The sequence below is a fragment of the Prosopis cineraria genome, unplaced genomic scaffold (genome assembly GCF_029017545.1).
Source record: "Prosopis cineraria cultivar Desert tree isolate PC_DT_omini unplaced genomic scaffold, ASM2901754v1 PC8, whole genome shotgun sequence".
Taxonomy (NCBI): domain Eukaryota; kingdom Viridiplantae; phylum Streptophyta; class Magnoliopsida; order Fabales; family Fabaceae; genus Prosopis; species Prosopis cineraria.
The window spans coordinates 6,675,349-6,735,922 of NW_026555339.1; the positions used below are offsets into that span (position 1 = coordinate 6,675,349).

Below are 60,574 nucleotides of genomic sequence, written 5' to 3' on the forward strand. Positions count from 1 at the left end.
CAAGTTTCGCTGTACACTTCTTCTATAAACAAGCGACTAAGACAACTTAGCTTCACAGCTTGCTATAGCAGCCGGGCCATAACCATCAGGGGCAAATTTTGCTGAAGACTAGAACCAAATACACCAAACATCGCCATTGTTGTTTGCTGCTTGTGTCTTCGAAACTATAACTCGTACAAAAATGGCGTCAAAATTTTTCAAGGAGAAAATGGAGACTTTTATTTTTTTCCCCGTTTCCATATGTAACTCATGGACATCAAAGAAAACTACATTAGGAGCATTATATTTGAGCAAGAATGCTCAACCAAATGGGTATATATAGTGTGAGGGCATGGTTTGCAAGGCGATTCGAACTCAGACTGGCCTCTCTGCAGGTTTGATCCATGACAATTTGCTAATTTTGATTTAGCAAGATCCTAATGCTTCCAACGAGACTAGTTTGAGAGATTGAATTAATTCGCTTACTTTTTATCTTTTGAATGGCACTACACAAAAATATCAGAGACATTGAATGGGCGGGTCATACCAGGCCCAAAAGCCATGTTATATTAAATTCAGTCATTTTTTATAAGCTCAACTTTTCTCGCCTGGTCTCGGGACGGGGCCTCAAACCAGTTTTATGTTTATATCCATTTTTTAAAAATTTTAAAATTTAATTTTATATTATAATATTACATATTTATTTACTAAAATAAATTATAATGTTCAAAAAATTAAAATTAAGTAATATAAATTCTAAATTTAACTTAAAACTTGAAAATATCTCATTTCTAAGAGGAAAATTATATGTGGGTCTCAACAATTAGCTTGGTTTTGATTCTGTTTTTCAGAGTTAAATAAGTCAAATATAAAAAATTTATATATAAAAATACTTTAATTTTCAAAGACAAGCACTAAAAAAAGAGCTTAAACATGTAGCTTGCAAGCCCATTCTATATTTCAAACTTTAAAATGTATCTTTAAAATGATGTGTTTAAAACTTTTAACTTAGGCCGAGTGTAGTTCATCATGAATACCTCCAAAGCTTAACTATCATTAAATTAATTTTTCAACGTCAAAATGTTATTTTCCCTTTTGTTAGTTAATAAACAAAGTTAATATATTATAACTATAATATAGTTTTCCTCAAACGCATAAAGACTAAGTACTAGACAGATAGGCGTTTCACTTTGATGCTCATCAAGTGGTGTGCATCCATACTGTCCAAATTTTAAGATTTTATTTTTATATTTTTATTTTATATTTATAATAAAAAATACAAAATTTTAATAAATCTATCCCGTCATCCATATAAAAGAATACAGATTTAATCTAGATATTTCACTTTAATATTAAAATTTTTTATAATTTTTAAAAATTAATTATTTGGACAGTCTGAATATAATAATAATTTTTTATAATTTTTATTTTAATAAATATAATATTAAACATAAAAATAAATATAATCTTCAAAACTGATATTTTAAAAAAATTAAGAAAAATTTTCAACTTAAAAATTTTAAATCTAAATTGTCCAAAGTACATTTAAATAACTAATTTATAAAAATATAAAAATATTTAATATTAAATTAAATCATTCAAATTAAAATTGTGCTATTTAAATTGATAATAAAATAAATTTATTATTATTTAATATAATTTTTTAATAAATACAAAATTTATAAAGTTGTATAGTTTAAGTTAAAAAGTTGGATGCTCTAGATTGCACAACCAAAGCCAGATGCAAATGGATAGTCAACACACTTGCACGCACCCTAATTGACATTGAAGACTTATTTATGTGTTATATAATTTAAAAATAATTTTTATTTTTAAAATTTAAAATGTTTCAAAAATTAAAATGACATCAAATATAATTCGATCATCTTTTCTCGAGAAATTTACAGAACTCACTCCTATTTTTTTTATGAACGATTTACTTTTTTTTTGCCAAAAAAATCATTTTATTAATATTAAAAAAAATGCATACGTCGAAGCCAACAAAAACACCTAAACATACAACCTAACATGCAAACTCACTAAAGGAAAAAAAAATAAAAAAATAATATAAAAATACTAAACAATAACCTGTTCAACCAATTCCTCCTTTCTTCTTCTCAGTTCAAACTTCAAACAAAATCCATTTACGAACAATTTACTTCTAAATTTTAATTTTTAACTACAGCCGACAGGCAAGCAAGATGGGAAGAGGGGCAAATAGCACAATAAAGAAAATAAGAGAAACAGAGGGAGTATATAATGAAAGAAAGGGGCACGCGAGCAATATCCTAAGAATTGGCTTTTATGAAGGGAGAGAGAAGGTGAGAGAAAGAAAAGTAAGAACTGGGACATCGAATTACGTCGCGAGATTCCAGATTAGGGTTTGTGAGTGTCTGACTCATTTGCACAGGCGTACCCTCTCTTCGTTTTCTCGTTAGCTGGTAAGATCCCGCACTCTCTCTGCGCTGCTTAATCGCCCATAAATGTTTCTTCTCGATTTGTGAAAATAAAGGATTCCTCACTGCAATATAGATTTGGGGGGAAGAAGAAGACGAACAGGACGTGATAGAGTTAGGGAAGTGCGATGGACGAAGGCGAGGGAGGGTACGGTGAGAGTGGGGATCCGATGGATCAGTTTCATCGCAACGAAGCGATATCAGCTGTAGCTGATGATGGTTTCTTGGCCGAGGAGGACGACGATTACGAGGACCTTTACAACGACGTTAATGTTGGGGAAGGGTTTCTTCAGTCTTTAAGAAAAAACGAGGATTCCGGGTTTCGGAATGAGGAGGTTGAGGAGAAAAAGACTCAATCAGTCGCGATGCCGCCGGAAACTGGTGGCGTTTCTATACCAGGTGTCGGTGTCGGTGGTGGTAGCAGTACTGGTGGCGAGGTCGCTGCCTCCGGGGTTATGGATGTCGCGCCCAGGGTTCCAGGGAGAGCAGATGGGATTCAAAATCAAGGGTTTAGAGGGAGTGAGATGGGTGTGAAAGGTAGTGGTGGATCGGGTACCTCTATGGGTGGTGGAGGTGGGATGAGGGTTGAATTAGGGCAACAACCGGGCAAGTTGAATGAGATAGAGGAGCAGAGTGCGAACAACAGTGTGGCAGTACAAGGCATGGGGCAGCAACCTCATGGCGGAGTTGTTGGGAATGTGGGAAATGAGAATTTGATGAGGCAAGGTGGTGGTGGAGGAAATCTCAATAGGGCTGGTGGCAATGGGGTTGGAAATAACGCGAGTGGTGTCACTGTTGTCAATACTGGAGGAGGAACTGTTATTCCGGCTGCTGGTGGTGGTGGTGGTGGTGGTGCTGGAAGTGGTGGTGGGGGAACCATTTTATTTGTTGGTGATTTACACTGGTGGACTACTGATGCTGAGTTGGAGGCAGAACTTTGTAAGTATGGGCCAGTGAAGGAGGTGAAATTTTTTGATGAGAAGGCTAGTGGGAAGTCGAAAGGGTATTGCCAGGTTGAATTTTATGATCCTTCCGCTGCATCTGCTTGTAAGGAAGGAATGAATGGGCATATGTTTAACGGGCGACCGTGTGTCGTTGCTTTTGCTTCTCCTTTTACTGTCAAGAGAATGGGAGAGGCTCAGGTGAACAGGAATCAACAGATGGCCCAATCTGCCGTTTCTCAGACAAGGAGAGGACCTGCTGATTCCGGGGCTAAGACGGGTGGGAGTAACATCACTACTGGTGGAAACTACCAAGGTGGAGATGGCAACCGAGGCTATGGAAGAGGTAACTGGGGAAGAGGGAATAATCCTGGGATGGGAAATAGGGGCCCTGTTAATCCAATGAGGAATAGGGGTGGAATGGGGGGTAGAGGTATCATGGGTAATGGTGGGAATGGATTTGGACAAGGAATTGGTGCCACCCCACCTCTGTTGCATCCCCAGTCAATGATGAATCAGGGTTTTGATCCTGCATTTGGTGGGCCTATGGGTAGAATGGGTGGCTATGGAGGCTTTCCAGGTGGTCCAACTCCTCCATTCTCTGGCATTTTGCCTTCTTTCCCTGCAGTTGGCGGTGTTGGTTTGCCTGGAGTAGCACCTCATGTTAATCCAGCCTTTTTTGGAAGAGGGATGCCCATGAATGGCATGGGGATGATGTCCACTTCAACAGTTGATGGGCCTAATATGGGAATGTGGTCAGATCCAAGTATGGGTGGATGGGGTGGTGAAGAGCATGGTGGTGGGAGGGCTGGAGAGTCGAGTTATGGGGAGGAAGCTGCGTCAGAACATCAATATGGTGAGGTGAGTCATGATAGAGGCGGTTGGCCAAATGCCATGAGGGAAAAAGATAGAGTATCAGAAAGGGACTGGTCTGGCTCTTCTGAACGAAGGTACAAGGATGATAGAGATCAAGGATATGAGAGAGATGCACCTAGAGAGAAAGACATGGGGCAAGACCATGAATGGTCTGAAAGAAGACACCGTGATGAAAGAGAAGCAGGTCGTGAACGTGATAGGGAGCGTGACCGTGATCGTGAACGGTCTCGAGACCGTGACCGTGACCGTGAAAGGGATCGGGAAAGAGACCGTGATCGTGATAGGTACAAGGAAGAAAGGGACAGATATGCTGACCATCATAGGTACAGAGATCGTGAGGCAGACCATGAGGATGAGTGGGAACGGGGACGGTCATCAAGGACTCACAGCAAGTCAAGATTATCACAAGAGGACGATCATCATTCTAGATCTAGGGATGCTGATTATGGAAAGAGGAGACGTCTTACATCTGAGTAACTTAATATGATGCTTAATATTTCTAATATTTTTGGGATAACTTTCCGTTGGGGAAGAAAAGAACAGAAGCTGAAAATTAAGGATTTGTCATGGTTGGATTGACTCTGGTTGCCCTCCTCTGGTCCAGAACTTGTTGAGCAGCTGTTTTGTTTCAATCTATTGTCCTTGTTACCTCTCATCTGAAGCTTGCTTTGTACTTCTGTGAGAAAGGTTTGTTCTAGGATTCAAGATTTATTCTTCATTCTTCAACTTCTTGTTGTTTGTGATAATTTTCTTTGTGCATATCCTGGTTAAATTATACTCATGCATTTGGCTAAGATAATCAAATCCTCACATAGCTGATTAGTACTTTTCTATTTTCTTTACTTTACACCTTTTCCTTTTCCATCTCAATACATAAACGTCAGTAGTGTGTCATGTTTTGGTGGACTTCTCCTTCGATACAAGGCTGATGGTGGCTGAAACTCATGATTTTGACTACTGATAGTGACAAGCTAGAGAAAACTACTGTTATCTGTATTTAAGCTTTTGTGCTGAATTTGCTGATTATGGAAGTTGGGTGTATTTTTAATACTGATTCTTTGACAAACAGACATCTGAACCTGGAATCAAATAAGCGATGTTGTTAGCCAAAGACAACCTTAATTTGAGCATAACTTGTTGGGGTATTTTATATATAGACTCAGTAAGAACCAAATATTAATCGATAGTGCATATAATAGATTTGAACATCCTGTTAAATGTGCCTTGTGTTATTTGATGTGTTTATCCGTTTTTTTTTCCCTTGTATTAGTAATCTTTTCTAGAAATTCAGCTCAAGCTTCTTCAGAATTCTGCCTTTAAATTTCATTTCCATAGTCTGCATAGAGATTATAGTCAAGTCTCCATCATTCTGCTCTTTACCACTTTTTGCCCACATGATCCTGCACATACGAGGTTGTGTGTGTTGCTTTCCTGCCTCTGCTGTTGATGTTGAAGATGTTGAGTAAGATGATTTTAGCCTTGATGTCCGAAAGTGCATGTGCTCAGGTGGCTTTTTAACTGTTGATTCTTGGTTAAGTAGAAATTAGTATTCTACCCACAAAATGGTATTGCAGTTTTCAATAATTTTCTTTGATTAATCGAGAGAACTCAAGGAATTTATACGTGGATTCAGCTATGCATAAATTTTAGTCTTGTTCTGCAGCCATGATATGTATATTTCAAGCTATGCATAAATGGGTATTTGTATGCCACCCACTAAAAGCTCTTCTGTTTTGAACAGTTCTCTCTTTAATAAGAGAATTCAAGAAATTTATATATATGGATCTGGCTATGTGTATACTTTAATCTGGTCATGTAGCCTTAATATGATATGCCAAGCATTTAAGTGCAGCGCCCCCCCCCCCCAAAAAAAAAGAAAAGAAATTATCCCCCAGCTCAAATAAAAAAATCTGGCTCTCTCTCTTTCTCCACTTTCTCCTTAATGTTTTAATATGTGTAGGGCATTACCTGCTGCTGATCTCTTGCTGATTATATGTTTGAGTAGAAATGGCTAAATTAGTTTTGAATAGAAGTTATGGGTTTTGGTGATAACCTTAAATGAGATTACAAAAGCTTGAAGGGAATTAATATTCTAGAATTGCTTATTTCATAATGTTTGAGTTACAATTAATGTTTTTTTTTGGGTGCAATATACAGAAAATCTTTCTGATTCTGTCCTATACAGAATATTTTACTGCATGGCTTTGTTTCAATTTGAGATAGAGTTTTATAACTTGCTGTATTCAGAAATAATGTAGCTGAAAACGAGTTTTGGGGTATGGGGATAAAATTTAGGCTTTAATTGAGGAAAAAATTGGAATGTGGCTGACTTGAATATTTGAACTTGCTTTGATGGCATGGAGTTGAAGAAAAGTTGAGGGTTTGTGTATTAGTCTAAAAGAACGCCTTTTAGATTTTCTGATGATTGGTGTTTGACTACGGATGGAGGACAGTATATCTCTTTTCCTTTTATGTGAAATGTACCTTTATAGCCTCTTCTTAATGTTGATGTCTTCTGAATTCCAACTTCGTTGTTGCGGGTTTCTCTTTTATTTAGGGACAATTGTATTGAGAAAGGAAGCTGTTCATTCAAACTCTGGCTTGCTTTGGAGATCAAGTGGGACCTTTTTGAGTGTGAAGAGACAAGTCATGACAATCCATTGCCTACATTGAAAAGTGGAACATTTGCTATGAAGTTATTAGCTTTTGTTTTGGATTTATGTTTAGTTCAAATGATAAACCAACGTTGTTGATGTATTGGGTTGAACTTGTGGAAGTTTGAAATGTGGTAGACTACTTTGAACTTGATGTATGACATGTGGTAGACTATTTAGAACTATATGTATGATTGATGTATTAGGGCTTAGCTGAGGATGCTTGTAATGTGCCTTTTCTGATTTGCTGGCTGTTGTATCATTTCTTCCCAATTTTTGTGTTTTACCCCCAACCTTTGTTAGCATACCACACGGATGAGCATGCGATTTTTGTATACGATGTAGAGGGCTAACCATTCAATTTTTGTAATCATTCATAACCAGAGAATTGTATATCCTGTCATGTATATATTGATGTAATTTTTTCACGATATATTCCGTTTGTCCAGTCCTTCAGTTCTGTTTTATTTAGCTATCTTGTTTATAAGTAGTGAAAAAGAGTCTTAACTATTGTTTTTAGATTGGAGAACATACTTCTTATGTTGCTACATTTTGTTTGGCTTGTTTTGTGCCATGACAGTTTCTTGAAGGGAATTTGTTTGTTTGTATTTTGGAAAGTTATTTTAGAAGTTGTAATCAGACTTAACATGTTCGGTAAGCTTTTAAAGTGATTAGTTAGGTGATGTTGATTTGTTTTTTTTTTTTTAAAGGGAGAATTTCAATTAGATCTTACACAGAAAATTTAATTACTGTAAGATTCATTGACAATTGAAGTAAATTGTATTGACAACTTAACTAATTTTCAGTGTAGTTTAATTTAGTTGTCAATGAACCTTCCAGTAATTAATTTTATGTGAAACTTTAATGTAATTTTCTAAAAAAAATCACTTCTGTTTTTATTTGCGGATTAAATGTTTAAAATCTTTGTCCAAGTGAGATCTTTTATGATCATGTTATTCTTGTCCAAGGATTATTCTCTCTTTACATCTATACACTTAAAAAGATGTGTTTTTCATCTCCTTAGATTTCCTGAATCCACATTCCTGATTTAAATGGTTTCCTGAAGCCTCAAAGGCAAGCGCTTGCATCAATTGACTTTCTTTACAAATCCCAAGTGTCTTTGATTGTGTATTTCCTGAACTGCACTTACCCTCCAGTGGCGATGATCTATATGCATTCAGATTGTTCAATATGGATATGCTTATTCTCAGTAGGGGCATTTGACCTGATTGTTGATTCATGGGAAATGCAATTGTAGACAAAGGTTATTAATTATTTTGATCACTCCAGTTCCACCTATTTGACAGGTCCAGCAAGTGCCTATTGTATTTCCATAATCTTCTCTCACAAGTGACAAATGTTTCCCATGTTCTTTTAGACTTAATGCATAATGTGCTGATTGACTGAGCTATATTGAAAATGAGGACCTCAACTGCATAGGTGATAAAGTGTGTTGTATTGTGCATTGACCTATGAGGCTATAAAGTGGCCCACTCTTAATGATATAAATCTAAATTAATGGAATCTGTCATTCATTCTGATGCGGATGATAGATCAATTATGTAACTTCACAGAAAATTAGTGGTTCACTTATTTTGGAATGCATGCTTTATTTGTTTATATTAGTTTTTGAAATGTTTTTATTTGTTGTTGCTAGATTTAAATGTTTATTGATAATTGTAATTTGTCATGTCAGTGAGTTTTACATGCGTGAAATCACACAAACCACGTCCAGGCGATGCTCGTCATTGCATTAGTTTTAACGATTGAAGATATACATGTCTACTGCACGGTTTAGCACTTTAGCTCGTCAAACTTCACCTTTTTTCAAATAATAAACTTGGGTAACGCTAAGCTTGTGGAGAAGATCACTCCTAAGGAAAAATTTGAGCCTCCAAAAGTTGTGTATTTGGTATAATTTGTTATACGTGGAACCTTACGCATCATGAATGTGGTTGTTGCCACATGTAGTGACAATGTGGTTAACTTGAGTGTTTGTTTATGTGAGGGTGGGGGAGACTTGGTCCATGAATTTAAATCCAATTTCTTTTAATAACTATCTAGCATTCAATACTATAGAGTTTGGTTCTAGTATTGTTGAGTGAAATTTAGAGAAGCCAAATATAAATTTGGTTAAACTTTAAAACTAGTTGATACCTAAAATAGTGAAAAATTTTGAAAGGGGAAAAAAAGGAAGGAAAATGATAATAAAATATTTTTGACTTATGTAAATGACAACTTGGTTTTTCGAAATGCCAAAATATCAATGAAGTTTTTAAAAATTTTTTGTCAATAATTTTTTTTAAAAAGACCATTTCACCCTTATTAAGAAATTACAATTTCTTGTTCAATGTAATTCTTTGAAGAAAAATTATGATTCTTTAAATTTTGAGAGCTTGTTTTTCAATAATAAAAATTATATTTGACAAATCATAATTTTTGGTTCAATTCTTACGATTTATAAAATAAAAGTTATTTCTTAAATAAAAATTATAATTGAGATTTATTTTTTAATAAAAAAAATTACACTTGACACATTGTAATTTTATGTTCAACTCTTATTATTTACAGAACAAAAGTTGTGACTGGGTTTTGTTATTTTTAATAAGGGTAAAATAATTTTTTTTAAAAAAAGTTATTGACAAAGAGATCCTTGATGACTTCATTAATATTATGAAATTTTGAGGGATCACATTGTTATTTTCATAATTTAAAAATATTTTATTGTCATTTTTTTAAAAAAGAATGAAAAGTAATTTTACGGTTTAAAATTGGAAAATAACGGAGAGGGCTTCAAGTAACATCAGTATTAATTTCGGTGGGCCTGCTCGAGCCCAAATACCTTGGGGGTTCGTAGCATTTAGTGTCACTTCTTTTGTGTATATATCTATAAGGGTGTCAGATAGAAGTCAAACCATTGTGGGCACTAGTCTCCATTCCGCCACTCACATGTACAATACAATCACAATTGGTCGAAGTAATTTTATATATAAAAAAAAAGGGTCCAATAAATAATTCCACGAGATCATATGATGCCCTTATATATAGTTAATAAGGATATGACTTATATCTCAGAAGAATATTAGTTTGAATTATATTACTGATACAAGAATTTTGTTAGTGAATTATTTTTGTAAGTATTTTTATAAAAAAAATTTAAATAATCTTGAAACATATCCCTAGCCCCCCAGTGTGTTTGGAGAGTCACCTCACTCAATTTTTAAAAGCTACATGCACATTTATGCTACTCGGTTGGAAATATGATTTCCTACGTTTTCATTGCAATTCCAAACGCAGCCTTAGAAATATCTATCTATTTGAAAACTTGCAACATTAAAAGGATTAACTTACATAACGTCCAGAATTTTTGAGAGAGTTACAGAATTTTAAAGTGTGAAAATATCTGAAGTTAATAATATTTAGCATCTTGGCCATTAATTACATACCAACATGCACTTTGGAATATATTATTATTAATAACCCTTTAGCTCCTTAAAATTTTGAGAAAGTGAATAACGGATTCAATTAATTCAAATTAATTAAGCCTAACTATAAAATTATATATAATAAAAGTTTATTTTCTATTCATAAATTGTACATTAATTTAAACTCCCGAATGTAATATCGCTATATATCATGAAAAGAATTACCATGAATATTTTTGTGTAAGAACTAAGGAGAATATGAATCCCAAAATTATTATCCTAGTCCAGGCCATGCTACAACACTTCTTTTCCTTCGGAATAGGCACTCAAAAGCATATATAAGAAAAACCTACCAATTATAGATTAAAGAGTTCAACCAACATAAATTTCCCACTCTAATGAAGCACCATATATAATATACAAATTATGAAAAATATTGAAAATTAGTATAACACTGAAATTCCTCAGCCTCAGATGTCAGGACAAGATATCATCAAAATGCCTATAAATAACTCCATCCTTGCCAACACATAACTCACCTGATCTCTATCTTCTTTAATTTTCGTAATGGAGCTTCAGTCCCCATTCTTTCCCGGCGTTTTCACGACTGTGAGTCTTCTCTTTATCATGTCATTGATCTCAATCCTATTCAGAACCCAGAAGAACCTTAACCTTCCCCCAGGGCCATGGATGCTTCCTCTACTAGGAAGCATACACCATCTTCTTATTGGCACTTATCAATGTCCCTGCATCACCCTCAGAAATTTAGGCTAGAAGCCTCTAATGTACCATTCTCTAATGCTTCTTGTAATGTCTCAATGTCTCAATTTTGTTTTTTATTTTTCTTTGGATCATCGGCTTTTACATAAAATAAGAGACATTTGGATATCTTGATATTTCAAAATGGTGAAGATTTGTATTTTTTATGATTTTTCAAAAATAAAAGGGTGTATTTATAATATTTTTCTTTAAAAAATTATAAAAAATACAAATCTTATTTTTGAAAAATCATAAAAAATACAAATCTTCATCATTTTGAAATATCAAGATATTCAAATGTCTCTTATTTTATGTAGAAGCCGATGATTCAAAGAAAAATAAAAAATAAAATTGAAACATTGAGACATTATAAGGAGCATTAAAGAAGGGCACATTAGAGGCCCCTAATCCCAGAAACTTAGCTCAGAAACATGGCCCTCTCATGCATCTCAAGCTTGAAGAAAGATCAACCATCGTGGTTTCTTCCCCTGATGTTGCCAAACTAGTGTTCAAAACCCACGACCTCATATTTGCTCAAAGACCCAATCTTCTCAGTGCAGAAATCTTCCTGTACAATTCCACTGAGATTGCTTTTTCCTCCTATGGAGTCTACTGGAGGCATCTAAGGAAACTGTGTACGCTCCAATTGTTCAGTCCCAAACGAGTGAGATCAGTCCAATCCATAAGGGTAACAGAAGTGGGAAAGCTTGCAAGAGACATTTCTACCAACATCGGGTGTGCAGTGAACCTCGGGTAGAAGATCTATGCAATGACGTTCGCGATCGTTACGAAAGTAGCTTTTGGGGATACTTGTAAAGATCAAGAGGCGTTTATTTCCGTTGCGAAGGAGATGGTGACGATGGTTCGGCTTCAGGGTTTCTCCGTCAACGATATGTTTCCTTCACAGAAGTGGCTTGATGTGATCACCGGCGAGAGACGGAGATTCAAGGAGATTCACCGGAAATGTGACGCGCTCCTTCAGAAGTTCGTCGACGAGCGAGTGTCAAGGAGTAGGGACGAAGATGGAACAGATCAGAGTCTTCTGTGTGATCTTTTGTACTTGAGAGATGACAGTGGATCAGAAGGATTATCTCGCGTGACCATCAACAACGACAAAGCCGTGATTCTGGTAACGAACTTTGCATGCAAAAGTTTCGTGTTTATAACGCGCTTTTCTTGTCTGTAATTGTTCAAGAATGACTCGGGCATCGCTGTTATTTTGTCATGTTATATAATATATGAACGAAAGAGTCTGATTTATCATTGATGTTGAAGATGCTCTTGCTGCATGATAACAATGGTTAATTCTCAAATCCACGCAGGACGTGTTCATTGCTGGAACCGATTCATCGTTGACACTGTTGCAATACGCAGTTCTGGAATTGCTAAGAAACCCAGGACTGCTAAAGAGGGCACAAGCAGAAGTGAGACAAGTGTCCAACAAACAAGGTCATGTGAGAGAAGAAGAGCTTGATGAACTCAAGTAAATGAAAGCTGTGTTGAAGGAGACCATGAGGCTTCACCCTCCATTGCCATTATTGGCTCCAAGAGAGAGCAGTGAGAGTTGTGAGATTAATGGATTCACAATGCCCCCAACAACCCAGATGCTTGTGAATGCATGGGCCATTGGGAGGGACCCAACTTGGTGGGACAGAGCAGAGGAATTTGTGCCAGAGAAGTTCTTGGAGTCTGAGATTGATTATAAAGGTCTGAACTTTGAGCTCATCCCTTTTGGAGCAGGAAGGAGGATTTGCCCTGGAATCACTCTTGCTCTTGCTAATGTTGAGCTTCCTCTTGCTAATCTTCTGTTCCACTTCGACTGGCAACTTCTTGATGGGCACACCACTCTTAATCAGGATTATCTCTTCGCCATTCCTGTTTCTCAGCATCTTGCCCCCTCTTCAAGGGACAATTGCGTCTCGTCGCCTATTACATCTGAGCAGTGCAAAATATAACTAAAATAGTTGTCATTTTGTTCTGCTCAATTCTCAGTGAACTATTTAATTGTCTTGTTAAGGAATTTGGTGTAATTCTCCCCTATTCAATCACACAAGGCTATTGACTAATCGTCATTAATTATTAATGTATGTGTGTATTGCTGCACTATTTTATGTCTTTTTTTTCCCAATTTTATGGTGCGATGAAGGGATTGTTGTTGTTCCTTGGCTGAGATTGAATTGTAATCATTTAAATTTCAAATTAATGTGTCATAGATGGGTAATTAAGGTCTTAAGATAAGTTGCTCTATGTAAATTTTTGAAAAAATTAATCTTTTAGTTCTACAACTTTTAATTCACTTATAACTTAGTCCTTCAATTATGACTCACTGTGACTCAATCCCTCAACTATGACTTGCTTATGACTCTATCCCTCAACTTTTGAATTACTTATAAATTAGCTCTTTAACTTTTATTAATTTTTTTCATGTTAGCTTATATCTCACATCAATGAGCAAGAAGAGGGTATTTTAAAATAATATATGAGCATATTTTTATCCCTCTTATTTGATAAAAAAATTTTTAAAAAATTTAAAAAATAAGGATCGAATTATAAATGAATCAAAAGTTGAGAGATTGAGTCGCAGCAAGTTATAGTTGAAGGACTGAGTCGCAGTGAGTCATAGTTAAAAAACTGAGTCACAAGTAAGTTAAAAGTTGAAGAATTAAAAGATTAATTTTTTTAAATTTTTTTATTCATAATCTTCAAGACATCAACTGAATTTTAGTTATGTAACGGAGCACATGCCATATCATGATAATAGAAGGGGATTGATAATTACAAAAAATAAACTAGAGAGACTAAACGCAAAATACGATTAGAAGGGTTTTAGAGTAATATTTTCTCAGAAAAGAATGACCACAAAAATCAACGGATATTTCTATGGTCTTCTTCAGATATAAAATTATTCGTTATTATTTTGAGTTGAATGCTATGGAGAGAAAAGTGAAGGAAGGAGAAAGTGAGGAAGAAACAATTTTTTTTTTTTTGCTTGGTTATAGAGAGAAAAGTGAGAGAAAAATAGTATGTGAAACCCATATATTTTTACCTCTAATTTTTCTCCAAATATGAAAAAAAATTGGACAGACAATTTTTTTTAAAATTTACTCACCAGTTTTTTTATTCATCTCTTATTTCCTTTCATTTTTATCATGATTCTTGCAGTGTAGTTATATGTTGATCATAAATATTTGTTAAACAAGCTGTATATTTAACTTTTAAATTAATTAAAAAATATTAATTCTAAATTTTTAGGTTAATTTTCAATTAAGTAGCTTATATTTGGTTGTAGTGTCAAATTATAATATTATTATACATTTAACAATTTAATAAATAAAATTTTAAATTGGATAAAGTAATTTTTTGTTAGCATTGAATAAAATAATTTTTAATTACGTTTTTGTTTAATCAATAATATATAATAGAAATTATTATACATAATATGTTAATTGGATAAAGTAATTTTTTGTTAGCATTGGATAGAATAATTTTTAATTATGTTTTTGTTCAATCAATAATGTATGATAGAAATTATTATACATAATATATTAAAATATTAAATTTTATTATATAAATATTTTTATAAATAATAAAGTTATTATTGTCAACATAAAATTAATAAATTTTCTCTCCTTTATATTTTCTCACACTTAGCCAAATAAAAATGAGAGAAAATTGCATTCATGTACTTTTCTCCTATCTTCATTTTTTCTGTTCCCATTTTCTTTCCTTCATATTTTCCCCGCACAGAGAAAACATCATAACTTTAATCAAAGTATTAAACATTACTTCTAATCTCAACTATGTGTGTGTCTGTGTGTGTAATTAAGCAGAAATAATTGTTTCACAATGTTAAAAAAGTTAATTATTTCTCTTAATTATATATGATATTGATTTTTTTCCTTAGATGCCCCTGTTGACAATGATATGGTCATTTACTACACTCATTTCGAATTTTGAATGAGGAGCGCAATTAAAAACATATTAATTAATTTATACTTAAAGTTGGTGGCTTTTCCTTACTATAAATGATTAAGAGGGTTAGAGGTGTCAATTAGGGCCGGTTCTTCAAGGACCAGGGCCTAAACGAGATGGCTTTCTTAAACTCAATTACACCTTAGGGCTCTATTTTTAGCAACTCGGCCCTGGCCTTCAGGGCTGAAAGGTCGGCCCTCAGAGCCTCGGCCCTATTTATTTATTTTTTTAATTTTTTAATTTAAAAATTTAAAAAAATATTTAAAATCCTGACAAAATTATTACACATCATATTAATTCTAGAAAAATAAAATAAAATCAATTCACACAATAAAAATTTGAAGTCTGATAAAAAAATAACATCTCAAAATCAACTCCAACATCAATTACACGTTGGTAGCATCATTAGCTAAATCTTAATGATTTTTATCATCATCAATATCAATATGATTTGATCATTCTCCTTGTAAATCCTCGTCAATGGCAAATATGTTAAACTTTTCATGTCTCTTTTTTCATCCTCATTATTTGCAATAAATAATAAATCAAAATCATAATTTTAAATTATTTAAAGAATGCAAAAATATTCAAAGTAAGCAAATAATAATGTGCGTGTTTACTGTCTAGACTAGAGAGTGAGTGCTGAGTCTGAATGATATAGTGTCTTTTTTATATATATATTTTTACGTTATTTTTTGAAAAAAAATATATAAAGGTTTAAAAGGGTCGACTTTTTTATTTTCAGGCTTAAAAGGGCTCAAAGATTGAAGTAGTAGCTTGACCCTTAATTTTTTCAAGCTTAAAAAAGCTAGTCCTATGGGCTCTACTTTATTTGACGGCTCTGAAGAGGTGGTTGACAATGTTGCTAGGCCAAAAAAAAAAAAAAACGAATCTAACAAAAGTTGTTCGCTCGGTTGCCACCTAAAATAGTTGTTGACCCTATTGGAAAGACTAGTGGCTTGATGTCACAATGCTAATTAACTCAGTAAGGTTTAAATAAAAATCTGGTGGCCGGAGAGATAACCAGTTATGAGGTTTCCTTAGCATGGTGTGTATATGTTGACTTCATGCAATGACCAAAGACAAAAAGAAACCTCAGACCTCTCTACATGATCTACATTATCATCTCCCTCGCCATTTTTTCATTCCATTGCCTGATATATTAAAAAACATGATATGAGGTATTATCATCTTCTGTCTAAACTAATAAGAATTTTCATTATGTGAAACTGTATCAATAACAGCTTCATGTATTGATATTTTAGAAATACCTTTAATATATTTATTTAAAGTGACCACATATCTTAAAACTTGAATGTTCTAGAATAAATTAATTCAACTCCTACAATCAGTGGAATCAAGCATTCCTTGATCTCCCTTGCCATTTTTATTTGCCTCTTCATTGGGTAAAATCTAACCATATATGTTGATCTTATGGTTGCAATATGCCTCATGACTTAGGACTTGCTTATGGCGCACGTGTTTGAATTGTTATTTATATTTATATGATCATGATCTAGGAAACGTTAGCCCATTGCTAAAGATATACTTGTGTAATGCGTTGGTCAGCATTTTAGCTTTTCAAATTATAAGATTGTATTTCAAAAAGTAATATCGTGATGAAAATTTATATGGAAGAAAACTTGATTCAAGAAAAGTTAAAAAAAAAAAAACTTCCGAAAATGAAAGTGGAATAAAAAACATGGGAAGGAAAAATTTTAAAAAGATAATATTATAAAAGGCCATGGGACCTACTATGCGTTGAAAAGTAATATAATTGATGCATAAAAAAAATGACAATGGAACTCATTTAAAAAAAAACAAAAACAAAGGCATGCTTTTTTAATTTCTATTCTCATTTTTCATTTTTAAAAACTGTTTTGAAATACAGTTTTTAAAATTTTTTTAAATAAAATAAAATGAAAATTCATTTGGTTATGTCTATTAAAAAATAACTGATAATGATAGTTATAAATAGTTAATAGTGATAATTAATAATATAAATTGATAAAAATAATTATAATTTTTAATAATTAAATGTAGTGTATTTTAAAAATAAAAAAATAAAACAAAAATAACTTGAAGTTATTTCTATTTTTGTTATCTTTAACAATAAAAAATGAAATTTTTTTAGAAATAATTAAATAAAAAATACTTATCCAAACAAGCTTTTACATTTTTATTTTTAAAAATAAAAAGTAATTTTTAAAAACAGAAAACAAACATGCCCATGGATAAAAAAGCTCAAACAACAAAATGGGAATACTACTATTCATATTTACTATATCTAACATTTAGATATAAGATTGAAGATTGATGCTGTGGGGCTATTTATGGCTCATTTGAAATTATTTTTATTTTATTATTTTAAGAACTGATATTTTGTAAAATATGTTCTGAAAATAAAAAATAATAAAAATAGGTATATTTTTCATTTTTCTTTATTCTCTAGAATAATAATTTCAAAATACTTAAAAAATATTTTTATTTTTCTATACTTTAAAATAATATTTTAATTTTTTATTTTCTAAATTTTTTTTAAAAATATATTACCAAATAATTTTTTTTTTTTTACTTTAAAAAATATAAAATTATTTTTAAAATAAGTTGTAAAAATGGCCATAATTTTCTAAATCTCATTTTGCACAATCTAAAACTCAGCCTGATATCCGGCCCATGAACCTAATCTCTTGGTTCTTGGGCGCGGAAATTGAGGAGTTGCTTTCATAACCCAAAACTAGCTGAGGCCCATGTGGTAAAGCAAAGGAAAATTATTGAGGAGAATCACAATTAAGTTTTAAAAAAAAAAAGAGTTAATAACAGTTATATCCTCAATAATTTTTTTAAAAATAAACTGTAAATATTAACGAAAACATTTATAAATGTAGGATTTCTACTTGTAAGTAAAACATTTAAAGTCTAAGTATAACTCTCAGTTCATAATTAGATTTTTTTTATAAAAATAGGGGAGAATTGCACTGTAAGCTTGAAAACAATACAAAATTTTATGTTGGATCCAATACATTCTGACATTACACTACAAGCTCTAAGGCCTTTGCTGCAATTTTTTTTTTTGAGGGTGAAAGTGCAACTTTACTTTTATGTGATTTAAAAACTCAAATTATATACAACATGATAACCATGCGTGTTCAATTAATCTGTAGGTTAAAATATACATCACACATAACATGTACAATATAATGCCCATGAATGTACAATGTGATGTTAATGAATTTTCAATGCAATGTCCATGCATATTTAATTGATTTATAAGTTAATTAAAATAAAGTTATATAGAGCATGTATAATACAATGTCTATAGATGCACAACATAATATTCATATATTATTATGTTATACATTTATGGATATTGTTTGTATTACTTGTACATTTTATTAAACTCACTGATCAATTAGACACATGTGAAATTGTGTTGTATATATTATGAGTTTTCAAATCACATAAGGATAAAATTGTACTTTTCACAATGAAAAAAAATTGCAGTAAGGGCCCTTGGGCCTGTAGTATAATAATAGAATATATTGAACCTACAGTGCAATTTTTTACTCTTTGGAGGCCTGCAGTGTGATTCCCCCTAAAAATAATTAGAATTCTTATTTATAACTGTGAATTAATATTTATAATTTCTTTTTCAAGAAATTTTGTTAAAATCTAAATTCCTCTTTTAAAACTTCATTGTCATTTCCCCAATTATAGCATGACATGTGTAGCGCCAAATTTGTTAAGAATGATAGTCACAATAAAACCAGCATCAACATCTAAATGAAGTAGCGATGGATGATGATCAATCTTCAAGAAGCACGAAGCAACATGATGGCAACTGCTAGGGACAACGATGACAAATAGAGCATGCGATGACAGCAATCAGGAACAAGAAGAATCACAGACTTTAGGGCACTTGTACGACTAATTGGGTTCCATTTTTAGGGGCCTTTTGGTCTATTCATATTATTTTTAATTGCAAGTAAGAATCTTGATCTTTTTATAAGATTTCAATCATTCAAAACTTGTAATTATTATTAATCTCTTTATGAGATTTCTAAATGTCACTTTCCCTACATTCTTTCATTCGTATCCCAACTGGTTGTATTTGATGATTGCCAGTATTTCAACGTGTGAAAGCGTTTCCAAATACAGCAATGCATAAATGTCCTTTTATTAGATTCGATCTCATTCTCCTTGAATCTCCATTTTTTGTCTGCATTTATTTAATTAAAAAAATTTAAAGTAATTTTTTTTCCCTGAGCCGCACGTGGACTGTGGACACAAACATCACACAAGCGTGCATCCATTTTTGACATCCACAATCCCCAACCAAAATATGGCATACGTTACTGTATTTCAGGTCATTTTGGTGACTGCGCAGATTAGAAACGTATAAAACCAACTGATTTGCACATCATGCTCATGGAATAGTTTTTAATTTTTGGGAGGTTAAGAAATACCTTCTCCGTTAAAAAATATCTTATCATATCTTTTAATAAAGTAATTAATTATTTTCAAACAAACACTATATTTTTATATTTATTTTTATTTAATAGAATATTTCATTTTAAAATACATATAAAGTAATTTATTTAGTATAAATACTTATAGAAAAAAACACATCAATTATAGTTTAAAATATTAAAAATATTTTACATTTGTTAACATCTTAACTCAAAAAATATTTTATATTTTTTAAAAAAAGAGTATATTTTTGTTCAATGACTAATCTACCCCACAACCATAATATTAAAGAAAAAAAATCCCTTACAATTGAGTTGTTATGTACACAAGATTAGAAATGCCAAACATTTATTTAAGCAACCAAAGTCTCTATCTTTACAACATGAGTCAACTTTATGATACGATCCTCCGTACCATGAACTCATTCTCTTATCTATCACTAATTTTCCTTTTGCACTGCTTTACGCGGAAAAGTGAAACCTCATAGCACAATAATAATAATAATAATAATAATAAACAAAATGAAACATAAAGGTCATAACTCATAAGCTAGCCAACAAAAGAATATCAAACAACCCCAAACACGTTAATATAAATACAGAAGTTATGGGCTAATGGCTCAAGGGTTAAAAAGAGAGCGAGCGAGCAAACAAGAGTTACGGGGAGGAACTATAAGATATTTTGTCTTTACATGATGCCAAATCACCCCAAATATTAGAATCAGTCTTAATACACTATCTCAAATTGACGTATTTATTAATCATTGGATTCTTTCTTCTTCTTCTTTGCTTTATTAATGATTTTAATCTAACGATTAATAAATTTATCAATCAAAGAAGGTTCTAAAATACCTAGAGTAACTCTAAAATTTAGGCTAGTATTAGAATGTTATAATCTACTCACACCATGATCTATCTGGGTCTACCCGTATTTGATCCAGGACCCGGATAAGGTGGCCCACTCTTGCCCATAACAGGACCACCACTCACGCCCATTTGATGAAACCCACCAGAGCCGTACACGTGTCCCTGATGCATCATCATTCCCATTCCACCTCCGCTGCCCCCGTACACCCCGCCACTGCCGTCGAATGCACTATTCGACGCGCCGCCTCCTTCTTTGTCACGCGCCGCCACCACGCTTTTCTCTCCCTCCATCTCCCTGAACCTCTGCAAGTAAATCTTCAGTGGCTCCACGTAGTCCTCAAATCCCAGCGTGGTCATCGCCCACAGTAAGTCGTCCCCGTTTATGGTCTTCCGCTTCTCCCTCTGGCACTTATCGGAGGCCTCTCCGGTGATGAAGCTGATGAACTCCGATACGCACTCCTGTACCGTCTCCTTCGCGTCCTTTGAGATCTTCGCATTCGCCGGTAGCGCCTTCTTCATGATCCTGCTCACGTTCGCTATCGGTAGGAACCGGTCCTGCTCTCGCGGTGACAATTCGCTGCTGTTTGCATTAGCTCCAGCGTTCTGCCCCCCTCCGGAATCGTTATCCGAGTCCGCCATCGTCGTCTCAACACCACCGGGCTCGAATCACTTCGATTCAGCGAAAAACCTAAGCTCTAGGTCGGAAATAAGTTCCACGCAATCTGAAATTCAGTACGCGGAGTTCACGAACTGCGAAATTCCAGTCGTGTTCAAGTCCGGTCAACAGCTAATGGACTGAGAAAATCAGTAGAAAATAAAATTCGAAATCGATGAAGTTTTCAGATAAATTACACTGAGAAAATGTGAAGCAACTCTGGATCAGTTGACGGGGAAGATTGGCGTTGACGTGACAGGAATTTTCGACGAATTTCAACGGAAATCTACAGCAGCAGAGAGATGAAGCAGTGGCGTTGGAAGGCAATATAAGAAGCAGTAGGATTATACAGACGGAAACAATCGGCGGGCGAGTGAAGGTGGTGCAGGCGATCTACTCCAGCCGGGGAGGGGGGAGTGAGAGGGTTGAGTGAGGAGGGGAGCGAAAGGAATGAGCAAAGTCCGTCGGATTAGGGGATTAATAAGGCATTATCTGGAGGACACGTGGAACAAGGAGAAGCGTAGTTAGTCGATAAGCGTGAAGGTGCAGGGGCGAGTTTGGAAAAGTCCTGTGGAGACCACTGAACCATCTGGACCTTTGAATTCGCATCTCCCTCCCCCCCTCTCTCAGCTTTGCTGTGTTGTCGTCAGTTTCACAATTAACTATTTCATATCTCCACCAATCTCAAATTATAAAAATTATATAAAATATTTTTTTTGATAAAATTATATATGTGAATAAATCTCACACTTTGTAATTTTATTTTTTAAAAATAAAAATATGAAATTTTTACAATATCTTTTATTTAATATTTTATTTATAAAAAATATTAAAGAAAGAATATAATAAGAAGATAATATTAAAAATTTATTATTAATAAAACCTTATTTTTATTAAAATTTATTACATTTAAAAACTCAATTTTTTTAAACAGTATTTTATAATTTGAAATAGAAAGGGTATTATACTCCTCCTGTTTTTAAATAAAAAGGAGACTACCTATTTTTTATTGTTTTTTATTATAAACAAAATTACAATATTCAAAAAGAATTTATTCATTTATTTAAATTTTCCCTCATAAGTGGATAGTATCATTAAATTTTAGAAAAAATTAAATATTAATTACAAGAACATTTTAATTCAAACATTTTAAATATGATAATTAAGATATAAAAAGAGAATGAGCACATGTTTTGCTATGCCATACAACTATCCTAACAACAACAACAACAAAAAAAGGGATTCAATTTATTTTGCAACTTCTATTATGGACGGAATTCACCATTTATCTTAGTAGATCATATTTTTTGATCAATGAGCATCTTAAATTCTAAACTATTATTTAAATAACATCTTAAATTCTGAACTCTTAAAATAAATACAAATTCTCTTCAACTTGTAAATTTTAAGTAAATTAACTCCTATCATTTATCCATGCAATGTTGCCCATTATATAGCCTAGTTAACATGTCATGTGTCAAAAGGAGATTAATACCACTTTTGCATTTGATTGAGTTCTATAAAGTAAAAAATAATGACAGTTATATGTAAAATAATGGCATAAAGTAATTTGCTATTTGAGTAATAGTTTAAGATTCAGGATGTTCATGAATCCTAAATTTTTTATTGTGCATATATATATATATATATATATTAGAGATAATCTTGTTTGAGATACAATTAAGTACTAAATATCAACACTAAATTTTTATAATTTATAAAAAATACTCAATATTTTTTGAAGACTAATTTCTACCAAGATATAATATGCTTATAATGTTTCATTTTGGAATAGCATATTGCACAAAATATGAGCTAACTGATATTGCTCACAAAATTAAATATGAGGCAATGAAATATTTGGTACATAAAAAATGTTTTTTTAAAACAGAAATAAAAAATATACATAAAAAGAAAGTGGGATAGAAATATGGAAAAATTTCATGTGAGGACCCTTGACCTAAGATAACGAAAAAGAGAACCTCAGAATTTTTAAAATTTTACTAAAGGATCCATACGTAATTTCTTTTAAATTTGTGACAAAAATGACAATTCTCGTTTAAATGAACAATATAAATAACTTGTTCATTCTTATACTGTATGATATTTGTTTATTTACTGAATGTTATTTGTTTCTCTACTTCACTTATTTATCGACTTACTTTCACTTAATTTCATTTTAAAGGGAGGGCCATAAACAAGTGAAGAAGGAAAAACGAACAATATTTCTTAAATAAATGAACAATAGATAGTATGAGAATGAATAAATTGTCTTATTATGAAACTAATATTTAGAATAAAATCAAGTGAAACTATGACTATAAATAAGTGAAATAGGGAAATAAACAACACTTCATAAATATATGAATAACACATAATATGAAAATGAATAAGTCATTTATGTTATTTATTTAAATTAGGATAATTTTATCATTTTCGTTATAAATTAAGAAAAAATTTTGTATGGATCATTCAGTGAAATTTCAAAAATTTAAAAATCTTTTTTTTTATTATCTTGGATCAAGAGTCCCACCTAAATTTTTTTCTAAAAATCATTTATTATTTTTTTAAAAGTATTTTTTTACTCATCAAATATTATATTATATTATACAACAGATGTTAGCAATGAAAGGGATTCGTTTTCTGGGCCGTTACCAACGTTGAGAGTTTAAAACTTGTGGTTTGTGAATCTTACAGAAGTACGAGCGCATCTTTTTTTGCCAGCATTAAATGAGAGCCGAATTAAGTCTTCGAATGAATCTCATGAATGCCAAATCTGTCGATATGTCAGTGGCTTGTGAATTTATCTTAAAAGCCTTATTTACCAGCTTAGGAGAAAAGACTAATATATATATATATATATATATATAGCAGATCTTTTGAACCATTATTTCACAGTGCATGTTAAATTTTATAATCTTTTCACTCTTTTTGTACAACTCAGAAAATCCATTTTTGATAAATTCATAATGGAATGAGGATCTAAATGGAAAGGAAAATTGTCAATATCATTTATTTAAAAAATGGAGATCATAAGGCACCTCCAAAAAACAATTAAAAAAAATAAATTTGGCGATTCACTAAATTATAGGCCTATATATCGGTTTTAATGGAGTTTACTCTCCAACTTCGCCAACCTCGTACCCAATCAAATGAATCAAAAAGTGGTTCAAAGATTATTATAATCTTTTTTTTTCCTCAAAAAGGGTCATGAATTTAATGATCATTCAACTCATCCTTCTTAAAATTAATTAATTAATTAATTAATTCACTCATTAATTAAAACAAAAAAAGACAATTTAATCACATGGGGACATACATAGGACTTTCAAGCACACATTATAGCAGTTATATAGTTAGTGGTCACATACAGTGACTTTGATTCTAAGCAACCTGAAAGGTGCCAAAAACAACACTATTGAACTATTATTAGTGTATTAAGTGGTTCACCCACCCAAAAGGGTCCTAGTTTTAATGTCTTATTGATTGATATTGATGTGATTTGATAAAGTGATATTATTTATCGGCTGTTCTTATTATTTGTGAAAGAAAAAGAACTTCACATTCAAAGTATTAATGTATCCAAATTGAGCTGGATGGACTTGAAAGAGAATAACCAATGGGAAAAGATTATTAGTAGTCAATACCCAGCGGTATCCATGTAATTTGAACATCATCTTTGCGTCCCATCTATCACTAACCCAATTGATTTGACACCAAATAAAATCTCAGTCACTTTAGGGGGCCATAATAATTGGCAATTTGCATTGGTGCCCCACTTGTTTGAGTGGATCAGTGAGTCAACTGGAATCTTTTACACTTGATCCACTTGTCTATATTTTGAATTAAAAAAATATTCACAAACAAAAATAGCACGTGTACATTCTTAACAAAACATCCATATATTTATTAATAAACTGATCCGATACTTGATCCTCTCTGCATTCTTGGCCACTTAGGTAAGACAATGGAGAGAGCAAACTGAAATGCAAGAGATATTTATATTACTATATTTCAATTGTACCACCATGTCACAGGGCACTACAACAACCTGCGAGCAAAGACACTGTCACTCTGACACCCCAATACAAATGGTGTGTCATGACAAAACTGACAGGAGCATAAAAAACTGGAATGAAGACCTGGTTTTGATGGTTTCCAATATCAAACCAAACACGCTGTGCAAAGAAACATTGAGATATCACCATGTAATTACTTTCAAGTCGAAATACTTTTATTAAACTGGACAAGATTGTTGAAACCTGTGCTGGTCAGCAGTTACATTAACGATAGGTACAATCTGTTGATGTACACAAGAAGCTGCATCCTGACAGCCCACCAAAAGCCTCCACTAAATTTTGACATAGATTGGACGCTAAAGATAAATTACAGTCCCTTTTACTGTGCAAAAGACTAACTACCACGTGAAACCCAAGCGAGATTAAAGTTACATTGCTATTACGCCTATCTCCAAACAGTCACTTGTGATTCTCAGTCATGCTTTAACCTCCGGTGCAGTAGGCTGGGTTTCATCTTTCTCAGCATCTTCCTCTCCGTCGTCGTCGTCTGCCGCATCAGCCAGTTTTGTGAGCTCTTCCTGAATCATGAGCTTTATATCTGCCTTTTTTGGGGTGAGATCCACATTAAACCGCTTTGCTGAAAACAAGTCACAGAATTTGTTAGGCACCTACGGGGCATCTTAATCCAATTCTTATTTTCAATTCATGAACTGCATTGTTCTTTCATCGCAAGTTATGCTTGTATTTGTCAAGCAGTGGAACTATACTCACTTCAGATCCCAATTATTTTTCCAAAAATTGGGTTAAAGATCCACCAAAGTGGGTAGCCTTAACTGTACATGTGATAACAGGAAAGCCCGGAGCCTGTTCTCGTCCCTGTCAGGGGAGATGCCAACCATCTCCCCTTTCGAAGAACACTCAGATCCTTATTATTAAATATCTCAAATGATTCATCATTCCAGAATAGGTCTCCAGTATATCATGTGACACAGATTTCAAGATTAACCATGATTGGTTAATAATCAATAATAAATTGATTCATGTAAAAACTCCTAACCATGAAAGTACACAAAAGTTAACTTTTGCTCTCAAGATTATAGGAGCCGCACTATCTGATACTGTTAACTAAGAAATGGTACTTACCCAGCTGCTTCAGAATGTCGGTAAATGTTGCCTGCAAAAGGGAATTAATTTAATTCAGGATAACATATCAGTAGTTGGCAGCAAGAAAGAGAGTTCATTAAATTGCTATAAATTTCAAGCTCACACGCAGTCTTCAATGATGATGAAGCATGCAAATCTAGGAACACCAATGCAGATTACCAATGTTACAGTTCATTTTATGGATTTTACTAGCAATTCTGTAAGGAGTCATGCCTACCAAACTAATACATGGTCTTACAAATGCATGCATGCTACTACTTTAAAGGCATGCACTCCACTTATTTGGCCATTTACCTAGCTAAATGACAAATATCATGCTCACAACTAACATATCAAATGTTCGAATCAGAAAAGACATGCATAGGAACATTCAAGGATCCTCTCATAGTCCATACTCCCTTTGGACCATAATACAAGTCATTGTTAATTAATTTTCGTTTCTCAAAAAAAGCTGGTTAAGAACTTGATTTTCAAAAAATTTCACACATTTCCAATCGTGCCCATGATTATAATAAATATAACATTTGACTTATTCAAAACATCTTATTAATTACTTAATAAAGTAAGGGCTGTGATTGAAAATAAAAATATAGAAGACCTACCCAATGCCCTATGCTTTGAACCAAGCAAAACTTCTAGTAAACAATTTATATTGTGGTTTGAAGGGAGTACATGCATAGGTGGGAATGTGGTGATAACTATAAGTCAAGATTTACAAGCAGCTAAGCAAAATTTTGATGCTGTCCCAACTAGCAAGATGCTAAACCCAAAAATATTCATTTTGTAGGACAAGCAACTTAACGGTTGGATAACACTCAAGCTTAAAATCAGCATCTTACTGTATTGAAGTCAACTTCTTTAAGGATTTCACATGTTGCATCTCGCAACTGTTCATCACTGGGGATCACCTTCTCTTTGTTCTTGCCCTTTCCCTTAACTGCCTTTTCTGCTTAAATATAAAAAGAAGGGTGTTTCATTACATAAATGGGCTGAAAAAAATTAACACTAAACTTGTATACTTACGTTTTCAAATTTACTAAAATATAAAATTTATGCAAATTAGGACACTTAGACATTTAGATGAAAGAAAAGAGAAGCTCATCATGTTTACCAGTTTTCTCTTTGGAAGATGACTTAGTGAGGACTGAAGACTTCTGCTTTTCCCCCTTTTCATTTTTCTTCTTCCTTGAAAAGACCTTTGGACTTCCATCACTGTCATCAGTAACCTTTGACGGGGTAGATGCTGATTTCTTAGGTGTTCTCCTTGTTGTTAAGTGAGATTTATTCGTAAAAGTAACTTTCTTGGCTTTAATTTTTGCAGAGGATTCTTTTTTTATGGACGATGCTTTTGTAGCCTTCTTCTGTTTTTCTTCATCTTCAGATTCATTTCCAGAATCATTTTTCTCCTCACTTCCAGAACCCTCTGGCCTCTCCTCCTCAGATTTATCAGGAACACCATTTTCATTCTGCTCATTCTCTTCGTCTTCCTTCTCTTCCTTCTCTTCTTCCTCTGACTCATCTTCTGTATCAGAAGTACTCTTCCTCTCCTCCACAGCTGAAGAATCCTCTTTTTTCTTCCGACTCTGAAAAATACACACATTAATTTCAGGCAGGCAGGTTTTTCAAGACACCAAAAAATTGGAAGAATATCTCTAAAGATGAGTTCAAACTTCAGAATTAAAATATATGCGAAAACTATTATGGTTTTTACGTGTCTTCTTTTCTGATAGGCGAACCCACACTGACAAATTTATTCACACCTACCGGCCTCCCTACACAATAGGATTCAGGATGCACAGATATATTTATTTCTGAATGAAAAGATTGCGCATACTGAAATACGGGTATATGCTCATCAGAATTCACAAGTACAACTATAAAATACTATTCAAAACAAAGTAATAAGGTGCACAAAGAAGTCATTTAAAAAAAATTTACAAATGATGCAAGTGTTGCAGTGCCAAGTTTGAGGGTATACGAGCCTAACATCAAAATTAGTATCAATATCAATAAAACTATAAAGAGCCACACAATTCACAAACTTTGAATAATGCGGATCATCTACCTAGTCAACTTAAAAAGCCTAAGAAGTCATTTTCTATCATCTGGCTTGCAAATTTTTCCTTACTACTATCATCAACACATTTGGGCTGTCCACTTTACCTTTTGATTTGGCTCTGTTTGTTGGACTCCATGACATCTTTTACTCTTTTATGAACTTTTACTTCAGGAAATATTTTTCCTTACTAATGTCATCAACAGATCATCCATCTCATGCATCACATAGGGAAAAAAATCCAGTTTTACATAAACAATGAAACTAATTTATTATAAACAAAGCTACAGTATGCTGCTGCTTCAAATACAATCATGCTCTAGCTGTTAAAAAATGAAAAGCACCTTGGCAGAACGTTTTGAAGTTGTGATCCAAGATGCTGATGAGCCTCTTTTCTCAACCCGTGTGCGCTTTTTGCTCCTATTCGACTGTTAACCAACGTAAAGCAAGTCTTATGAATATATTGCACCAGGCATTTCTCGAGGAAGACATAAAAACATGATTTCAGAAGGAAAAAATTATAAGAAAATCTAACATACAAACCTTCTCCTTTCCTGCAAGTAGGACAGTTGTTGTAGCATGAGGAGCCACCAGAAATTCTATTAGCTTCGTAATGATATCTTCCTGCAGATGGAAGTATATATTCGCCCATAAAATCATGAATCAACACAAACAACTTAAGAAGGTAGAAATGCTGCTTTAGGAAGCTTGAAGTCATAATACAAGCAGCATGAGCATGTAGTATATCATTATCCTCAAAATCACAGCAAGACTGTACAGTGAAATATTGAAATAAAGTTTTTGTCTGTAAACAGCGAAACCATTTCAAGTGAAAGTGCAAAATTCATTAATAAAAAAGTGCATAAAAAATGCTAAACCATCAAACCTTTCTGGTTGTTGCCTTGTTAACTTGTATGTCAAGCACATCACAGAATTCCAATAACTTTTCTTTGTTACACTTGTCGAGTTTTTCTTTTACTTTCATTTGTTGCTTTTCCTGCAAAGACAAATTATGGAGTATAGAAGAGCAATTGGTAGAACGATAGCAAACGTTTAAGTAAATAAGCAGATAAAGCCACTAGTTTGTTATATACTTTATGGTTGCAAGATACAAGAACCAATTTTCACACTTAGAATTACCTCATTTTCACGCCACACAAAACCTGAAAACCTTAATATATTACTCTTAATCTGCGGTGCCTGAAAAAAAAAAAAAGAAAGAAAGAAAGAAAAGAAATCACTTCGTAGCCAGATGACAACAGAATATAAGCATATTTTAAACTGTCACGGCATGCATCACCCTCTATACTCAATTATAGAGGTGATGTGAGACAGTTACTACATAAAATGACAAAATAAACAATCAATGTGGGTTAAGTCAAAATATTATAATAATAGAAAAACACACAGTTCACAAATATGAGGACCTACCTTCCCTCTCCTTCCAAAAAGAATGGTATGGAGCAATCTGAAGGTTTCATCAGGCTTCCTTCTAGATAATTTAAATGCCACTAAAACAAACAAATGTGAGGGCCACAAAGTTAGTAGTCATCCAGAATAATACAAAACATGCATCCAACGCTCAACGGGCTTGCCATATCCCAGTGATTAAGATCATTCTGCATACCTTGCCTAGGTCATTAACATATGCAGGATCATGTTTAGGAGATAAGAGCATGCTTGATTTAAGTTCATGATCATTTAGCAATCCCGATACATAGTGGCCAACCATAGGCTATGTTTGGGATTAAATTTTATGCTCTTTAGCATCATTGCACTATGCCTTGGCTCCATAAGTAATTCTAGACTAATATTGATAGGTACTAAGTGGATGCAAAAGCTATCTATTGAGGAGAGAAAACTTAACCAACCCACCTAAATATCCTCTAAGCATCCAATATTACTCAGGGCTTAAGAGCATCCCATACTACCTAAGCCTCCATCAATTGGCTCCACTTGGAAAACCAATACCTCAATGGCTGCACTCTACAGCACTTCATATGGTGAAACTTTGCTTGAGATTATCATGGGAAGACATAAGTATGAATTTAAAAGTTGGCTCACATAAGTCTCGTGACTTGGACTCAATCATGGTGATGGTGAACAAACTCTCTAAACAACCATGTTGCAACTTTACTGTGTGAGACTGGTTTGTTGTTTTGCCGTGATTATCTGGTCCCAGACATTCATCCTTGCATTGGTTGGGGGCTTACTCAGTTATTTATGCTTATATAATACATTTCACAGCCATGTTCATCATTTATGTCCTAGTAAAAACTCATGTATACACATAAGCATCAGTAACAGTGCATGAAGCTATCAAGAAACATATGAACACATACCCAATACAGGCCTATCATGTGTAAAATAGTTTTTTAGAAACTATCTAAAAAGTGTCAAATAGAAACATAGAGCAACATTGACGTAGTGTGAACTATGCAGCCGATTGTTGTTGCATCTAAAGTGTCAAACATATTGTAAAACATGCACACAACTCTTTTTTCAAGTGTTAGAGAGCTCCATAAATGGTCCTCACTGTTTTAGTGTTAATAGGATTGCCAGACAACTAAAGATTAGGAACCGATTCACCATGGTTGTCAGATGTCACTGAAAAAGATATTTGAATTGCTAAAAGGGCACTGACTAGCTAATATCATCACTAACAAGGCATTTGGAAAAATGTCATTATCAAAGGTAATCAACTTGTGATAATGAACAGCATACCATGCCTGATTACAAAAAAACTAGAAAAAAATCACGTAGATACTTATCACAAAGAATCATGTCATATTCATGTTATATTCTTTTAGAAGAAAACTGATCCATGTTAAATAATTTTCAGTCGACTCTCCATATACTCCCCATTCTTTGCCAAGGGAAATATAAGGATATAATGTATTTAACCAGTTATTTTATGCTTGATCCTGCCTTAAAGTCAATTCTCGTGCTATTATTTAAAAATTCTGTTTGAAGAAAAACTTTTAGCATCAAAACCTGCAACAATGTGAAGTTCACATCTAAGGAAATAATGCAATAGGTTTACTTCAGCTGGCTAGAGTGAACAGAGGAAAAAAAACAATTTAAACACAGGCAGGCACCATACCGTTGGGTATATCTTTCAAAGGTGTACCATGGCCCTGCAATTTCAAAAGTATATCTTAAAAGACTTAAACATGATAGCTTTTAAAAGAATACATTGAAATCATAACTTTTCAAGACGAAAAAACTGCATTGATACCTTCTCAATGTGAAATTCTTTTGATGCATCTTTTTCATATGATGTTACCAACCTCTCCACTGATTTTCTTTCACGTACCGGGCGATCAATAGTAGGAGTCCTTGGCTCCACCTCTGACAGTTTCTTTCTTTTCTCTTTCACTTTCTCCCCATCACTCTTCTCCCTTGCATGCTTTTTTGATCCTTTCTTAACTTTGCTATCTTTTTCCTCATTTTCTCTTGGCTTATCAATTATATCCTTGCTCTCTTTCTCCTCCTCATCGTTCTCCTCTTCTACTTCTTCAGGTTCCTCCTTGTCAGCCTCCTCGTTGTTGTTGGGGGAAGCCTCTTCTTCCATTGCATCAATTTTGGAGTTCTCAGCTGCTTCTTTTTCTTTCACTGCTCCACTTTCCTTAGTTTCCTTAACCTCTGCCTCTTCATCCAATTTTTCAACCACAGATCCATTTTCATCCCTCTTATCTTCCGCTTCTTTTAAATCAACATCTTTCTCACTCTCTTCTAGTTCTTTTGCATTGCCATCTTTTTTATCCTCTTCTACTTCCTTCACACCATCCTTTTTCAAATCTTTAATTCCATTATTTTTCAAAACTTTTCTTCCGTCAGCTTCCAAGTCATTCTTTTCATTAATGTCATCTACTGTTTTCTCTGGCAAGCTATTACCATTGGAAGCTTCCTTGACCGTTCCCTCCTCACTCATACTGATCTTATTATAGCAACAATATACAATAAATACTTCTTCCTGCACACTCCACCGCGCTGAGCCGCTGAACTTGTTAAATTGGACAATTGAAGCCTGCTGATATTAAATAAAATAGGGCTTTAGTCTAGATACGCTAACATCGTTCTCGCCATGCACAACAATTTTCAAGACAACGCACACTAATTTCACCACAATTTGGAAAAGTATTCCAATCAGGTAACGAGCTTATAATTGAACCCGGAGAAGCAAAATTGAAGCCTCCTGTTCTAGTAACAACTGGGAAAAGGGTAAAAGGAATAATCCATGAAGGCCCTAATTGAAAGTCAACTGTAGAAATAGCACTCTTCAGCTGAGAAGAGAGAAAAAAACTTGACAAAGGTACCAAAAAGGCATGAATTTCGTGGTGCACAAGTTTTTGAGAAACCCATCTCAGCCAAAACAAGGGTAACCACAGTCAGGTAAATCAAAACGATATTCTCAACAATCCAGCGCACTTAAGGTCAAAAATTAACAAGGTCCAATTCGTTTTCTCGTCCACCAAACAGGAAAAAAAAAAAAAGTACTCAATTTCAACACAGACAATCAAATATGAAAATATAGAGCTATAATTATAATAAGAAGTTCCTTACTGAGCCCTAAGGCTTCCATCACCAACAATTCAAACAAAGCTAAAAAAATTAAAAAAAAAAACCAGTCATAAAGAATTGCTGAAAAAACAGAGCAAAAGAGGGCAATTCAAAGGATGGAAAAATACAGATTCGAGGCATTGAATTGAAACAGAGCATACCTTTGGAGCCTATCCGGAACAAGAAGTGTAAGTTTCTCTCACTAACATGTCCCGTTTACGATCCCAATCTCTCTATGATGCCACCCTTTCTCAGTCGTGGAGGTTATTTCTGACAATATACACAGTTCGGACTTCAAATGCGGATTTTAAATGCAGTTAACTGCCACGGTGGACGTGTGTGCCGCAGCAATCCGGAACGACAACGAAATCGACGGATGGTATTTGGTGTTCAAGTGGTACGTGGAGGATCGACGGCTGTAATTCGTGGAAGCGTTAAAGTTATTCTTTTGATTGATGATGCACACACTTGTTGCGTCGTGTGCACGTGGCGATTTCTGGGGCAAGTCCGTGGGGCCCACTTGAGATGCTTGTTTTCCAAAACTTTGCTGGAGAATTTCAACCAAAGACGTGGTGAGATAATTATGAATGGATCTAAAAATATTTTAAAATTTTAATTTAAAAGGTTAAAGTAAAAATAATTTTAACAGTAAAAAAATTTATTTACTTATTAATTTTATTTGAAATATAAAATTATTAATTTTTTATTCTATTTATTAATTTAATAATATTAATTGTAAATTATATTGGTTTGTCAGGTAAATAGTAATATCAATGATTAATTTGTTAGTATCAATTGTGAACTACACGATATGTCAGTAATTTACAATTAATATTAATAAATTAATATATAAAATTAATAATTTAACAACTAATATTATTATTTATAATTAAATAGCTGATATTCAAATATTATATAATTGTTAATAAATGAATTCATGTAGTAATTTACAACTCATATCAATAAATTAATTAATGAAGGTAATAAAGTTAATAATTTCATATCCCAAATAAATTTAATAAGTAAAAATTATTTTGGTATTTTTATTATAAAAACTATTTTTCATTTCAATTCTCTTGAAATAAATCAAAATTTTAATTTTTTTTTGAAATTCATTAGTAATTAACTTACATTTATGGTCCTCAATTAAAACTCTCCCAGCTTTCAAAGCAGACTCAGAAGTAATATAGCCGCGTTTTTTATTAGCGAGAGGAACTCTATATTATAATCCAGGAGAAAAATCTTTTTTGCAGATTTAGCTTACTAATAAAGTAATGGATAAAAGTGATTTCAACTTATTTAGTATTTTAATTTTATAAATGTATCTTTTCAACAGTCCTCTGTAAAATTAACACTATTAGTTTTGAATATTACAAGATAATTATTTTCTAATTTTTTAGACTTGCCCGACATTCTTTTTATTTTTGTAAAATGACACATTTTTCTGCCATTTTCCTTTTTTTATACTAATCATTGTTATTATCAATATTTGATAATGTTTTTTAATATTTAAAAGTTTAATGCCAATATTTATTTGTTAATGGAACTAACCATTTGAAAGTTAGAAGATTGAAAAAATATCTTATAAAATTAATGGACTAAGATAAAATTTTATATGGGGTTAAATTGTTAAATGTATATTTCTACTTAAAATAATGTGTTGAAGCTAATCCAAAATAATGCATTACATCATATCTCCAAAATTCACTGTATTCTTATCAACATTACTTGACATTATTATGGTAATTAGAAGGTAACTAGACTCCATTGCCTTACCATGATAGAAATGACTCCATTCAAATGTCTACTGTAGTTGATTAAAAGTGAACTTATTAAATTTAAATCACCAAATAACTCATGGTTGAATAATTTAAACTAAGTAATTTATCTCTAAAGTACAAAAGTTGAACCCAGTTGATAATAGAAGTTTTTTAATAAAAGTGGGGTCCCAAGTTTGATACTTTGGTTATAACCTTCTCCAAACAAGGAAAACAATCATTCATTAGAGTTTGAAAATAAACAAAAGCGTGGGATGTCATTGACATTATAAAACAATTGAAAATAATTTCCAACAATCCAAACTCTTTATTATATAACCTGGGGTTTGCTCAAAATTGAGAACCCAATCACATAACCACATAAAATTCACTAAAAGTAGATTCAGGGACTTAAAACAGCTTCCATTAATCCCACTATGACCAATGAACTTGACTACAACTTTGCCATAAACTTGATCATCATCCTCAAACCAAAAACCTTGCTTAAAAAAATGGACATAAAGGGAAGGGAATGAGGGAAAATGGCCACCTTGAAGATGAAAGCCCAAAACTTCCTCGAATGGTGCCCCAGATCTTGCCTTAACAAAACTCCCACACCATCTCTCAAATTCTCTTTTTTTTTTCTAATTCAATCTTGCATGTGATCTAACTAAATTAGATCTCGTGCCATTCATTGCGCAAGCCCGATTCATATTTGACTCCTTAACTTGAGCCCAACATTGCTCAATATACACCTGAGTCTTATCCAAAGTTTGCCAACTATTCCAATAGATCTGTTAGTCATTTACAACCATCATCTACTTAATATATGCAACAATTTACAATTTTATCCTTCATTAACCTACTAATCATGGATTTCAAATCCAAAATGTTATATGTCAAATAATGTGTAAAAATTATAAATATGAATAAAATAAATTTGAATATTTTAAAGTCAGTATGAACCCAAATGCTTACAAATATCAAATTTAAATCAAGATGATGAAAAATTAATGGAGAATTTGGTGACGCTGCTTAATGGGGTAAACTTTATAATTTATCATTGATACGAAGGTGAAAATTAATCAAAATTATGACAATGTTGTTGCTTGTTGGACAATCAGTTACATGTTGTTAGCCTCTCGTATATAAGCTGGAGTGTCCTTATTTCTTAATAGCAGGAATATTCACATAATAGAATGAAATTGGTATAACCTTATCCCATATTTCATCTTGAAATTAAATTTTTGTTATTGTCTTGTCTGGAATTGGGATAAGACAGGACATTGCAATAAAGTAGATAAAATGTAAAAAAAAAAATCAATAACATCTATTAAATTACATAATAACTTGTTAAGCCTAACATTAAAATAACAAGAGTACATAAATCCAATCCTTGAGCTATAGCAACTATAATTTAAAGTTAAAAAACACAATTACAACTTAAAGTCAAGTACACAATAACCACAAATAACATCTAGGCTACAAATACAATAACAACAAAATCATTGAGTCACACAACTTAAATAAACTAGTCAAAGGCAACATAAAACCATTGTTCATTCCCTTAAGTTGTGATCTTTGGAGCCATCACATGTTAATGAAAATGTATGTATATTATTAACAAAAAATTTATACACTAAATAAATAAACTATTATATATCAATAAAAAAAATAATATGTATACCTAAAGGTGATTTCGAGTCCCATCTTGCTCCAAATTTCTTTTCTTTTCTTTTTTTTTGGTTGATCCTGCTTTTTTTAGCATTGTTTTTAAAACCGGATCGGACCGGCGGTCCGACCGGTGAACCGGTGACCCGGCCATGTGTCCGGTTCGGTTTTCTTTTTATTTTGTTTTCAGTTAACCCGGGTGACCCGGGATTAACCCGATTAACCCGCCCAACCCCTCGGTTCAGGCGGGTTGGGCGGGTTGAAATTTAAAAAAAATTAATAATGATTAATTAAGATATATATTTATTTTTAACATGATAATGATTAATGATAGGTCAATATGAGTCATAGGGTAAAAAAAATATACTTATGTCAGATAAGGGGATGAAAGAAGTAAAAAGAAATCAAAAAGTATAAATATATATTATATTATATTATTTTTTAATTTGAATTATTTAATTAAATAATTTTTAAATATATCACTTTCATTTATTATCTTTTATTTTAAAATAAATTTTTATTTCTATTATTTTAACTCATTGAAATTTTTTTATCATTTAGTTAACCTTATTTTAAAAAAATATAAAAATATTTTATACTTTATTATTGTTAGAATTATTGTTATATGTTATATGAGATATTAAGACTTGGATATGTATGAACGTATTGAGAATTAATACATTTTTTATTTAAATTATATTATTTTATTATGACCGGTCTGACTCCGGTTTGACCCTCGGTTGAACCCATGACCCCTGACCCCTGAGTTTGCTGCTTCAATGACCGATCCGGTTTTCAGTACCTTGTTTTTTTAGGCCGGGATAAACCTGTCTCTACATAATTATGGAGCTGGGCCGGGGGGAACGAAGACAAGCGTGAACACCAAGCCTAGATTCCTGTTTACTATAGTCTTTCATGACTGCAGTATATATATATATATATATTTTTTTTTTTTCCTTTTTCTGGTATTAAGTATCTTTTTCCGACCATCAAATTTAACGGTCATGAATTTTTTCTAAGAAAATAATTTTATATTCACAACTCCCACGTGCGCACATCAAAATTAGATTCAAGATTCTATGCCTCACGTCCGAGAGCATGGAATTTTACCAAGTTGACTAAAAATTAAAGGATAATAAGATTTTTAATTTTTTAAATCTATATCAATTATCAATTTTATCTCTGGAGTTTAATTTTTATTAATTTAATTTTTTTAAGTTTGTCCTACACTACAAGAGCTGTTTAACACAAATTTTGAAGTTTTGTGATTACTGCTGACATAAGTAATAAAGGCCATTATCACTTAAATGAGTAGTCAGAGTTTAAACTTTAACTCATGTAGATGTAATAATTTAGCTAGGAAAGAATTTATCCATTATTCTCAATATCTTGGAGAGATATTTTTTTAATTATCAGCGAAGCTCGTTTCTTATGCTTATGAAAAAAAAAAAAGGAATTGACAATATTTTACTTTAACATGAATATTCATGCCAAGATATTTTTCCGGGATTTCCGCATTTTCCCTCTTCGCCCCTTTCCGTCGGTGACAGGGATTTTCAAGTCTATTCGTCTGCATGCACCGTGCAGTGTAATAAAATGATTTTTGAAAATGACAATATTTTATTATGATTTTGATCGATTATATGATATCTCCATGGGATTCCAATCATCTATAGGTAAGCGTTGCGTAAAAAATGATTTTTATAATTTTTCGTTTTTTGTCTTTATTAAGTAAATATTTTCCATACACTTGTGTAAAGTATAAACTAAGAATGACTGTTTAACTAATAAAATTAAGGTATTATTTAGATTAGTAAATTTGAATTTGGATTTTAAATTAAAATTTCGCACTTCAAATCTTAAATTTAAAATTCACACATATACAAATAAATTTAAATTCATAAATTTTGAAACGTCCAAGCGAGGGATTTATTCTAAATCCAAATATATCCAAAGATAATATAACAGTATCTCAGCAAACATTAAACATCAACAACCACCCAGGATTAGCTCAAATAACAAACATTAGGTGAGGACGCGTGAGGTGGAAGGACAAGGCTAAATTTTTCTTGATATAACAATAAAAATTAAACATCCATTAATGTATTATAGTTGATGTCATTGTAGGATTAGGTTGGGTTTACTTTTTACTATGTCATGTTATCTGTTATTTTTTTAAAAGGATAAATGAATAAATTATTTTTTAAAATTTATATCCAATAATATTATAAATTTTAAACTCATTTATCATATAAATTATTCCCTCAATTTTTAACCTTTGCATATAACAAAAGTTTACTTTAACTATTAGTCAATCAAAAAATAATAAAAAAAATTTCAAAAACTACAAAAAAGGATCAATAAATTTTTTTATCCCTTTCTTTGATTTTTAGATCCTTAAATGTAATTTTTGAGTCCTTTATTATATTTTTTTAATCCTTTCATGTAATTTTTGATATCTTTTTCTATTTTTTTTAGTTAACTAATCTTTAAAATTAATTTTTGTCAATGGCAAGGGTTAAATTATACTGTTTTTAAAAGCTAAAGAAACAATTTGCATAATAAACATTTAAGGTTTATGGAATTACTTGGCATAAAATTTAAAAGTAATTTGCTCATTATTGTTAACTTGCATAAAATTAATTTATATTACTGTTTGTCAATTTAATTTGTTCTTTTTTTTCTTTTTGAGTTGTAATCGCACGAGGCAATGTTTTTTCTGTTTTAAATAAATTTTTTATTTTATAATTTTCTCATCAAGAAAATTGCAGTGTTTAATTTGAGGAAAATACATGTAGGAAAAAGATAACTTTATGTCCTCCAATTTTGTTCTCGATCATCAATTAAGTTTTTGAACTTTGTGTATAAACAATTCAGTTTTTGCAATGTATTGACTCCAAATAATTTAGCTCTTGTAATTTTTTGACTCAACTCAACTCATTCATATAATTCCTCAACTCATTAAATTATAAAAATTAAATTGTACTGAATCAAAGTTTAATAACTAAATAAATAATTAAGAAACAATTCAAGGACTAAAAATTATATGATTCTATATTTTTTTATATAGCTATCTGGCTAATTAAATTTAAATATTTCTCGATTTAATTTTAAGTAGTTCTCAAAAGATATTACCTGTATTTACACGGATTTAATTATCCCATCTTCTCTTTTGAAAACAAGTGTGCATAGAACCATGGATTCAATCCATTGGATTGTCCTTACACCAACCTAGATAACAGTGGGCCTCCGGCCCACAGTAATGAACGATGCCGTTTCCCCCCCCCCAAATTACACAATAGAATACTAACAAGCCATTGTAAATCAATTTTTTTAATAATTTTCCAAACAGAAAAAAAAATTTATAATTAATTATTGAGCTAGAATCACATTTTGAAATAAATTATGAGAGGTTACTTATAAATTCAATTTTACTGTTAAATAATATATTTGCTTCTTAAATAAAAATTTAACAAATTTAATAATATTAAATAACTTTATCAATAATTTAATTTTAAAAAGCAATATTTTTTATGGTAATTTGTACAGCTGAAATCAATTTCAATAATTAAACAGATTGTTATAATATAATCAATTATAATTAAAATTAATTATATTAATTAATTATTTTCATAAAAAATTATATTCAATTAAAATTTTAATGGACCTATTATAGATGTAGAGCTGTAATAAAATACCAGCTTATTGATTGAAGTTTGGCAAGGCTTGGGTTGGAGAAATTCTTTCTAATAGGTCGATATTTTCCCAACTCGTGCCCCTAACAGTGTGTTGCAGGTTGGTCTTTTTTTAAATTGTTTTAAAATACAAATCCATCACTTTGAGTTTTTTTATTTTTGTAAACAAAATCATTTTTTAAATTAATTTTTCAAATAACAATAAAACTACTTCTAAATTATTAAAACACTTTACAAATTTCAAATAACAAAAAAAAAATCTAAAGTCCTCGCTCTCTGAATTATACTTCTCATACATATAATAGTTGATTTATGATTGAACAAGATAACAAAAAATTGTCATCTTACTTTAAACCTCCCCCCCCCCCAAAAAAAAAAACTAAAGATGTTTCAAAAACATCACAGAATACAAAATTTGATATTTAACATATTTAATAAGGTTATTTTTATTATTTATGATAGATCTGGGACAAGCTGTCCCTGTTCATGAAGTTTTATTTTATTACTTCATTTCACTTTTTTATAATTTTTATTGATTAAAAGTTATTTTTTAACTGGAAAAACATGTCAACTTCATGAATCTAAAACATAGCATAAACTGAACTTATTGCTCAAATTTAGAGAACGGCTAAACTAACTTTTGGAATTTTCATCAATAAAAAATAAGCTCATTAAATTTAAACGTTTACTTGGTTTTAATAACCAACAACCATCCCTTTTTTTTAAGCAGCTATAGAAGGTAAGGTGGAGCCAAAAAATATTTCAAGATTAAAACAAAAAAATAAGCAAGCTAATTTGCTAACTTATGAGTAGCTTGTTATAAGTTTGGGTTATGCAATAAGAGTTAAAATAGACTTGCATCTATATGAACCATTTTTGCCAATCCAACTTACCATTATTTGGCGAGTTCATACTACCGGCTTTAATGGTGTAAATTTTTCATATAATGGTGAGTTCATTCAGATGTGAGAATGTGAAGTGAAGAACACTAATGTAGATGCGCACACACACACGGGACCTAGGCTCCATACACACGCAAAAGACCTGGGTTCTCTTACCACAGTTCATCCGAATGTGAGAATATGAAGTGAAAAAATTAATGTAGATGTCGAAAAGCAGAGATGCATTGATTAAAGAAAAAGGGTGGTGAGTTATGCCGGTTATACAATAAAAAATAAAACTAAAGCTACATGATAAAAAGAAAAAAATAAAGTAATAGATGCAGAGTCTGAAACTGGTAGTAGTTTGTTGATGATGTTGATGATGATTTGATTGAGAAGAGAGCTCTTTATTTATAGATGATTTTGACTTGGTGCCTGCAGCCTCATGATTGCCACTTTCTTGAATTTAGGAAGCACTTCCTCCATCATGTTCACTCATCATGGGTGATGGATTTGACTTAATGGCTAATACTTCATAAATATTCTTTCTTTATATAATTATTTTAAAGCAATTAAGTTGAATTGACCAGGACCTCTAAATTTACAATTTAGGTGCAAACAATATGTAACATATATTTTGGATTATTTGGGTCACGATTGTATTTTTTATATTTGACTATAGGAGGTCCTCCAATATATATATATATATATATATATTATAACTTTTTTTATGCACTGAATAAATAAACTAATATAAATAAGAAGACATAAAACAATGCTAAGGGTACAATACGATGTGATAAAATAAGGAAAAAGAAGGGCTCCGCAGAATATGGCATATTGATGAGCTATGAAGACTATTGAAGAGAATGATGGGCACTGTGAAAAGGATGATGAAGGGCTTGACAAAAAATTGACTTTAATTTCCTTTTGTTTTTTCTTTCTAAAAGATTCAAAATTATCATAAAAAATTCTTTTAAGGCCTGGGTTCAAAAACAAAATTGACAAGCTTTGGGCCATCCTTCCGAATACAGCCCAACTAAACCTATCTGCGGCACCACTTCTCATGTTCACCTCTTAATATAGCGGGTCTCCAAAATAGAAAGCTACCGTGATGATTGCATTAACTTTTTAAACTAATGACTAATTATTAATTTATATATATAAAGGATATGTGGAATCGAAGTTATTCTTTGCAAATTTTTAATATTTGCGGCGGATTTTTTATTCATTAGAAATATAAATTAAAATTTTCCCTTGCAAATTTCTATTTTTTGTGGCATTTTCTACTTAAAAATGACTCGTATTGAGAAGTTCATCACATGGAAAATAAAGAAAGAAAAATTTGGGTCTTCTCGCAAATGGGAATCACACGCTAATAATTATTTTTGGCATGGAATCATTTCTAGTAGATCTATTCAACTAATTTGACAGGCTTGGTTCTACTCGACATGCCAAATTGGTCCTAATGACCAAAGTTGGGTTGGCCAGGGTTGAGATCGAACCTGGTCTTATCCTCCTAGGTGTAGGTACATATTATTTTTCTTGACACTAATCATATGCAATAAATAAGATTAATTTGTTATTTTTTAATAATTTCTACGGGACAATCTTGGTCTAGAAGAACAAACATTAAGCGCCATGTTAATGATAATCTGGTCTCACTTGGCCCATACCAAGCTTCTAGAGATTAGTAAAGAAAAGTAAAGCATATGGCTCATAATGAAATGAACAAATCATCACTCGAGAAAAAGGGTGTCTAATATGAAGATATCATATCTTTGATTTGTTTTTTGGTTTCCTCTCAAATAACAGCTGAATCATTAAGCGGATTTATAGGGTGAAAAGAAAATTAGGTTCAAATTTGGCAAGAATAAGAATGAGAGAGATTTTATGAAGAAATATTAGTTTTGATGAGGATTTGGTTTATAACTCACAAGGTTCAAGGTTGTGAGACCAAATCCTATTGCTAATACAGAATTTTATTGGTGAGTAATTTATAAATATTTTTGTAAATGTTTTTAAAATTTGAAGGTATGTTTGGATTTTAGTAAGCTCTAGAAATCTAATTTACCTAAATTTCTGTGGCGTATATTAAAAAAGAAGAAGAATGAAACAGACTCTTTTTTTTGGTTTAGTAATGTAAAAGTGGAAGCAAAAGAATTTGATTACCCCTACTGTGTGTGTGTCTATATAAAACCTTCTTTATGCATTCCATGCCATGCTTAGACACATCCCAACAACATCTAATCATTTTATCTTCACTGTTCCCAGCGGAATTTTCATAGAATAGAAGTCCAAGGGCTCACCTAAAATTATACTAGCCAATATCAATATATATTTTTTATTGTCCCGTGACCAAGGATACTTTTTAAGTTTGTTAAAGTATCAAAGAATGATGGTTTTGTTGTTGGCTTTTTTGGCTCTTAAAGGCTAATTCCTGATTATATAGTTGGTTGTTTTAAATGAAATTCACTTTTCATTCAAAAAATAAAAAAGAATCAAAGAACAATTGACGGAGAAATGGTATCAGTTTCAACAAGTAGAAGATAATGTAGTTATTGTGAAGATAGAAAGCACAAAATTTTACATGACATTAGAAAAAAACTAAAACCTGAACATGAAAATGGAAGCTAAAGATTGAAAAAGTAAAGAAATCATCAATCAGTATGAGTACTATACCAATCTTCTGAGGATGGAATTTGCTGCTTCAATCTCAAATCTTGACGTGTGGTTGTGCTGGATGATCCCATGGAAATATCAATCTCTATCAAATTTTCATCCTCATTCATCTCATTAATCTCTGCCAACAGCTCCATCAGAACTTCCTGCTTGAACATGGCTTCTGGTAGAAAATCTGGCAACTTTGATTCCAATCTCTGCTCATGTTCTTTACTTATGCCAGAGAAATGGCTGCTCGGAAGGTTGATTTCAATCAAACTATCTTCTTCTTCATCTTCATCATCATTGTCAGATGCTAAACTTTCATAGATTCCCAGAACTCTAGTACTACTCTGATCAAGTTCAAAACTTTCACCAATGTCCGAGTCATTGATGCTTTCAGTTTCACCATCTGATGAGAGTGATGGATTCTTAGCATTTAGCTCAAACTGTTCATCCATGTCTGAGCCACTGCTACTTTCACTATCAGATGGGAAAGATGAATCTGACTGGGATTCAGCTTCTTGCTCATTGATCAGAGCAATTTCTGCGTGTAATAACTCCTCTTTCTGCATCTTCTCCTGAACAAGACTTTCATCTTCAGACCCTTTTTTCTTTCTCATTGTGACAAGAAGAAAAAGTGTTGATAGACAACCATAGGCACAGTGAGAAGAACAGGCCAAGAAGATTCAGAAAGTGGGAAGAAAAGGAAGAGAGAAAAAAGAAGGAACAAAACCAGAATAGTTGAGAGTACTAATGAACCTAAACATGAACAAAGATTGGCGGAGCTTTGCTGTGGATTGTGTTCTTGCTCCATGATCATTCTCTGCAAAAGCTGTGAGAATGCTTGAAACAGAGCTTCACAATCACAAGCAAAAAGTTGAAGACTTTCAGAATGGGAAGATTAAAGGAGTGAACTTGCATTCGTCTCTTTAAAGCTTCTTCCTCTTCACAGAGATCATACCTGAAGTGGGTGATATTAATTTTGGTAATCTCAGCGAGAAAACCTACGTACTGTTTCTCTCTTGGAGATAGTGAAGGCAAATTTGTTTTCCATCAACGTTTCACAACCTCGAAGCCTCGAAGTTGAGGAATGCATGTGCGAGAGACAAAGCCTGAGTCGTCCCCACAAAGCAGAGTTTTATAGTACCAGGCCATTCAAAACCAGAAACTTCGTCCCTCTTGCTTCATCCTTGTGTTTTATCCACAACCAAACAAAACCCATTTTCAGAAATTTGCCTAATCAAAATGAGGAACAAAGCAACAACGAGTTTCTCAAAAGAATGCCTTTTCAAAGCTGGAAAGCAAACCTTTTCCCGGGAAATAAGCATTAGTTTAAAAAGTTCCAGCTTTCTGTCGTATGTAATACTATAGAAGTACTCACTCAGCTGAATAAACACTAACTAATGCATGTATAAGCTGATTAATTCTGTCAAATTTGTCCCCAGTATAGTATCAGATATGGAGACATAAAAAATGGTGGTATCTGGTTAGATGAACTAGCTTAAAGAGCACAATCTTGAATACATTGACCTAATATGAGTAATGACATATGGAGTATAATGTAAGAAGACCCATGTAAAACTAGGAACTTTAACTAATTACCAGGTTGCTAACAAGTAATTAATATTTATGACATAAGTCCTACATTAGGAAGTTTCTAAAATAAGTGAGGTTTACAAGTTTAAAGGACTTTTTCATCCAACATGTTAATCACCTAAAATAACATCGGTACTATGGAATGGAGTATGAATACCACTTCATGCACTCTACATCAGGGAGTCTTATAAGATAAGTGTCGTTTATAAGTTTTAATTGAATTAAAATTTTTTTACACATGTACTTGCGTAAAAATATAAGAGTTTTTCAATGCCTCAAAATCATGGCTTTGGTTGAACTAGTTACTGCTGCTTCTCACAAAACATAATTTGGTAGCACAGATGCCATGCCAATTACCAAAACATAGATACAGGGTTTGAACTTGAGATTATATTTAAGTGCTGTCTACTTCTGAGGACTAGATTCAAAGGCATCTGCATTTATGTTTCTGCAAATCATGGCAGTGGCTATAATGGAAGCCCATTCTTTGGAGATATCTTGTGGTCACAATGTCGGATAGTGTCCATTCCTCTAGCATCAAACCTCTGGCGAAGTTATGACCTACAGTAACACAAGGGCCATGAGATGCTGCGCGAAATGGTAACAACTTAAAAGCTGAATAGTATTCACACAATCTGTCTCAACCTCATTGTAAGCTTCTTAATTATATAAACTTTCAATGACTTTAAGCAAATTAGAGAAAAAGTAATTATTACAGTTAGTTTTATTGCAAAAAAAAAATTACATTAAACTTTTAAATATTGACAAAATATTTTCAAATGTTGATATCTTAAATTTAATTTTTTAAAATAACAATGATTGAGATAAAAAATAATTATTTAAAATTAACGGCATTAGAGTTTAGAGATTGTAAATATACTTTATAAAATTAGAGACTAAATTAAAATCTTAAAAAAATTAAAAGATTAAAAATACACTTTAGCTTTCTTTTGTGTCAGTGTTAGTGCATGTAATTAGCATAGAGAAAAATTAATCAACTTTCTCATGAGGAACTGATTCAGAACACAAAAGAAACATAAAGTAGATGAAGAAGATTTAGAGCAGATTAAGGTATAATCTACTCATAATTTTTTTTTTTTTTGTTTGAAGGAAAAGGGAAGCATAGAGCAAATGTAATGAATGTGGAAGAGGTTCTTTTGACTGTTGATGAGCTCATTTCTTGCGTAAAGGAATTGGATTACTGAGACATAGAATCTCAATGTTAATGATGAGCTCCTGCCCGTGAAGAAGATGAAATCATTGTTGTTGTATTTAAACAATTAATCATAAAAAAAAGGATAAACAGACAAGCAAATTTCCGGTGCTCCATGTTCATGTGGCCCTTTGAACTCTTCGATTGTCCGAAAAGCCCATGAAGAATTAATAGATGACAATGAAATTTTGAGCCTCTTAATTTTACTTTAATTATTGATTGTGTCTCTCGCATTTAATTATTATTAATTCATTCTTTTATGTTTTTTTTTAAAATTATTATGCCACTCTTAATTTTTGAAATAAAAATTGGCTTTCAAATTAATATAATATGTAAATTATGTTGATCACTTTGCATGTATATTTAATTAAATGAAAATAAATTGACTTTTATCAATCTAGTTTTTTATATAATGTTTTATTTTTTTTTATTTTAAATTTATGGTTTTGTTTTTTCCCACCTAAATAAATACATTTTTTCATTTATCTATATGATTGCCATTCGTGTTTTATTATTCATATCAGTAAATTTAATAGTTTTATCTCTTTTTAAATAATAAGGATCAATAATAATTGAAGTTAGCTTAAGAAACTAAAATTGATAAAAATAAAATTTGAGGGACCAAATCAATAATTAAATTAAATTAAAGATGAGAGATTACAAGTTTTATTATTCTGAAAAAAAATAAGGAGACATCTTATTTAACATTTTGTTAAATGTTTTTCTTATAGTAACTAATGTTTCATATTTTTAATATTATAAAAGTTTGAATGGAACCCTATATATACTACATTCCATTGCTCGCTGCGTTCTTTTTTAATAGAATTCAATGCCTTTAATTTTTTTTTTATGAACCTTTAATACAACCCATTCAATTGTGTGAGCCATTTTGTTGTGAAGTCAAAAGTCTTCACCTGGAAACAAATCTATGAGCAACAAATAACAACAAAATCAACAAAAGAGCAAAGGAAATTAACCAATATTTAGATTAACTCTTGAATAAAAAGTATTAACATATGACTTTGAAACTTCTAGTGTATCCAAGGTCAGAATAGAGAACAAAGAAAGTGATGCACAAACACGTGCCCCTAATAATTTTGTCAATGGGACGATTGTTTGATAGTTAAAAAATTATTTGAACACTTCAACGGTTCAACTATGTTTTATTTTATAAAATACAAATATTTAGACTTACAAATACAGTGTTTAAACTTGATTGATGTTAAATGTATAGCGAAAAAAATTCAATGAAAGATTCAAATTTTATCATAACACCAGGACTATTATAAGTCACATCCATAACCTATTGATTACATCTTATAATTTACAATTAAAAAGGATACGGATGGCATATGTATGTGTATATATGTTTTTCTTTTTTGAAGTGAAGTACTGAATGAACAATATTTGTCGATATTCATTTTTTTTATTGAGAATGAAATTAGACAATAATTTTTTGTGAGAGACAAAATAAAAAAGTATTTTTCTTAGTGTAATTTTAATATCGATCAATTTCCCAATTGTTTTGGAATTACAGTTTTAAAATTTATATGATATTCTCTCCTGTTTATCGCATTAATTTTTTTAAAATAATTAAAAATTTATTTTTTTAGATTCTGATTATTTTTAAAAATTTAAAAAAATATCATAAAATAATTTTTTAAAAAATAAGGAACTTTTTTATTATAAAACTAAAACAAAGGCTCCTTTATTGTGAACATATTGACTTGTTTTAAATTTTTTGGAAGTAATATTAATAAATAATAATTAACAATTATATAAATAATTGTGTCTATCATTTATATTAAATGGAAACTAAATTAAATCTTGTATCAACCACCCAAATCTGGTGGCGGTCACCGCTTTCAGTTGCAAATCTTTATTCTTTACCGCATCCTCTATAAAGCATAAACACGGGATATGACGCTTTAATGTGCAATGACGAAACTACCCTTGGTCCCTTGAGCCTTTCAAATCACCCCATAAACCTGAACACTGAAACCCTAGGGCTAGGGTTTAATTACTCTCGCGATTCCCTCCATAAAGCGAGCATCTTGTTCACTAGCTTTGGGATTTTATAATTATTGGAATACCCTGCCATTCTCAACCTTTATTTATCGAGATTCGTTTTGGTGGATTTTTGTTTGATCCATCGCTCTTTCTTGTTACTGTTCGGACTTCAACGTCCTCTAAGCGTTCAAATCCATGGTCATCAGCCTCCATGGACCCGGTGCACCCAACTACGCCTCCAGTTGATCATGAAGAAGATGAGTGGGGTATTGTATCTTGCTTCAATTCCGTCGATTCACTTTTTTCTTTTTTTTTTCCCACATGGATAGGGCAGTAACAGAGTTGGGATGGATGAATATTTTATCTTCATATTTTTATTCTTTAAGTTTTGGTTTCTCGATTTGAATAGAACAGAGTTTAATACGCCAAGTTATTTTGTTTTGTCTGCTTTGTGTTGAGTTTTTATGGATTATTAAATCTGGGCGGAATTCGTGTAAATCACATTGTAGGTTGACTGTGAAATGCATTATTATCTCCTTACTGTTTGTGAGTTTGTGAAGTATGGACATTTTATACCCTCCATCACCTTGATGCTCTTTGTCCACATATTTCCTGTTCTTTGAGGTCATAGCCCATTACCCTTTGTCGAACCAATATGGTTAAAATGGCCAATTTGATGTCACTTTCATACAAAATTGTTTAAATGGTTGTCTTTGACTTATTTATTTCCTTTATTAATGTTTTTTCTTTACTCAGTTCTGGTTCATAATTCATAATATCCTCGAATGAAGATATCAGCAGTTCTCGTACATAACACATTGTTTCATTTTTGTTGTTGGCATGTAGTTTTCAAAATAATTAACACTTGAAAATCTAAATTATTCGTTTTGTAATAGAAAAATAAAAGAAAAATACTAGATACATTCAAAACCATGTTCACCTCTGCCTAGACAATCCCAAATATATGTTAATATTCATAGACTTGACAGTTTTGCCTCAGAATATACTATTCATAGGCAATGTTTGGTACACGGACTAGTATTTTCTAATGTGTCAGATACTGTGCATTTTAACTGTCTAATGTGTTCACAAAAAATAATGGAAAAACTCTGTCTAATGTTTACAAGTCTATTTTTACTAAACTGGGATGGCCTTGTTGGCTAGACATACACTCGTCATCTGTGGCTTTATATGGTTGTAGACACTGATGGATTTGTGATTCCAAGTTTGGGAATTGGAAACCCAGATGAAAGCAGACCTGCTCCTGTCATAGAATCCTCTAATTCTCCTGCACAGGTCAGCTGAAGCTCTTGCCTTGTTTCTAATTAAAGATGACTCATAAATTTGGTGCTGGTAGATGATGGAATTGGTTGTACACGCTGTATGATGTGACGCTTACAGTATTTGTTTCTGTGTAGCCTAAGAAGGAAGAGAACATCTATCTGGGACCTCACGGAGCACCTCCATCTCACTCAAAACAGCAAGAGCTAAACTCGATGAGCCGAAAGCATCGATTGAAGCAGAAATTGAAAGAAGCTGATAAGAAGACTAGTAGTGGAGCAGGCAGGGAGAATAAGATAGATAATCTGAGAGAGCTTGTTGGTGGTGGTGGTAGAGAAAGTAGGAGTATGTCAAAGGGGTCCCAAAAGGACTGGTTAGATCCACATTGCCATGAATCTCAGTTCGAGAGGAGGTGACATGATGATGTAATTGGAGGTATTATCTATCTGTTAATTGCCCTTTTTTACTTCTTGGTAGAGTATGATGATGCATTTCTGGCTGAAGTTTCGAAAGTCGTGTATCTTGACAATAATTTCACCACTTGACCTTTTAGTGTACGACATGAAGGTCTTGGTTTTTCTGATAATTCTTGTAGAGTTTGATGATGCAACTCCTGCGAGGATTTCAAAAGTGATGTATCTTGGCAATAGTGTTAAAGGGCTTGGTAGGGGTCAAGATATTTGCACGCAACTTTTCTGAGTGAAAGAATGATATGCTTACTTTTTTGACATTCCTACGTGAGAAAGTCCCTTTTCTTTTCTTATAAACTTTCCAACCGTTGTGGCTGTCGGAGTCCAAGCCCTTTGATTGCGCCTGTGCTCCTCAAAGCGACCACCACAATGAACTCATGTCTTGAATAACAAGGCACTCTTTAAATCCTAATGATTAAATCTTTGCTTGATCACACAATAGAAATCATATCATACAAAATATAGAAGCTATAAGGAATCACTATCTATAAGCTGGGAACATTATAGCTTCTGTTACAATTTTCTTTTTGCTCTGTTTTTCTTCTTTTAAAACTTTTTTTTTTTTAAAATTTGGGCAAATAGGGCAAACAAATTTCTTAGGTGAAAAGAATTTTACCACAAAAAAAAAAATCTTAGGTGAAAAGAAGGTGAAGAAGATTTATGGGATCTAATTTTACCATTAAGATAGCGTCAGTTAAGCTTATCGGAACTAAACCTCAAGTAAGTGAATCGTGGCTATTTGATTCAGTGAGTGGGGATTTTTGCCATGTCAGCATACAATGTCCTCTTCTCCGAATCGAACGACTGAATATTACTGATCTTACTTTGGACGGACTTAATTCATTTGATGTAAACTGCAAAGGGGAGTGGCAGTGTATGCCCTCGAACCGTAAACCAACTTTTGTTTCTTCATTAATGCATTTTTGTTTGATAGAGGAAACGGAGAGCACGTTCTCCACAATTAACCCTCGTTCCCAATTGATACATGTAACTCACTAATTTAATCTCGTTGTGTACAGGATTTACATAGAACAACACATCTGAAACTGAAGACCCTATTCTTCTAAAACACATCAGTTTGAAATTTAAATGGTTACAATCCAATCTCGGCCAAAGAAAAACTACAACCCCATCATCACACTATCAAATTGATAAAAAAACGTAAGTGACAGAAGCGATTTGCATTAATCATCTAATAATTGGTGCTACCAAATTAAATATAAGCATTCTCATCAGGCTTAGTTTATGATAGCTCTACTATTAGTCTATAACATAACTTCACTCACTTTCAAGTCATTGACCTTTTTTTTTTTTTGGTTTTAAAGAGTTAAATCTTTTTCACTCAACCTAACAATCAACTTGAATTCTACATGTGGAAGCTGGTAGCCACATTGACTCTAAAAATAGTGCAGCAATATGTATATTTCCAAAATGTAATGCGCATTTAAAATTTTTTTCTTTAAATAGGGGTAAAATTGAAAGTTTCCTTACTTTATTTTTAGACAAAATTAATAACTTACCACCCTTCCTTAATTCTAGAGGTAGTTAAGGGTACTTTATAGTAACATACATACATACTAATGATTAACAGCCTTGCGAGATTGAAGAGGGGAAGAATTACATCCAAATTTCCTACAAGATAATTAAATACTACAAGTTCTATTGACATTTGAGTAGAGCAAAATGACAATTATTTTAATTATCATTTTTAGTCAGTTATTAATAGACCTCTTGTTATTTAATTATATTTTGAGAGACCTAGATGTAACTTTCCCCTAAAGAAGGGGCATGATGGTAAGAAACAGGAACGGCCAAGAGATCTTGATCAAGAGTTGCTGTGTGCTCATCAAGAAGTTGCCAGTCAAAGTGGAACAGAAGATTAGCAAGAGGAAGCTCAACATTAGCAAGAGCAAGAGTGATTCCAGGGCAAATCCTCCTTCCTGCCCCAAAAGGGATGAGCTCAAAGTTCAGACCTTTATAATCAATCTCAGACTCCAAGAACCTCTCTGGCACAAACTCTTCTGCTCTGTCCCACCGAGTTGGATCCCTCCCACTGGCCCATGCAATCACAAGCATCTGGGTTTTTGGGGGTATTGTGAATCCATTAATCTCACAACTCTCACTACTATCTCTTGGAACCAGCAATGGCAATGGAGGGTGAAGCCTCATGGTCTCTTTCAACACAGCTTTCATGTACTTGAGTTCATCAAGCTCTTCTTCTCTCACATGACCTTGCTTGTTGAACACTTGTCTCACTTCTGCTTGCGCCCTCTTTAGCAGTTCTGGGTTTCTCAGCAATTCTAGAACTGCGTATTTTAACAGTGTAGATGATGTTTCAGTTCCAGCAATGAACACGTCCTGTGGATTTGAGAATCAATCATGGTTATCTTACAGCATGAGCAAATATTTGAGCATCTTCAACATCAATGGTTCAAAATCTTTAATTTCCGCCAAGTCTGCATTTCGACAAGGTTGTCAATCAAATCCACTAATTTTTAGTAATTTAAATTTTTAGGTCCGCATGGTAAGAAGTAGACCTATATCTATACGGATTCAATTAGTGTCACATGCAATGCTATAGAGATAGTGGATTTGGAGATGTGGGCACAACATATATAGCTAGAACACCAAACCACAATCTTTTTTCATACTTCTAGATAGGTAGCACTTCTTATCAAATATTTCGTGAAATACCATTAGAGTAAAGAGATGGTCAAGAATCATTTGGTTAAATGACATGAACCTTTTTCCTTAATGTAAGGATTTACGGCTCCTATTCCCTATAGGCCCAAAATGGGGATTTGGGTGTGTGTGTGTTCAGGGGGGGTGTTAGTTAGGTGTTACGTACTGCATGTTATATGCGCTAGGTACAGGACGGATATAGAACCCAATCAATGGAGGGATCACCATGTAAAACTATATTATAATGGGTGGCCAAACTTAATATTAGCATTTAACAAAGGAAAATAATGCAAATTCAACAAAAAATTTGTGCTGCTTGCCCCCAACATTCATATCTGGTTGGGGAGGTGAGTAATGTACATGCATGCCCCTCTTCTCTATGAGAAAGTGTTATACAAGTAAAAAATGATTAAAGTGGAGAAAAATTGGAGAGAATGACCATGAGTCCATATACTAGGGCAAAAGTCCCATGGTCCTATTAAAATATTTTATTCATCCTTGGTCCTTTAGTATTGATATCTACATAAGCGAAAGCACAAAAATGCATTTTCCTATCCTTTTTCATGGGGAGAATCTTATTTAGGACTTCAAGGCACAGAAATTTGTATTTAAGATCCAATATAATTTGAAAACTTTCTGTAGACTCAAGGGCCTTATGTGAAAATATGTTTTAACAAGAAAAGATGCATTTGCCTTCCGTTTCTTCATGAATGCACAACACAATATTCATAAAATTTGAACATAATGTCCTATAATATACAATTGGTCTAATAGAAATTATTTAATTTAAAATATAGAAGTTGCATAAAATAAAAAAATAACAAAATGTTTATATATGCACAATAAAATATTCATAAATTCTTAACACAATATCTTGTAATACGATTTTTTTGTTAAAATATATTTTTACTTAAAGCCTTGGGACCTGCAGAGAGTTTTTAGATTGTATTAGATCATAAATACAAAATTTTGTGCTATGAGGGCTATAACTGAGATTCTTCCTTTTTCCTATTGTTGCATCAATTCACTTTAGGGTATTTAAGTCTTTTCCCTCTAGGAGATATTGACCCTGAAGGACAATAAACCATTGAAAAATTTATAAGGACCTTGAGACATTTGCTCAATTTTTCCTAATGAGGATATAATTATTACCTTCGGATCAAAATATATGACATTGATAATTAATTTACAGTTTTTAAAAAAAGTTAGCTGAAACTTTAATTTATGAAAAATGTATATTTTTTTGATTATAACCTCATTAATTATCTTATATAAATACTTTGAAAATGATAATTAAAACTTCAATACATCATTTTATAAAAAAGATAACAAATGAAGGAGTAGTATAGTTAAAAAAATAATTATAAAAGTTATTCAATATTTTATATTTTAAATCAAAGAAGTTTATAGAAAATGTTGTATATTATTGTAGTTTTAAGTACGAATTAGATCTATACATATTGGAAGAATCTTTACTTTTGTAAATTCCATTGAAACTATTGTTCTTTCTACAATATTTTTTGGGTTCAGTTTTCGTGCTCAGCGTTGGGATGAGCACTGGATACTCATCATTTAAACGGCATCGTTTTGACTTATGGGAGAAATGACGCTATTTTCTATTTTAAGTCAAAACTTTCCCCAGGATAGAAAAAAGAAGTGAAAGGAATGGGCTTGAGACTGTTTTCATGGGACGCACCATAACTCCCGCATTTGCATCTTTGAATTTATATGAATCCAAGACTCTCAAAACAATTTCTTTTAGAAGAAATTATTTTGTCCTTTTAATTTTCACTCAATTGTATCTTAGTATCTAAACTTTAATTTATTATAATTTAATTTTTATAATTTGAATAAATATAATTTTTAATCCATGTATTTTAGTTATAATTTGCTTTTAATCCTTATATTTTTTTCGGTATTTTAAGTGCTTATATTTTTATTTTTTATTATTTTCAATCCCTCTATGAATAAAATATAGGGACTTTGAAAGAATTTAAAATAATAAAAAATAAAAATATAAAGAGTTAAAACATCAAAAAAAGTATAGGGATCAAAAATAAAAGGCAAGTAAAGTACATGGGTCAAAAGCAAAATGTAAGTAAAGTGCATGGATCAAAAGTTATGTTTATCCTCATAATTTTGATAATTGCATCTTAATTTCTGAACTATAACTCAATGTAAACACAGTTCTTATAATTTTAACCATTTAAAATATTGATCTTTGTATTTTAAAAAATAAAATTATAAAACTTAAAATTAGTTTAAAATTTAGGGATTGGTATTTTAAATTGCTAAAACTTTTAACCTTTATACATATTATAAATATTAAAATTTTAATTTTATGTTTTAAAATATAGAAAATAATATTTTAAATAATTAAAATTATAAAAACTGAGTTGTACCAAGTTAAAGTACTGAAATTAAATTACAACTGAATTAATATTATAAAAAATAAATGATTAATTTTCTCTCAAAAAGACTATTAATTAAGAATTAAGTTATAATTAAGTGAAAATTAAAAATACTAAATAATTAATTTTTTTCTAAAAAACTGTTTTAGAACTTTAGTTTTATTTAGTAAAACAATTTTATTGCTTATTTATATAATCCCTCTTTTTTTGTTCGAATCGAGTGATATATATACATATATATACATATACACAGACATATACATATGTATATATATGTATGTATGTATAAAAAATTCTGGATTCATATAAATTCAAAGATGCAAGTGCAAGAGTTGTGATGGATCCCATGAAAATAGTCTCAAGCCAATTCTTTTCACTTTTCCTTTCTATCTTAGGGAAAGTTTTCACTTGACTTAAGATCGAGAAGAGCATCATTTCTCCTATCAGTCAAAACGAGGCCGTTTAAATGATGAGTACTCAACGCTCATCTTATCACTAAGCATAGAAATGGAACCCTATTTTTATTGGTTTTTCTACAGTACCCCATAAATTATTTTAATCTTATATTATCTTTCTCATCATATTGTAAAGTATCTACCGATATGATAAAAAAAAATGTGGGATCTAGAATCATCTATCTCCTGTTCTTTCCTCTCAAATTAATTAGAGGATTAATTGAACTCATTAGAATCATCTTCTTTCTCTTCTTTCCTCCCAAATCAATTAGAGGATTAAATTTTTTGTGCGCTAAAATCTAGTTTATAATAAATCATACTCTTTAGTTAATAAGATATCTAACATGACAACTTAATCAAAAAAGATATCTAACATGACAAAATAGCAATGCAAGAGTTATTCTAGAATGATGATTATCCCTGACACGAAAAGCACGTTATAACAACTTATAAACGCGAAACCTTGCGTGCCAAGTTTATTACCAGAATTACAGATTTGGCGTCGTTGATGGTCAAGCGAGATTCTTCTGGTCCACTGCGATCTCTCAAGTTCAACAGATCATACAGAAGACTCTCTGTTTCTTCTCCCTCCCCACTCGTTGACACTCCCTCATCGATCAACTTCTGAAGCAGGGCGTCACATTTCCGGTGAATCTCCTCGAATCTCCGCCTCTCTCCGGTGATCACCTGAAGCCACTTCTTCGATGGAAAAAGATCGTTGACAGCGAAACCCTGAAGCCGAACCATCGTAACCATCTCCTTCACAACCGAAATAAACGCCTCTTGATCTTTACACGTATCCCCAAAAGCTGCTCTTGTAACGATTGCGAACGTCATTGCATAGATCTTCTCCCCCAGGTTCACTGCACGCCCGATGTTCATAGAAATGTCTCTTGCAAGTTTTCCCACTTCTGCTACCCTTATGGATTGGAATGATCTTACTCGTTTGGGACTGAACAATTGGAGCGTACATAGTTTCCTCAGATGCCTCCAGTAGAGTCCATAGGGGGAAAAAGCAATCTCAGTGGAATTGTACAGGAAGATCTCTGCACTGAGAAGATTGGGTCTTTGAGCAAATATGAGGTCGTGGGTTTTGAACCCTTGTTTGGCAACATCAGGGGAAGAAACCACGATGGTTGATCTTTCTCCGAGCTTGAGATGCATGAGAGGGCCATACTTTTGGGCTAAGTTTCTGAGGGTGATGTTGGGTTGGTTTTCAGAGCCAATAAGAAGATGGTGCATGCTTCCCAGAAAAGGAAGCATCCGTGGCCCTGGGGGAAGGTTAAGGTTCTTCTGAGTTCTGTTGCTGGTTCTGAATAGGATTGTGATCAATGACACGATGAAGAGAAGACTACTCATAAGAGGCGTGCAAAAGCTGGGGAAGAACAGGAACTGAAGCCCCATTACGAAAATTAAAGAAGATGGAGATCAGGTGAGTTATATGTTGACCTGGATGGTGTTATTTATAGGCATTTTGATGATCTTGTTCTGAGACTTTCTGAGGCTGAGGAATTTCAGTAATATGAAACTAATTTTCATTTTTCATTGGTGCTTCATTAAAGTGGGCAATTTGTGTTGTTCGTTTATGCTGAACTCTCTATAACCTATAGCTCGTAGGTTTTCTCTCTTTTATATATTTTTTGAATGGCCCTCTGGTTAAAAAAAAAAAAAAAAAGAACGATGATGAGCGGCCCTATTACGAAAGAAGTATTATAGCTTGGCCTGGACCAGGATACTAATTTAGCGATTCATTTTTCTTACACAAAAATAGTCATCATAACCGTTTTCAAATAGGGATATTCCTAGTAAGGCTGTGTTTGGAATTGCAATTACAGGATTGTTTCGGCCAAAACGTACGTGGTCCATACACCATGAATGCCACGCAGGTTAGCTTGGTATGGTAACTGTGTGACAAATGTAGCAAGTGGCAAGAATTGTCTGGAGATATACACATGGAAAATGAGATAGAAAATAAACTTTCCATTCATGGAGTTGAAGTAGATTGGGTTTTTTTTTTTTAATATGTTTGTTTAACTTGATCATATTCAAGTATTGTTAAATTCAATTGAAAGTAATTTTTTCTTTTTTCTTTTTTTTTTTTACATTCATAGACCTGAACTCGAGATTCTTATAACTCCTTCTGTTAAGATTAATGCCCGTTGATGATAAGGGTAGTCTAGTCACACGAACAGAATCCAATTCAATGTTATAGCTCATGGATTCAGTCTGAAAAAAATAAAGAGGGTATAAGGTTAGTTGATCATTGACTATATAAATATATGACGTGTCACACGTGTTACGTTATAGCAAGTCGCGTAAATAACAGGTCAAGGTCACATATTTGAGAATATGGTGATAATACACCTAGTATATGTGAGTTAAAGAAGTTATTAAAAATGACAAATTATGATATGTGTGAGCATGTTTTACATACTTGGTTCCTTATGCATGTACTTTATTTATAATTGATATATAACTACATAGGGTAGGTTTAACCTTAGATAATGAGTGACTAGACTTACCCTTTTTATTTAACACTTTTCAGGCTCTAGCTCTGGTGTAAAGAGGGAGAAGGCTCAAGAGGTTAGAAATTAGCATATTCCTACTATATACCTCTGACTTAAATTTATTTTGTGTAATAGTATCTAATGTCAATTTTAGGATGTATGCCATCACACTTGTACTATTTTGATATTGCAAATGTTAAATTTATCTTTTAAACCCTGAGTATTTGTGTATGTTGAGATACATATGTTGTAGGACTAAAATACTAGTGCAAGCGTAGAAATGATGATTTGAACATATTTGGATCGAATTAAATGCAAAATAATGACAATTTACCTCCTCTTTTGTTTTTGGTACAAAGGGGTTGATGAGTGAATTTCTATTATTCTATGGTTTCAATGTGTGTGACGTGTTGTACTGGTAGTCTTGAGTCCAATGGACATGGTCCAGGTATTAGGGAAGACTTTTGACATATGTTGAAAGTTTTGGATACCCATTTTGTATGAAAGTTGTACAAAATGGTTAAAATGTGTTTAGGTGTTTAACCTTCTAGTATGACTTGTTTTGAAAATAAAACTCATGCAATTAGCTAATTCATATAAAGAGCTTTTCATAGACACTTAGATCACATCATTCGAATGTCGGATAGAGAATCGGGGCACGTCAGAAATTTCTAGATTATGCTATCAAATGATAGCAGAATTAGTTAAATTTTCGTGCAACACGCCGCAGCACATGGCGCTTGAGCTGCAGTACGTGACATAGAGAGCAACGTACTGTGGTGCAGCATGCATGAGCTGCAGTGCACTGCTCTGTCACACATTATAAGAGTCATTTTTCACTTGTTTTTGACTTCTTTCACTCATTTGAGGTATCATATATACTTCTGAATCTTATTTTTACTTTGATATAAAGGGTTTGATTATTATAAACTCATTATTATTTAAAAAATTTGGGATCCCTTGAATTTGTATTAAGCTTGGTAATCATCTTTTTGAGTTAAATCTTTGATTACTAGAAGCTATATTAGTTAACTGTGTTCAGTAGAGTGAGAATATTACAGCATGTTTGTTTTTCTACCTTTTAAAACTAGTTTTTGTTTTTTAAAAAATAAAAAAATTTGTTTGAATAAGTATTTTTCATTTAACTAGTTCCAAAACTGTCTTCAATTTTTTTTTTAAAAAAAAAAACAAAAATAAATTTAATTTATTTTTGTTTTATTTTTCTTCTTTTAAAAAATATATGACATTTTATTATTAAAAATTATAATTATTTTAATCAAATATTACCTATAATAAAATAGTTACTTATTTTTAAAATAATTTTATCTTTTTATATTTATTTTTATTTAATAAATTACTTCACCTTAAAAAAAATACAAAGTAATCTATTTAATATAGATACTTTTTTTAAAAAAATAATAATTACACTTTAAAATATTTAAAATGCTTTATTTTTTTTAACGGGGGAATAATTTATTTATTATTTGTTTAAGAGATGTGCAAAGAAAATATATATATTAAGATGTTTTTTATAAGCCTTGAACTAACCCTATAAATTAAATATGAGAATAATATAGAAAACTTGAAATAAAATGAAAATATTATGAAAGAAAACAATAATTCTTAAAAATTTACAATTAGTAAAATAAAAATTCCTAAATTTTTAAATCTTCTAAATAATTTTTGAATATTATAAAATCTTTAATCGTTCTTTTTCTTCAATTCTCTTGTTTCGATCACCACATAAAATTTTGCATTGCATATATTGCGAATGATTTAGCACATATCACGTATGTTTGTATGGGCAACTTAAATCGTACAAGCTCTATATTTTAAGCCATATAGACTATGAAAAATAGCAATAATTAATGATCTTTATGATGCTTGAGGTTACAAATGTACAAGAAACTACCAAACATATGCAAATGAAAGGCTAAAAGCGATCTCCAAGTGACATACGAGAGAACACTTTTCTGGCTCCTTCCTTTTAGTTGAACTAGAGCTTTAATTTAGAAAAAGTTTACACATTATTTTTTTCCCTAAGCTATTCTCTCAAAAATATTTACTATTCTAAATTTTTATGTGATACATTTTTTTAACTTTTAAAAACAATGTAAGGAGCATTCTATTATTTAAAAAAGTTAATTTTAACAGTTAGTGATCTAATAAAAAATAATATAAAAATTATAGAAAATAACTCATAAAATTTCAAATTGGTATCCTATAAGAAAATTAATATCTATTAAGTTCAAAAATAATGATTGATCAAAATCATATTTTAACCTTTTATGTGGATAAGAAATAGCATTTATATACTATTATTTATATGCAATTTAAAAGACTTAATTTATATTAATTTTTTTATAAAGTATTTATGTATAATTTAGGAGACTTGATTATAAATGCAATAGTCATGCAAATACTAT

General features: G+C 32.1%; 8 protein-coding genes and 1 non-coding gene across 11 annotated transcripts; 4 read left to right on the top strand and 5 right to left on the bottom strand.

Annotated features, from left to right (window-relative positions):
- Positions 1-2,271: 2,271 nt before the first annotated feature.
- LOC129318133 (uncharacterized) lies at positions 2,272-7,179 on the top strand. 2 transcript variants are annotated; one of them, XM_054962733.1, is made up of 3 exons: positions 2,272-2,420; positions 2,512-4,939; positions 6,810-7,179. In XM_054962733.1, exon 2 carries the CDS (start codon positions 2,564-2,566, stop codon positions 4,727-4,729), a length of 2,166 nt encoding a protein of 721 aa, XP_054818708.1. In that variant the 5' UTR covers positions 2,272-2,420; positions 2,512-2,563; the 3' UTR covers positions 4,730-4,939; positions 6,810-7,179. The 2 variants fall into 2 exon arrangements, with proteins under 2 accessions (XP_054818708.1, XP_054818707.1); XM_054962732.1 differs by having other exon boundaries at positions 2,292-4,939.
- A 4,680-nt stretch (positions 7,180-11,859) lies between these two features.
- Positions 11,860-12,577, top strand: LOC129318380 (cytochrome P450 71D11-like). Its single transcript, XM_054963104.1, has 2 exons — positions 11,860-12,219; positions 12,413-12,577. Exons 1-2 carry the CDS (start codon positions 11,860-11,862, stop codon positions 12,575-12,577), a joined length of 525 nt encoding a protein of 174 aa, XP_054819079.1.
- Positions 12,578-13,045, top strand: LOC129318381 (tabersonine 16-hydroxylase 2-like). The gene has a single exon (XM_054963105.1). It carries the CDS (start codon positions 12,578-12,580, stop codon positions 13,043-13,045), a length of 468 nt encoding a protein of 155 aa, XP_054819080.1.
- A 6,973-nt stretch (positions 13,046-20,018) lies between these two features.
- Positions 20,019-21,490, bottom strand: LOC129318866 (nuclear transcription factor Y subunit B-3-like). The gene is made up of 2 exons (XM_054963841.1): positions 21,251-21,490; positions 20,019-21,148 (listed from the first exon to the last, which is right to left on the bottom strand). The coding sequence occupies exon 2, from the start codon at positions 21,035-21,037 to the stop codon at positions 20,444-20,446; it is 594 nt and encodes a 197-aa protein (XP_054819816.1). The 5' UTR covers positions 21,038-21,148; positions 21,251-21,490; the 3' UTR covers positions 20,019-20,443.
- A 3,775-nt stretch (positions 21,491-25,265) lies between these two features.
- On the bottom strand, positions 25,266-33,130 carry LOC129318865 (DEK domain-containing chromatin-associated protein 4-like). Of its 2 annotated transcripts, none has more exons than XM_054963840.1 (12): positions 33,017-33,130; positions 31,531-32,325; positions 31,396-31,429; positions 29,724-29,803; positions 29,433-29,492; positions 29,179-29,289; positions 28,836-28,916; positions 28,637-28,720; positions 27,348-27,819; positions 27,076-27,182; positions 26,216-26,246; positions 25,266-25,709 (listed from the first exon to the last, which is right to left on the bottom strand). In XM_054963840.1, exons 2-12 carry the CDS (start codon positions 32,224-32,226, stop codon positions 25,549-25,551), a joined length of 1,917 nt encoding a protein of 638 aa, XP_054819815.1. In that variant the 5' UTR covers positions 32,227-32,325; positions 33,017-33,130; the 3' UTR covers positions 25,266-25,548. The 2 variants fall into 2 exon arrangements, with proteins under 2 accessions (XP_054819815.1, XP_054819814.1); XM_054963839.1 differs by having other exon boundaries at positions 27,076-27,185.
- Positions 25,864-25,990, bottom strand: LOC129319132 (U6atac minor spliceosomal RNA). Its single transcript, XR_008595442.1, has one exon. It is a non-coding gene; the product is annotated as a U6atac minor spliceosomal RNA (small nuclear RNA).
- Positions 33,131-43,378: 10,248 nt separating the features above from the next.
- LOC129319003 (uncharacterized) lies at positions 43,379-44,782 on the bottom strand. Its single transcript, XM_054964037.1, has one exon. It carries the CDS (start codon positions 44,141-44,143, stop codon positions 43,520-43,522), a length of 624 nt encoding a protein of 207 aa, XP_054820012.1. The 5' UTR covers positions 44,144-44,782; the 3' UTR covers positions 43,379-43,519.
- Positions 44,783-48,245: 3,463 nt separating this feature from the next.
- Positions 48,246-50,353, top strand: LOC129317741 (uncharacterized). Its single transcript, XM_054962107.1, has 3 exons — positions 48,246-48,608; positions 49,544-49,638; positions 49,761-50,353. The coding sequence occupies exons 1-3, from the start codon at positions 48,554-48,556 to the stop codon at positions 50,037-50,039; spliced, it is 429 nt and encodes a 142-aa protein (XP_054818082.1). The 5' UTR covers positions 48,246-48,553; the 3' UTR covers positions 50,040-50,353.
- Positions 50,354-51,851: 1,498 nt separating this feature from the next.
- On the bottom strand, positions 51,852-57,045 carry LOC129318382 (desmethyl-deoxy-podophyllotoxin synthase-like). Its single transcript, XM_054963106.1, has 2 exons — positions 56,125-57,045; positions 51,852-52,451 (listed from the first exon to the last, which is right to left on the bottom strand). Exons 1-2 carry the CDS (start codon positions 57,043-57,045, stop codon positions 51,852-51,854), a joined length of 1,521 nt encoding a protein of 506 aa, XP_054819081.1.
- Positions 57,046-60,574: the final 3,529 nt, after the last annotated feature.

Bases quoted from the DNA above. Each gene is read 5' to 3' on its own strand.
- LOC129318382 (XM_054963106.1), bottom strand. From the start codon at position 57,045: ATGGGGCTTCAGTTCCTGTTCTTCCCCAGCTTTTGCACGCCTCTTATG. The intron at 52,452-56,124 runs GTAATAAACTTG...TCAAATCCACAG, and splicing joins ACGCCAAATCTGTAATTCTG to GACGTGTTCATTGCTGGAAC.
- LOC129318381 (XM_054963105.1), top strand. From the start codon at position 12,578: ATGAAAGCTGTGTTGAAGGAGACCATGAGGCTTCACCCTCCATTGCCA.
- LOC129318866 (XM_054963841.1), bottom strand. From the start codon at position 21,037: ATGGCGGACTCGGATAACGATTCCGGAGGGGGGCAGAACGCTGGAGCT.
- LOC129318865 (XM_054963839.1), bottom strand. From the start codon at position 32,226: ATGAGTGAGGAGGGAACGGTCAAGGAAGCTTCCAATGGTAATAGCTTG. The intron at 27,186-27,347 runs GTAAACATGATG...TTTATATTTAAG, and splicing joins ATCTTCCAAAGAGAAAACTG to CAGAAAAGGCAGTTAAGGGA. The intron at 26,247-27,075 runs GTAAGATGCTGA...TCCCTTTTGCAG, and splicing joins AAGAAGTTGACTTCAATACA to GCAACATTTACCGACATTCT.
- LOC129317741 (XM_054962107.1), top strand. From the start codon at position 48,554: ATGGACCCGGTGCACCCAACTACGCCTCCAGTTGATCATGAAGAAGAT. The intron at 48,609-49,543 runs GTATTGTATCTT...ATATGGTTGTAG, and splicing joins TCATGAAGAAGATGAGTGGG to ACACTGATGGATTTGTGATT. The intron at 49,639-49,760 runs GTCAGCTGAAGC...GTTTCTGTGTAG, and splicing joins CCTCTAATTCTCCTGCACAG to CCTAAGAAGGAAGAGAACAT.
- LOC129318380 (XM_054963104.1), top strand. From the start codon at position 11,860: ATGACGTTCGCGATCGTTACGAAAGTAGCTTTTGGGGATACTTGTAAA. The intron at 12,220-12,412 runs GTAACGAACTTT...AAATCCACGCAG, and splicing joins ACGACAAAGCCGTGATTCTG to GACGTGTTCATTGCTGGAAC.
- LOC129319003 (XM_054964037.1), bottom strand. From the start codon at position 44,143: ATGAGAAAGAAAAAAGGGTCTGAAGATGAAAGTCTTGTTCAGGAGAAG.
- LOC129318133 (XM_054962733.1), top strand. From the start codon at position 2,564: ATGGACGAAGGCGAGGGAGGGTACGGTGAGAGTGGGGATCCGATGGAT.